Source organism: Anolis carolinensis, chromosome 2 (genome assembly GCF_035594765.1).
Source record: "Anolis carolinensis isolate JA03-04 chromosome 2, rAnoCar3.1.pri, whole genome shotgun sequence".
NCBI lineage: Eukaryota > Metazoa > Chordata > Lepidosauria > Squamata > Dactyloidae > Anolis > Anolis carolinensis.
The window spans coordinates 30030348-30091295 of record NC_085842.1 but is presented as its reverse complement, the minus strand read 5'-3'; the positions used below and the strand labels follow the sequence as shown (position 1 = coordinate 30091295).

Below are 60948 nucleotides of genomic sequence, written 5' to 3'. Positions count from 1 at the left end.
TCTACACTATTGGGAAAACCTAAACAGAGGGAACTGAAGCAAAGGAGAGGAAAAGGCAGAGCCAACACTTCACACAAACTATGCAGTTTTCAAAAACTATTTGCAATTCAAGACTTTTCTTGCAGAATATTTGACATAGTTGTTTTACACAGATATCCCAAGATCCTTCTGGAGATCCCACTGGATCAAGTCCCACCCTCAGACCAGACAAAGACCGCTTTGAATATTTTTTAAAGAATGAAGTGAGGGAAGAGCAGGTTACCCAGATTTAGAAAAAAAATAAATAAACTAAACTTCTACTCACCAAGATAATGCGGAATGAAGTAAAACCCAATGAATAACCCTAATGTTTTCTTTTATTTGATACTAGCTTAGGTACCCGGCAATGCCCAAGTACCTTTTTTAAAATTGTATGAATGGTCTTATTAAGAACATGAATAGTTTGTGGGTGAACTATAACTCACAACATTCCAGGTTAGCCCCCCCCCCCTCAAACTCCATCAGTATTGAAAATTGGTCATGTTGGGAAAGCGTGGCAAATTTGCTCCAGATGCATCATTGATGGAGTTCAATGTGCTCTCTGGCTGCAGGATGAACTACAACTCCCACCATGGTAGGTCTGTCCCCTCAAACACCTCTAGTAGGTTCAGTTAATCATGGGAATTCTGTGTGCCAAGTTTAGTCTTGTTCCTTTATCGTGGGGGGGGGGGTCACAGTGTCTCTGGATGTAGGTGAACTACAACTCCTAGAAATCAAAGCCAGAATGTTCAGTTGTTCATGGAGTTTCTGTGTGCCAACTGTGGTCCAGATCCATTGTCATTTAAGTTCTCAATGCTTTCTGGATGTAAGTGAACTACAACTTCTCCAAATTCAGGTAAATTCCCCCCAAAACCCTCCAGTGTTTTTTATTGATCATGGGGGTTCTGTGTGCCAAGTTAAGTCCAAGTCCATCATTGGTGGGGATTCGGAATGCTCTTTGATAGCAGGTGAAATATAAACCTCAGTACCTACCACTCCCAAATGTAAAGGCCAATTCCTCCCAAGCCCCACCTGTATTCAAATTTGGGCACATCAAGTATCAATTGTTGTTTGGGTTCACGGTGCTCTGTGGATGTAGGTGAACTACAACTCCTATAAATCAAGGTCAATTCTCCCCAAGCCCCTCCAGTATGTTGTGTTGGCCATGGGGGTTCTGTGTGCCAAATCTGATCCAGGTCCTTTTACGGTAGGGGTCGCAGTGATCTGTCTTGATGCAGGGCGAACTACAACTTCCATCATGTTGAGTCAGTCCCTAAGCCTCTCCAGTATGTTCAGTTGTTGATCAATTTTGCTCTGTTTGTTGTGTGCCATAGAAAAGAACAGGAAAGGGTTATAGGAGAGGTAATGGGTGGGATCATGCAAATTCCACATCAATTGAAAGAGTAGTAGAAGAAACACATAAAATCTAGCATGAGATTGCCCCCGTATGAAGGCATTCACTTGACTGGTGAACAGTATTGTGTTTGTGGAGGACATTGGCAGGGTTTGGCAGCTCTTGTAAAAGTTCACAGTGCTCTCTATAACCTGCAATATCATTGGAGCCTTTGGTGGCTCCTCTTTGGTGGGGGTTATAGCTATTTGTGGAAGTGGGAGCCTGTCTGTGGAAGTGGGAATCCCAACCACATACATACTTCCACTTGTATTATGGATATAGAAGATATAGATAATTTTAGCCATGGTTCACAGAAATTAGTCAACTGGATATTTGGAAAGATTTTTGTGGCCATTCCTAACAAGTGGCTACTTACATGTATCCAGGTTTTCCTGATACCATTTTACAATAGTTCCTGCTAGTGAAGACTGGTATCTCTTACCATCTTCCTGTCGTCCCAACCTCTTAAATATTCAGATTTAAAACCCAAACAGGCAACAGACAGGCATTTCTTGGTTTCAAGAGAAATAATTTATTTTGGAGAAGTAAATAAAATGCAAGAAAAATAGAGGGGGGCAAAATGGACGCAGGGCCCCGTGGGTGACAAAGCAAACTGGAACAATGAATGATGCAACTATCTCATCTCAGCAGAGAGGAGACACTTCCTGGCTTCTGGAGAATTCGAGTTCCCAATGGGGAGGACTGTTGTCCGCTCTCAATCTTCATCTGATTTCTCTGAAAAAGAAATGGGAGGGAGCAATGGAGAATAATTAGAACTTCTCCAAGTATGGCTAAATATCTAAGAAGACATTAGTGTATCTCTTAACAGTATGTCCCCAAAGAATTGTAGGTAGACTGCCATCTTGCTAAGCATGCTGGGGAGGTTTTGTTATCAACTTCCTTCAGTACCAAAGACACACATATTACAGAAGTATGATTCCTCCACAGGGAAGAGAGACTTAGCCCAAATTGTTGTTGTAGTTTGTGTGTTTTCTAGGTTATCTAAGGAAAAAAAAAAACTTATGTGTACAAAGCCCAAGAATAGTGGACCAGCTAAGCCATGATATTCAATTGATTATTCCCATGTGTGGGAGCCCCCAGTGGCTCAGCGCATTAAAGCGCTGAGCTGCTGAACTTGCAGACTGAAAGATCACAGGTTCGAATCCGTAGAGCAGAGTGAGCACCTGCTGTTAGCCCCAGCTTCTTCCAACCTAGCAGTTTGAAAACATGCAAATGTGAATAGATTAATAGGTACTGCTCCAGCGGGAAGGTAATAGCGCTCCATACAGTCATGCCGGCCACATGACCTTGGAGGTGTCTACAGACAACACCGGCTCTTCAGTTTAGAAATGGAAATGAGCACCAAACACAGAGTCAGACATGACTAGACTTAATGTCAGGGGAAACCTTTACCTTTACTTTATTGGACATACATTAATGAATAACAGTTGTACAGGAAGCTTCCAGTTTTGAACTGTCAGTATCATCTATCAGTTAGGGGTATGCTATTTTTTCGCTAGTTGTCGTAAGTCATATCAAATTTGTTAAATTCATACCTACGACACAATATCTGATGCGCAGGCATGGGCCATGCCAAAAACGTAAGAATCAAAACTTACCCAATGCTTTTTGTTTTAATTTTTTAAATCTCGGAAGCCTCCCAAAGTCAGTTTCATTTTCAGTGCAAGGAAGCAAAGCAAAGTCAAAAAGGCTGCCTTCCTCTTTAAATTAATGGCCTTTTGTCATTAGGAGAGGAAAGCAGCAGGGAGAAAGCAGAGTTTGCTGGGAGTCTGAGAAAGCACAAATTTCTGGGAAATGTAGTTTGGGAAGGCGAAAAGCCCTGTGCCAGAGAATTCAAAAGGCCCTACCCTAAACTACATTTCTCTGAATTCTGCTCACATCAGAAAGCCCCAGTCAGCAGCCAGCCAGAGTTCCAATAAATTATTGAATCTGCAAAGAGGAGGACTGACTGAGACTTCTAGTAAGTAAAGCTCTGTGCTGAGCTGGGAAGAAATCCCAAAATGGAAGTTCTATTGGTTAATATAACACACATTAAATGAGATTGCTTTTGTGGCTTTAAAAAACGTTTTTGTCAAAAGTTTTGTTAAAAGTTTCCTAAAATCAATAGATGTATGAATATTTGTGAAAGTTGGAGAGAATTATCCTCTATCATCCTGTGCCATTATATAGAAAATTGAAGGCGATGGGTCTTGTAGTTTCTATTTAAAAAATGTTGTTTATAAAAACTTGGAAAATTCCCCAGAAATCTGTGGGTAAATTAAATGCTCTGAAATGTGATGGGCTATCAGTGGTAAAAGTGTTCTACCATTGTAGCAAGCTTCACCCCAATAGCTGTAAAAATGAGGGCAATAGGAATCCCTGAAGTTTCCCCACTTGAACAATTACGATAATGAAATGTTATTATTCTCATTATAGTAACAAAATTTTCACTAACTATACTTTAGAAACATTTTAGAAATGAAACACTGGTACCCCCTAATTTTGTAATGATTTTTGAAACTTTTTTATCGATTGCACAGCCTTACTATCTATCTCTGTATCTCTCTGTATCTCTCTGTCTCTCTCGTATCTCTCTGTCTATGTCTCTCTCTCTCTCTCTATCCTATTGATAACAAGTCAGGGAAAATTCTAGAGAATCTGAGCAATCAACAATATTTTGGATATTTCAGTAAATCAGAACAGAATTTACACATCTTAATGTTCTCTCTTATTGTGAATCAATTTCCAAAATCATTCAGAACAAAGACAACAATGGAACTGAGAAATGAAATGAGATTGGGAAACCATTTTCCTGAATTCTTCAGAAACATTGCCAACTTCAAAACTAATACTCTTCAGGAGGACAATGGGAAGTCGATAAATTTTAACCCACTGGGACAATGTGGGCCTTTTTTTTCTCTTCCCCTCTTCTCTGCTGCCTTTTCACCCACTTTACCTCCCCAGCATCTCTCTACACTACCCCCACGGTTTTGTTTTCCTCGCTTTCGCTGTAAAAATCACATAGAAAATAATAAAAATCTATATTAAAAAAAAGAAACATTGCCAACCAAGTCAATTGTGCCAGTAGCTCCAGCATTCAACGAAGTTACCAAAGTGTTTTTTGATAAACAGGTCAAAAGGGAGTCGAAAAAAGGTCAAACACTGTTTTCTTCACCATCCAAAATCTTTTTCGACCAAAAAGACCAGATAGCCCAGAAAAAAAAGTATTTTGGGTACTCTGGACACCATTACATCTTGTAGTCTGTAAGACACCAGTACTCTTTGGCAGAAGAGACTAAATACCTTCAGTAGTGAGCCATAGCAGTTAAACTGGTGTCAAACTCCATTCATTCTACAGTGTAGATGCATCCCAAATCAGCAGTATAGATGGTGACATTTGATAGAATTCAGTAATCCCCTCTCCTATTCATGAACATGAGACTGACAAACACATATGACAATTAGATTAAAGAGATAGCTGATCCAAAACAAAGAAAACTTATTAGAAATACCAATGATATGGCACACAGAAGTATTCAAAATAAGAAAAAAGCTGCACTCACTGGGATTTACAGTATGTGTTTTAAAAAGATTGCAGTGTCGAGCAGGTGATACTGGCAGAACCTGGGCTGGCTCAGTGCTAAGATGGTAGAAGTTCTCCAGTGTAGCATTGTAACGTGGCCACTCCACTTCTTTCTTCTCTGATCCTGTGGGTTTGCTGTGGAGGAAATAATAAAATATTTGTAACCAGCAGGCATTGGTGTTGCATGTAAACTCTGAAAGAGATTTCAAAGTTTGGAGGTTCTTTTAGGTTTGAACAAGGAACAACCTGGTGTGCACAAGTGAAAGAAACAGAATTCTTTGGATATAAAAACAAATACAAGTACATTTTTTTCTTCCTCTAAATGCAATCTGGTTGTCCACTGTGGCAACAGAGTACTTGAAAATATTGGCCTTTGGCATGATCCAGCAGACTTCTTTTTATATTCTAAGTAACGTCATACCCTACAGCCATCCCATTTTCAAAGAGACAGTCCTGATTATTCCTCAGTCATCTCACTTTTTAGATGCGATTTAAAAGTCTGAGTTTTTCTCTCTTCTTCCTACAACCTATCTCCACTTGTTTTCAGTTTACTTCAATCGCTTCAAATTGAATTCAAAATCCTAAGAGTTACTGCTAATTATCTCCAAAAGAGGTAAAATCCCTCTTTTCCTTGTAAGTTTGGTAAGCTCTGCTAGCTTGTCTGTTTTTCCTCCTTAATCACTGTTGACACCTTGACCATCTACCTACTGATGTTGTTTGACCACACATGTCCCAGTTTGCATCTGTATATGATGAAATTGAAATGAAGCTGAGTTGAAATCCAGCATCCTACTCCCATGCTAGTATATTTCCTGCTCCATACTTCACTCAGCCAGTACCAACTGCACTTTTTAGAAAATCTTTAGTCCCACACCCTCTATGTCCTTTCTTCGACCCTCTTATATTTCACTCTTTTTTCCTGGCTAGATTTTCATTCCCACCCCACCCACCAAGCTCGTTCAGCCTCTCCTATTCAAACTGTTCTGTTCACCTTTACCAGGAACCAGGAGTGGTTTTCCTGCTCTCAGCATTGCCATATCTTATGTCCTCAAATCAAGTCAACTCATTTGCATATAATACAACCTATTTGTTTAATTGCAGGTCAGGACATGAGTATTGAGAAGATCTGAACAATGCAAAAATGGTTAGCAGCTCAGTCTTATATTCACTTTAGTGAATCAGTTGAGTTAGAGAAATGGAAGAGACCACAAGGTTATCGAGTCCAAATCCCATTTTTGGGGGGATTTTTGAGGTTAGCTTTAAACCCATCTTTAAATCTCTTTTCCTGTCCACCAGCATTCTGTTTTCTGTTCTTGTGTTGGGAGTATAATAACTGCTTTGGGAGATAGTGATCAGGCATTCAGACAACGTGGCCAATCCAGCCAAGTTGACGGTGAAGGATCATCGCTTCAGTGCTGGTGGTCTTAGCTTCTTCCAGCACACTGACATTTGTTCACCTGTCTTTCCAAGAGATTTGCAGGATTTTTCAGAGGCAACACTGATGGAATCGTTCCAGAAGTTGAGTCCATCTGTAGACGGTCCACTTTTTGCAGGTGTATAACAGAGTTGGGAGGACAGTAGCTTTATGAACAAGCATCTTGGGATCCATATATAAGCTTTGGATAGCATAAGGAAAGTTAACACTCCTGTGCTGCTTGTTTTGCTGTCTGTGCCCCTATTCAGAAAATTTCCACTTTCTAGATTTTGAAAAATTTGACTTATTGTGGAAAGATGAATATTGTGAAAAAGTGTCAGTGGAGACACCTTTTCCCCATGATAACTCTTTCAGGAGTGAATTTTTCTTCCTGGAGGTAGATTTCTCTCACTTCCTGTTGTCTCACCTACATTCTTAATGATGAGTCATTTGTAAATCAGATGTTTTAACTAGGGGACTGCCTATAATCTACTTTACTTGGTTCTGATCACACACTGGGTTAAGCAACCTATCACACAAAGTCTGACATTGTTTTCTGCTTCCTTTTGCACAAAGCTGAGTGTTTTGGCTGCCCAAATTTCTTCAACCTGTGACTCTCTGGAATCAAAATCTCATTCAAACGCATTGTATAATATGATATAAGATACTGAAAGCCCTTCCGATGTTTTTGGATGTTACACTTCCTAGAAATTCAAACCAATAGTGAGGAACAGGAATTGAAATTAAATAATTAAATGTGGGTGACAACCTGTAATAAATGGAATCCACATAAAGTCATTAAATTAAATGCAAACAAGAGTATCCTGCATATGGACACAGAGCTTGAAGGTAATTATATAAAATATTTTAAATAATATTCAACATGAAACAAAGCTGATTTACACTGAACCATCAGAAAACATTATTATTATTATTATTATTATTATTATTATTATTATTATTATTATTAATGTATTTATTTATTTATTTATTTATTTGTATTCTGCCCTAACTTCCCAAGGGTACTCAGAGGGGCGTAAAAAAAAAGTGTTGCCATCTCAGAATGAATTGTTTTACTGAATAAAGCAGGGGAAATGCCTTACCCAGTTCTGGCAAACTCTGCCCAATATTGCATTATCCTACGGCTGAGTGCTTCTTCCGCTTCTGTATGTGTTTTGTTGGCCTGAAATGCTGCCTCAAAGTTTCCAAATAGATAAATGAGTTCCGCTCCATGAGGCACCCCTACCCACTCAGGCCAGACAGTGCCAGAGGTGTGATGTGTAAAAAGGTAAACATACACAGGACTCCCAACATTTCTAATCTGGCCAGCAAATTTGGCTACAGGACATACAAAGAAATAATCACCCAAAGACTGCACCAAGCCTGAACGGTACTTTGCTGGGCCATGACTCTCTTCACTGTATTTCAGGGCCACAGCTTGAATATCTTCTTCAGTTGTGTTTCGCACTAGATACCTTAATACAGTTAAAAAAATTTCCATAGTGATTTGGCTATAATTGCTTCCAAGAATAATTAAATCCACGATAGGAGCTGCTTCATCTGAGGTGACACCAGTGAGAACTGGTTTGATCTGAACATGCTGAGAGTCTAAAAGACTCTGAGGATCATCAGTCAAAAATTCCCCATCGGCTGTTGGTTCAAATACAGGATACAGAGGTTTTTTCTTACTCAGAGATGCTTCATGCTGAGGAAATTCCACTGCATTTTTGTCCTGAAGACAGCTCACAATTTCATTTTCATTGCCTTCTCCACATCCTAACAGCTGGCTAAATTCAAGGGAGTTATTCTTGGCCTTCCCGGGACTTGCCGAAGCGTAGATAGCTCCACTCTGAAGCACAGCTTGGGCAAAAAGGGGCTCACTTTTAGGTGAAAGGAGATGGAAGCCAACAGAGGCTGCTCCAGCACTGTGGCCAAAAATCGTCACCCGCTTTGGATCTCCACCGAAGGCAGCTGCATTCTGCTTGATCCAGGTCAGGGCCAGGTGTTGGTCCCACAGACCCATGTTTCCTGGGACAGCTGGTGGCAACGAAAGAAAGCCCAGAGCCCCCAGGCGGTAATTCATGGAGGCCACAATGACATTCTCAGTCGCAGCTAAGGAAGCCCCATTGTACAAATCCAGGGAACTTGTACCTGCAACAAAGCCCCCTCCGTGTATCCAGACAAGAATGGGAATTGGTACAGAGGGCTGTGGATGGGGCACCCAGATGTTGAGAAAGAGACAATCTTCTGACAGGGGCCTATTGGGATTCCACAATTTTGCCTCAGGTGTTTGAGAAAGAACTGACTGAAGACAGGCATTGCCAAAGTTAGTGGCCTCAAAGATTTGACTCCATGGCTTATGTGGAAGAGGCTTCTGGAATCGCAGTTTCCCCAAGGGGGGCTCAGCATAGGGGATGCCAAGATAAGCTCTCACAGAGCCAGAGCCAATGGTGAGAGCTTTGCCATTGATAGGACCACTGCTGGTGTTCACTACAAGGTCATCTTTGGAGGCAGCATTGGAGGTCAGTGAAAACAGGATGAAGAAGGAGCATAATATGGAAGAGGCAAGACCAAGCATTGCAGTGTCTGGAAGGAGAAAGGTGGAAGTGAGATAACAATAAATATAAAGGAAGCCCTCTTCCATTCTCACTCAGTGGATGGCCATGTTCAAATTGCCAATTCCAGTATATTGATGCCTTTAAAAAAAATAAGCCCTGCCAAAGGTATGCATGCAATATAAAATACAGGTGCTGATACACACACACACAAATATACACAAAATAGTAAATAAAAGTAACTCACCAATACATGTTGTCCAGTGGTTCCCAACATTTGGTCCTTAAGGTGTTTTGGACTTCACAGTAGTTAATAGCTGGTAAGCTGTCTGGGATTTCTGGAAGTTGAAGTCCAAAACAACTGGAGAACAAAAGTTTGGGAACCACTGATGTAGTCAAATTATACAAGATTGTGAAATAATATTAAATTAAGGACACATCTAAATTGTAGAATAATGCAGTTTGAACCCATTTTAACTGCCATGCGCCAAAGCTACAGAATCCTGGGATTTGTCTTTTTGTTATTCACAGAGAAGGCTCAAGGCTTTGTAAAACTACAGCTCCTGATATTGCAATACATCTGCACCCACATTGGATACTTGAAATGGTTGTGACAGTGCATATATACTGTATTTCATTTATACTTTGTTATATATTTGATACATATATACTAGAGGTCTGCAATGTTCTGAAATCTCATTAGTAACTCTTGTCATAGATTTGGATAGTCCCTGCTACATTTTGTAAAGATTCGGAGGAGTCCTGTTTCATTTCGTAATCTGAATTTCTGAAGCTTCACAATTGTTTTGTTAAGATTTGTTCCATTAGTGGCAATGAGGAAAATTTGTTTCTCTTGTCATTTTTGTCAAGGTTTGTTTCTCTTGTCATTTTTATGGCTATCAGGCTGAAACTTGGTACACTTGTAGACAACGTTTACTTCTTTCAGTTTGACAAATTTCAGAATGTTTCAGTTATCCACTGATTTTTTTACAAATATTTTTTAAAAACCCTACAAGAGGTATCCCCTTAATTTTTTTTCGTGTCAGGAGAGACTTGTGCTTTTGGTGTGAGAGAATTGGCCGTCTGCAAGGATGTTGCTCAGTGGATGCCCAGATGTTTGATGTTTTACCATCCTGTGGGAGGCTTCTTTCATGTCCCCGCATGGAGAGCTAGAGCTGACAGAGGAACTTGCCCGCTCTCACCGGATTCCAACCACTGACCTGTTGATCAGCAGTCCTGCCAGCACAACGGTTCAACTCATTGCACCACCGGGGGCTCCATCCCCTTAAATCAGTGATTCTCAAGCTGTTTTGGTCTACAACTCCCAGAAGCCCCAGCCAGTTTACCAGCTGTTAGGATTTCTGGGAGTTGAAGGCCAAAACGTCTGGGTGGGACTCACAGGTTGAGAACAACTGCCTTAAATTGTGGCACAGTGAAACAACACGAGCAAGGCAACACATCTGCCAAGTTTCAGAACAATCAATCTATCCACTGATTTTAAAGACTTTTTCAATTTAAGCACGTGTGATTAACCTAAATCATTTTCATATCACTGGGACTTATAAACAATAAGAATAATTGTAAAGTGAAGACAGGTAAGTAGGATCTTGCAGGTCTGACTTCCTGCGTTTGGGAGCAGAGGGCTCACTGGCGAGTCACAGTTGAGAGGAAGTTTGGGTGCTACTTGCCAGAGTTGAGAGGTAGTTTAGGGAACAAGTAGTGGATTTTTAGGGGGGGGGGGGAGAGGAATAAAAGAGTAGGCCATCCAGCCTCATTTGTGGAGTGGGATTTTTGCAGTAATAATGCCATAAGTGCCTGCAGGGTCATAGCCAAAAAAAATGGGGGGGGGGGGGGGTTGAAACTTTTTTTAGCAAATCATGAAGAGTAGTTCCATAGCACAAAATAATTTAAATTGTATGATTTCATTCTATATTTTAGTTACAAAGTTTCAAGACTTAAAAATAACTGAAAATGACTGTTAATTGGTAATTTATAGTTACAAAAGAAAACCACTGTCTTTATTATTTATTATTTGCAGAGATCTTCTGAACCCCTAAAAGTGGATGATCTATTGTGCTTATTCATTCATTGAACTATTCCTAGCTTATCCTATATTTATTTATTTTTATTTTTATTATTTATTTTATTTCTACCCTGCTTTTCTCACCCCGGAGGGGACTCAAGGTGGCTTACAAAATTTGGCAAAAATTAAACACAGAAACACATCCATCACAGTATAAAACAGTCTAAACAGATAAACAATAAAACAGATTAAAAACCATATAAAATGCCAAGTCATGATCTCATATTTATCATACTTATTATATCAGTTGTGAGAATGGATTTTAAACCTAAACTGCACATATGGGGGCTGATTTGAGGTGGTGCCCAGATGTGGGGGTAGTGGGCTTTAGTTCTTTGTTCCTGTTTTTGTTCTGCCCTGAGTCCCTTCAGGGTGAGAGGGTGGGTTATAAATAAAGAACATAACATTTGAATTGAGTAACTAGTACTGTTTATAAAATAATAATTAAAATAAATGAAGGAAAAATAAAAAATAACACCCTCAAGGAGATCTGGGAAGTAGATTTAGGGATGGAAATAAATGAAATGGAATGGTCACCATTATGGAGACAAAGACATTTGAAAAAATTATCAATACGAGTTAAAATTACTGTCAGTTCATATGGAAAGGGTATCTAACACCAATAAGAATCCCAGGACTCCATAGGCTTGAGTCATGGCAGTGCATGTGTATAGGAGCCTCCATTGGCATAATGGGTTAAACCCTTGTGCTGGCAGGACTGCTGACTTGAAGGTTGGGTTGCTGACCTGAAGGTTGCCGGTTCGAATCGGAGATTAAAGTCCACAACATTCCATTCAGGAACTCTTTGTTTGCAATTACTTTTAAGAAAATGTATCCAACTGCTATTGGTTTTTTCTAATCCAGGCCTCAACGTCTTACATTTTAACCTCCAAGGATACATTGTCCAGCAACAGTCAGCAATAGACAGCAAAGAAAATTTCATCCATTCAAGGATGCATAGAGCAATAGTGTTGATCATGATAACACTAACTGCATGGCTCATGTATCTTCTTCCAACTGCTGGAATTTCTCCTTCTACTCATTACTGAAGAGACAGGAGATCTGTCCTTTATTTCACTGGGCACCCCTATGTTCAGAGATATCCCTTTATCATTTCAAACTCTCCATAACAGTCTATCCACAAAGGTGTGTGTAGGTCAAGGGTACATACATTCCAAATGTTTTGGGGTGCGCGCACACCTCCATCTCATGACCTTTTATTTTTAAATATTGCCACCCTGCCAAAGATTTCTAAGCTAAACAACAATTGGAAATAATTTCAGATATTCTAAAAACAATGTAAACTGTCCAAAACAATGTAAAGCATTATACACAATAAAACAATGTCTAAAATCCATGAAATAATTTAAAATTGGAGGGGTTTCCTGTTGTAGAAGGAATTCCTACAAATGTTGCTTGTTTGGTTTGGTAAGTAGCAATACCTACTGAAATTGATGCCATTTAAACTACATTCTGGAAATCCTAGAGCTAGAGTAACCATTCATAAACAGTTGGCAAGTAAGACAAGCAATACACAAGTATGTGCCCCCCAGACACATGCACATATCCATGCAAACACACACATACAGATACCCACTCTTTTCAAGACACGTCCCTTGGACTGAGCCTCCTTCCACTTGTTCTGAGGACTACGTAAGAGTAGCCATGCCCTGAGGTCTGGAAGATCTTCTCTCCCATATTTCTGCATAACATATTCCTCCCACGGTTAGGGTGTAGATAAGAGTTCTTACAGCAGATGCTAGTACTTGAATATGTGTGTGTATCTATCTATCTATCTATCTATCTATCTATCTATCTATCTATCTATCTATCTATCTATCTATCTCTATATCTATCTATCTCGGTCCCATCTACACTGTGTAGATGAGCCCATAGAGATTGGTGCTCCTTTAAATATCCGGTTTTGAACAGCCAGTGCAATTCCTTTAGCACCAGCACTGTGAAGTTCATATAATTCCAGGATGAGAATAGTGTTTCTTCCAGAGTGTGTTGAGTTGCAGCTCACATCATTCTTCACCCTTGGCTATACTGACTAGGATTGCTGCAATTACACATCGAGCAGACCATAATAAGCCCCAGGCTTGCTTTAAGTAGTAATAGGCCTTCTACACCTGATGGACTCACCTCCCGGAGGGCTTGATTGATGATCTTGCTAGTCCTTTCTGTCCCCTGTAGCTCAGTCCTAATAGAAAAGTTCAGCTGTGCTTTTTAAGTCTTGCAAATAACACCCAGGGAGAAGGCGGCTTACTATGTTTACAAAGGACAATGACCATTTGGTCTTAGCCTGCTCTGTGGAAGCTTGGGTAAGAGGACATTGCAGACTAAGGGGACATTGTGTGAGAGGTAGTACAAGGAAAAGAGGGCAATGGTTACTGAACTTTTCCTACCTTTTAGCCAGAGTATCCCTGAATAGCATAAAAAAAAGACTCAAGGCCTGTCTACACAACACCTAAAACACAGCATTTACCGGGTTAAAAAGTGGGTGGGAGTGGTTACATGATGCTACCTGCAAATCTGCACTGATTCACTGTAACGGACGAAAAACACGGGACAATAAGGTCCCCTTTTATTCTGATTCCATCTGGAAAATGCGCATATTTAAATCACTACAGAAAAACACATGATCCCCTCCCCCCCCCCCCCCCAGTGTGGACTGCTCCAGCACATGTCTGCTTTATTGCTGATGTCAGGGTGTTGGCTCAGCAATTGGATTGGAATGATTCTGCTTTGTGAAGTCAATTTGCTACGGGTCTAAATTTGGAGCTGCAGGAGGAGATTGCCCAAGTGCCAGCCACAACCTCTTTGGAAGAGCTTTAGAACATCCCTTCAGCTGGATGGCATGATCCTAAATTGACGTCAGCTGCTGAAGGGAGCAGTGGAGTGGTGTGGCACCCTGATCAGAGCTGTCCCGAGGTAATTTTCGGGAGTAGGCGACCAGAATTTTGGTACCCCCCCCCCCCCGAATTTTTGCCCCCCCCAAGCATATTGCTGAAAAATACATGCGGTGGCGGCGGCAACCCCCTAGAGAGCACACACGCCAGTGTATGCGGACACGAAAGGCCCAGCCACCCATCCAAAGGGATGATTGGAAGGCCTGCGCATGTGCACAGGCCCATCAACCATGCTTTTTTGGGCAATGGGTATGTGCGCAGGCCTTCCAATTGACCGCGCGGACACGGGAGGCCCACCTGTCGATTGCCTGGCGCTGCCTACTGCAGAATCCTGAGTTTGTAACTTAGTGATTATACATGATTTCAGCTCCACCAAAGCTGCAGTTTCAGAATCCAGCATGTCTAGATCCAAGGATTGAATGAGACACAGTACAGGTTAAACGCAAAATAACAGAGGCTTTATTCACTTTAGCCAAAAACTGGCATGCCACAATGAAAACATTCAGAAGCATTTATAGGAGTTTGGGAGCCATTCAAAACAAAGGATTTTCAAAATTCCGAATTCTGAATGGCTCAGGTCAGGGACAACTAGGTTTCGCATGCTGATTGGTTGAGACACTCTGTCTGCTGCATCTCAGCCAGCCAACAGTCACCGATTGGTTGCCGGGTTTGATGGGAAATTTAATAAACTATCATTGTTCACTTGGAAATTTTGTGACTGTTTCTTAGTCTGCCTCTTGTGGGTGATTAGGGGAAAGGAATGTGGGTAGGCTTTGAGTTAATGGGTGCTAATGGCTTGATTCCTGTTTGCCCAGAGTAGGACAATGGATCTTAACTGGCTAAACAATGGGTGGCAAATGGAGTTGGCATGTTTTGAACGGGTTCTCAGGAAAAGGGTCTGGCAGGTTATTGGGCAACTTCTGGTCTGAGTCTACTGTTAGATACACGGAACTATCGTGGGGATGATATGAGATTTGTTCTGGTATATATGTTTGTGCTCATGCAACTTGGTAAATTCAAGCTGAGGGCTACCTGCTGAGGTTAGCTGAACTGGGTATCTGGGGAAAGGTCACTCATGGTCTCTACATCTTGGGGTTGAGGGTATTGGAGTCCATTTTGGGTCCCAGGGTTTCAATAACATCCACTAAATTTCACTGTAATTATACTGTAAGTGTTTTCGATATTGCTATTTCTGCAATTTTCAAACATTATTACACATTACAAGTTTAAATCTGTGGGAAGCTGTTATGGAGAAAAGAATGATTTGAAGCAATGTGGAGGGTACAGCTTCTGTGCTGTAAAATATTAATAATCACTAAGTTTTGATTTAGGTACCCATTAATCTACTGTTGTAATGTAATATAGTTTAGAACTGTTTTTGAGCACAAAAGCTTTGTATTTGACATTCACTATGTTGGGTTTTAGTCTGAACTTATGAAGAGCTCTTCATGGACCTGAACCTATACTCATGTATAAGATAATAATAATAATAATAATAATAATAATAATAATAATAATAATAATAATTTTATTTTTATACCCCGCCCCATCTCCCCGAGGGGACTCGCGGCGGCTTACATGGGGCCAAGCCCAGGCAACAAGCAATATAAAACTCAGCAATAAAAACAAATCATAAACAAATAAAATCCCATATACCAATAAACAATAAGCACACTTTGATAAAAACTTGGGTTGGCTCCTAAAAAGGGTAGCGGGCCAGAAAGGTGCAAATAGTTTTATAACAATACAGATTAGGAAAGAGGAGGTACCAGGGACTATTATCCCATTAAGGTGCTGGGGGAGGCATACACCTAAAAACTATATACGGCAAGGAGTAAAAATGCTATAAAAATAGAATGGACAAACAGGGCAATCTCAAACTAAGGAAATCAGTTGCCAAAAGGCTGTTGGAAGAGCCAAGTTTTCAGGCTCTTCTGAAAAATAAGGAGGGTAGGGGCCTGCCTAATCTCCCTGGGGAGAGCCCACGACGGAGAAGGCCCTCTCCCTCGTCCCCACCAACCGCGATTGCGAGGGTGGTGGGATCGAGAGGAGGGCCTCCCCTGATGAACGGAGAGACCGTGCAGGTTCATAGGGGGAAATACGGTTGCGAAGGTAGGTGGGTCCCGAACCGTTAAGGGTTTTATAGGTGATAACCTGCACCTTGAATTGGGCTTGGAAAATAAATGGCAGCCAATGGAGCTCCTTAAACAGGGGGGTAGACCGCGTCTTGTAATTTGCTCCAGTTAGTAGCCTGGAAAGTTGAAAATTTTTACTCAGAAAATTAGCCCACAAAATCTGGGTTGACTTATCAATGGATCAGTGTAAGTACTGTACCTTAACTCATTAAAAAAAAAAAACAACACCATCCCCTTTGCTGAATAGAATGGCAAAAATTGAGAACCTAGGAATTTAGATATAATGAGAGGATTCAGCTGTAAAATCCAGGCCTAAAATTGTATTGATAGTATTTACAGTCATACTCTAACACTGTTTTGCCAGAGACAGTGTGTATAAACATGGGTATACGTAGTACTTCAATTTTTTATAACACCAACAGAGTAAATAAGCATGAATTTTTTTAATTTGAATGAATGATTAATACACATGGAAGACTGTGAGTTTTCCAAACAAAGTATAATCTCTATACAGGTCCATTCTTCCAGTTTCTTCCAGATGCTTCTTGATTGTAACTATTGGTCTGTAGAGACAAGGGAAAATAGATATCATTTCATTTCATTCCTTTAAACTTATGAATATTTAATCTGAGAACAGTAAAATCTGCAAATGAACTAAATCAAATATTTATCTTTTAAAACGTATACTGCAAATAAATGAGTAAGGGGGAATATGTAAAAAGAAAATCAAAGCTGTGATGCTTATACTGAAGGGGTCTTCAATAAACCAAAAATATTTACTTCATTCGTGAAAAAAGATTTTGACTACTCCTAATTCCATCTTGATTGCAGCAAACACCAATGAGCAAATCATAGAAAAATTAAAAACATTATGCTAGAACCTAAATAACGATTGACAAGTGGTCCAGGTGACGTTTCTCTTAGATGTTGTGCTGCCTTATTTTTCTCTAGTTTAGTCAGTTCGAACTGACTTCTTCTTGCAGATAAATGTCTCTTTTCTTGTCACACTATGTGGCTAGAACCTGGGCTGAGGATAATTTACACATTTTAGTTCTGCACTCATACTGTAGTTATTTTGTACTTTTAATGTGTGCCTACCTAATATATTTGAAACCTTTGCTCCCTCCTTCTATTGTATATAACATTAATCTTCTGCAGGAAAAACTTGGGGCACTTGTGTCAGTGGGATGGTTCACTTATGGTTGGGAAAGAGATAAGAGTCTGTAGTCCCTCAAAAGTAGTATATCCAAGCTTCACATAAGTCCCTTTTTTAAGATTATGCTTGGATGGATAACATGGGAGATGTGGAGGAAACATCAATAGCTCAGAATGGGGTAGGAAAAATGTAGGCTCCATGTTTTTGACAAAACTGCAACTTCCAACAGATTTAGCTAGCTTAGCCAGTAGTTGGGGTTGCTGGAAGATGCATTTCGACAACATCTAATGCAGGCATGGGCAAACTTCAGCCTTCCTGGTGTTTTGGACTTCAACTCCCAGACATCCCAGCCTGCTTACCAGCTGTTAGGAATGGTGGGAGATGAAGTCCAAAACATCTGGAGAGCCAAAGTTTGGCCATGCCTGATCTAATGACTGCACTTTCCCAACTCAGATGTCACTCTAGTTCAGACCTGCACAACCTGTGGCCTTCCAGGTGCTTGGGAGTCATACTCCCATAAGCCCTAGCCAGCTTGTTTAATGGTCAGGAATTCTGGGAGTTGAAGTCCAAAACGCCTGGAGGGCCACAGATTGTGCAGGCATACACAGTGCATTAAGTGCCCACAAGCAGTTACCTGAAACCCAAGCATTCTGTGGGTACTATTTCTTTGTCCAGGTTAAGAGGAAAAATTGAAAAGATGAAGTATTAATAATAAAATAATGTATTTTAACAGCTTTTTATTTATTTTAATCTGTACTTTTGATATATTTTAACTATATCGTTGTTTAAGTTGTTAGCCACTATATGTCCAAATCTGGGGGAAAAGCAAATGACAAATCATCACACTTGTCACCATCTGATCTAAGGCTAATAGATGTTATCATGAATAGTTTAATAAATGGTCAGTGTTAATTGTGCATTTCTCAATGTATTTTTGAGGTCATATGAAAATCCATAGGATGTAAACATATAAATAAATAAACAAGCACACGTGAATTGCTTGCCCAGTGAGTACTTATTAAGGTTTGGGCCCATTAGCATGAGATGTGCATGTGCAAATGGGTTTTCCAGTGATGGGGTTGGTGTCACAGCTGCAGCCTTTCTTGCATGGGTTGCTGAGGCTGTCAAATTGTTGTAAAACTTGATGTTTTTGGTGCTTAATTTGTAAAATCATAATCTAATTAGATGTTTAATAGGCTTTTCCTTAATTTCTCCTTATTATCCAACATATTTGCTTATCCAACGTTCTGCTGGCCCGTTTATGTTGAATGTGGAGTTACTGTATTATCTGGAACATACCAGAAATGCTTCTCTCTGGTGCATCAACAATGTAGAACTAATTCGGTTTGATATCAATTTAACTTCCAAAGTTTAATGCTATAGAATTCTGGGAGTTGTAGTTTCATGACATCTATAGCTTTCTTTGCCAAAGAATACTGGTGGCTCATAACTCCACAACTCCCAGGATTTCATAGCATTCAGCCATGGCAGTGAAATTAGTGTCAAACTCTTATTAAGAGGTATATAATTGGTAGTAAGAATGCTAAACGAAAACATTCTGCTGTTTTTGAGCCTACCTTTTTATCTCTGGCTTCCACCACTGCTAAAATGTGGCCTTCAAGAACTTTTCCAAAAATGAATTTGGCTGTCTGGTAATGATGCCACTACCAACCCAGGAATTTCATGCAGAATAAAGGCAGACATCCAAAGCAATGGGAGTATATTATAAGTCCCATCTGGAAAACTCCCAGAATTCTCCCACCAGGGTGGCTACTGGCCTTACTGAGTATGGTACTTTTGTATGTGGTATTCAAAAAAAACCCACTAACATTTTCTATTGATACACAGTACATTGGGCCCCTGGTGGCACAGTGCATTAAAGCGCTGAGTTGCTGAGCTTGTGGACCAAAAGGTGCCAGGTTCAAATCCCGGGAGCGGAATGAGTGCCCGCTGTTAGCCCCAGCTCCTGCCAACCTAGCAGTTCGAAAACATGCAAATGTGAATAAATCAATAGGTACCGTTCCGGCGGGAAGGTAACGGTGCTCCATGCAGTCACGCCAGCCACATGACCTTGGAGGGGTCTACGGACAACGCCGGCTCTTCGGCTTAGAAATGGAGATGAGCACCAACCCCCAGAGTCGGTCATGACTGGACTTAATGTCAGAGGAAACCTTTACCTTTACCTTTACACAGTACATTAAGCAAACATATTTTCTTTCCAGAACTCAGTGGTTCTGTAACAAGGATACCACACGGCCCCTTCACAATGCTCTTTTTAATTGAGAATCTCTATTTAAGGCCCCTAATGCTAATAGAAATTTGAAGTACAAGTTTCTTTCTCAGAGGGACTGAACTCACTTGTGCTGGCTGCATTCACATTCAGATTAGTCAAGAAATCACAGAGAGGAGTAGGTGAGACTGGCTTGAGTTGGGGTGCTCCTGTGCTGATGTGAAAGAGCTTCTTCTCCTTGGCATTGTACAGTGGCCATTGCCCCTCACCGGGTGTTGATCCAGTAGGGTTTCTTTTAATGCAAAAAGAAATCATGGTTTAAAGAGAAAGATAATTCTTTGTGATTAACACATTTTCTCATACACACACTTGCATTTTTTTGGTTATTCGGTGCTTAGGAAACAGACTTTCAAATTCAGCCAATGTTGAAATCAAATTCAGCTGGGGATGATGGGAGGGAAATGTTGAATCTCCTGGCAGAAATGTCTTAGAATCTCCTGTTGGTTCCCAGGAGGAAAATAGTGAAGGCCATTTCCATGGGTACCTGCCAGAAGCGCAGTCAGAGGAAATTGGGGAAGATGAATGTTTGTTGATGTCAGAGAGATTAGAGGTATGTCAACAGGGCTGATAGGACCAGCAATTAAAGACTCGCTTCTCCCGCTGGCTCAGAGATAAGGAGGCCAGGTGCAAAAGAAATTATCGCATGCAAGGGGTTTTGGGGTTTTAAAACAGTGGTTCATGTTGATAACAATAGTTGTGAGAGCAATGCTACATTCAGGTAGAGACCTCACGAGAAGAGCCGTGGAATTCATGTAATCAAGTGTCAAGCGGTTTCTGTGTGCTGATTTTGTGAGGCTCATATAATCCAGTTTAAAGCAGAAAACCTAGAATCAGATCCTGGGATATAGGGCCTGTCTGGAAGGGCCCTAAGTTAGAGCACCTTGATTGCCTTCTCCTATTGCTCTCTTCTATATCTTAATCATTTGGGCCCCAAAATCTATCTATTCACCCAATGGGAAATTAGCAAGTATTTATTATACTTTTTATGGCTACTTGTTTGTATTGCTTTCATTTTATATTAGCATTTTGATTTCTAGTTAATGATACTTTTGACATTGAACATGTTGTCTTTTTGGTTTTAGATATTTGTAATTGGCTACTTGAAATGTGTTTTTAAATCACTTGTTAGCCAATTTGCGAGTTTATGAGAAAAGATGGAGCATAGATTGAATTTTTTTTATCCTCGTCAATTTCATCAATATCAAACATGATCTTATGATCCAAAATATTTGATGACTTACCCACTTCTGGCAAACTCGGCCCAATATCGCATCACTCTACGGCTCAGTGCTTTTTCTGCCTCTGTGACTGGCTGGCTTGTTGGCAAAGCAGCTTTGAAGCTTCCAAACAGGTAAGGCACCTCAGACCCATAGGGCGTCTTTACCCATTCAGGCCAGGTGGAACCAGATGAACGGTGATCGAAGGAATAAACATAGACTGGCCTCCCAGCTTCTTGGATCTTTGCAGCAAATTCATCCAAAGAGCACACAAAGAAGTAATCTCTAAAATATTGAGCAAAGGCCAAACGGTACTGCTCTGGCCCATGATAGTTTTCACTGAACTTCCGTGCTACAACCTGAGCAACAGCTTCATTTGTTCCATTTGCCATTGTTCCCATCACCCCTTGATAAAGCTGTTCCCAGGTCACTATCCCACCATTGGATTTGGTGTTAGGATACATATACAATACAAATGTAGATCCTTCATCAGCTAAGATGCCTGTGATAATTGATTTACCCTGAAAATTTGCATCCTTTAGGAGTTTTCTTGGCTCATCTGTCAGGAATTCTCCATCTACTGTCAAGGAATTGATAGCAGTCAGTTGAGAAAATTTTTTGTCCCCAATTTCTATTCTCTGTAGACAGCTTACCGTGTCAGCATCTAGAGGACACCCCACTTCTTGGCTTACCATCTCTGCATCTAGCTTTGCTTTCTGGGTATCCTTCCAGGGCCAGATGGCATTGGGAACGCCACCCTGGAGCACAGCATGAGAAAAAAGTGGTTGGCTTACAGGTGAGAGAAGGTGGAACCCCACCATGGCTGCTCCAGCACCGTGGCCAACAAGAGTCAATTGAGCTGGGTTACCACCAAAGACAGCTGCGTTCTCCTTCAGCCATTTCAGAGCCAGGTGTTGGTCCCATAAGCCAACATTTCCTGGGGCATGTGGTGGCATATAAAGAAAACCCAGAGCTCCCAAGCGGTAATTCATGGAGGCCACAATGACATTCTCTGTGGCAGCTAAGGTGGCTCCATTATAGATCTCCAAGGAAGCAGTGCCAGTGACATAACCCATACCTTGGATCCATACAAGGATAGGTGCTGGGGTGGAGGGCTTTGGGTGGGGTACCCAGATATTGAGGAAAAGACAGTCTTCTGAAAGTGGTGTATTGGCAACCCATATGTCTATATCAAAGAGTCCAGAAGCATTTGCTTGGGGACAAGAATTGCCAAACCTGGTGGTCTCCAACACGTGGGTCCAGGGTGGATGTGGAAGAGGCTTCTGGAACCGGAGTTTCCCTAGCGGGGGCTTAGCATAAGGGATGCCAAGATAGGCAGTCACAGAGCCAGGACCAGCCAGAATTCTCTTGCCTTGAATGGAGCCACTGTTGGTCACCACCACGGTATCATCTTCAGAGGCAGAAATCAGTGAGAGGAATAAAAGACCAAAAACAGAAAGGAGGAGGCGAGGCATTGCAGCTGTAGGTGAAAGAACCAGAAATGCAGAGGATGAAAATGAATTATATATTTTTCTTTTCTCATTTGGATATCTATATCCTACTAGCTATAGAAAGTGTCCAAAAAAGAAGCCATGTTTACCTATTTTACTGAAAGAAAGGAAAATAAATTCTATGGTGATGTGATACAATTATTCTGTTGTATCACACAATAAAATTAGTCTGCAAATAAGAGGTGTGGTTGGAAAGTCTCCCTCCTTTGGATCCACTGATGACTAGTTAACAAAAATATTTTTAATGTCAACCAGTTCATTCACAGATTCTATTTGTCCAGTTATTATAAATACCATCAGATACTATGTTATGTCTCCATTGGGCCATGTTTTCTCTCTGGCCTCATAATGTGTAATCCATGGATTAATGTTCTGTCAGACCTTAGAAATATCACTTTATTGGACTACAATTCCTGAAATCCTCTTGCATTGGCTATGTTGGCTGGAAAATTCTAGGAACCATTATCCAAAAAATATTAATATTTCATGTTTGGTTTCTTATTTGGATGAGTTGCAGCTGAAAAAGAATTCAACTGTGTATTTCCTCTGGATGTTATTTGACCATTCAAAGCATATTTTGAAGCACGTTAGGTCTGATCTATCTCTTTGCCACACAGCTTCAAAAATGTAAATTCATTAGAGAAGGATTCAATTTGTTGAAAGCTTCCCTTCACTTTTTAACACTTCACTTTCTGACACCACTGTCAGAACTCTTGCAAATTGCAAGTGAGTTCCATTAATTTCATGAGGAATCAATTCTTTCATCAGTTCTTCTTGCCTATGAGACTTGCTTAACTGCTTGTGCACATATGCACAATCCCAAGGCTTGCTTACTGAAAGAACTGATCCTTCCTTGAATCACTGTTGCATTTGTGCAAAAGCACTTTTCACTTTATCATACATTAAAAAATGCTATTTAGGGGTCAAAATACACTTGCAAGCTTAAAAATCTGGGTTCCCCCTTTCAACCGAGTCTACTTTCTGACAGTGCTCTGGTCCCAAGTAAGAGGGGGCCTGTTTGTATTACTCAGAAGGTGTTAATCCCTGATCATTTCTTTTGTTGAAGGAATAAGGAAACATAGTGCTGTAAGTTAAGATTCCTGACATCTATACCAATGCTATGTGCCTTCCAGTTCCATAAAGACCACTCTGCTATTTTTCCTCATTTATCAACTACAGGTTTTTATTTCTCTGGGGTGCTATGAGGTAACATTGCACATCTAACTGCCATAACTTTTCTCTGTGCATTATGAACTCACCTCCTTTCTCCCTGGTAGGGTTTTGCTGCTCCTTGGGGTCCCTAGCAGCTCAGATTTAGAAGGGAGAGGTTAGTTCTAATGGATGAAACTCCTGCAAACAACATGTAGGGTGAATGCAGATATATATAGGTCAACAGCCTTACAAGATACGCCCACAGTGTGGGAGGAAAAGAAGAATAACTTCCAGTAAAAAGAAACGACAACATTTGATTTGCATAACCTGGCTTGCAAATGTTAAAAAAAAACCCTTCTGTTCTTGTGTAACTTGGCAAGTACTGTATAGAAAAGGAGAACATAGTTGTTGACATTGTTGACTACACCTAATAGCTGCCAGGCTGACAAGACAGGGAAATTCAGGACTTCAGTAATACTAGCAATTCCAAATCCCATCTACCTCACTCTGGTTTTACTAAGCCCTTGGACATTCTACTCATTGGTATATCTGCTAAATTCTGATGAGGACATTTCCCCAGACTTCTTATTGCAAGGGTTTACAAACTAAGGCCTATGGGCCGTATGTAGCCCTCCAAGGACATTTACCTGTCACCTACCCTAAACTTTAGACTTAAGGTCACCCTGAGTCTGAAATAACTTGAAGGTACACAACAACAATCCTAATTAATTTGAGTATCTCATCAGCCAAAAGCAGGCCCATGCTTTCCATTGAAATACTGGTAAGTTTATTTGTTGTTTTTTATTCATTCAGTCGATTCCGACTCTTCGTGACTTCATGGACCAGCCCACGCCAGAGTTCCCCATCAGCTGTCACCACCCTCAACTCCTTCAAGGTCAAGCCAGTCACTTCAAGGATAGCATCCATTCATCTTGCCCTTGGTCGGCCGCTTTTCCTTTTTCCTTCCATTTTCCCCAGCATCATTCTCTTCTCCAAGCTTTTCTGTGTTCTCATGATGTGGCCAAAATACTTCATCTTTGCCTCTAATAACCTTCCCTCCAGTGAGCAACCGGGCATTATTTCCTAGAGGATGGACTTGTTGGATCTTCTCGCAGTCCAAGGCACTCTCTGAATTTTTCTCCAGCTCCACAGTTCAAAAGTGTCTACCTTCCTTTGCTCAGCCTTCCTTGTGGTTCAGCTCCAGCATCCATAGGTTACTATGGGTAATACTATTGCTTTGACTATGCCAGTGTAATTTCCCTACTCTTAACTATTTTATCATAGAATCATAGAATAGTAGAGTTGGAAGAGACCTCATGGGCCATCCAGTCCAACCCCCTGCCAAGAAGCAGGAAATCGCATTCAAAGCACCCCCGACAGATGGCCATCCAGCCTCTGCTTAAAAGCCTCCAAGGAAGGAGCCTCCACCACAGCCCGGGGGAGAGAGTTCCACTGTCAAACAGCTCTCATAGTCAGGAAGTTCTTCCTGATGTTCAGGTGGAATCTCCTTTCCTGTAGTTTGAAGCCATTGTTCCGTGTCCTAGTCTGCAGGGCAGCAGAAAACAAGCTTGCTCCCTCCTCCCTATGACTTCCCTTCACGTATTTGTACATGGCTATCATGTCTCCTCTCAGCCTTCTCTTCTGCAGGCTAAACATGCCAAGCTCTTTAAGCCACTCCTCATAGGGCTTGTTCTCCAGACCCTTAATCATTTTAGTCACCCTCCTCTGGACGCTTTCCAGCTTGTCAACATCTCCCTTCAACTGTGGTGCCCAGAATTGGACGCAGTATTCCAGGTGTGGTCTGACCAAGGCAGAATAGAGAGGGAGCATGACTTCCCTGGATCTAGACGCTATTCCCCTATTGATGCAGGCCAGAATCCCGTTGGCTTTTTTAGCAGCCGCATCACATTGTTGGCTCATGTTTAACTTGTTGTCCACTAGGACTCCAAGGTCTTTTTCGCACACACTGCTGTCAAGCCAGGCGTCCCCCATTCTGTATCTTTGATTTGCATTTTTTCTGCCGAAGTGAAGTATCTTGCATTTGTCCCTGTTGAACTTCATTTTGTTAGTTTTGGCCCATCTCTCTAGTCTGTCAAGATCGTTTTGAATTCTGCTCCTGTCTTCTGGAGTGTTAGCTATCCCTCCCAGTTTTGTGTCGTCTGCAAACTTGATGATCGTGCCTTCTAACCCTTCGTCTAAGTCGTTAATAAAGATGTTGAACAGAACCGGGCCCAGGACGGAGCCCTGCGGCACTCCACTTGTCACTTCTTTCCATGATGAAGACGACGCATTGGTGAGCACCCTTTGGGTTCGTTCGCTTAGCCAATTACAGATCCACCTAACCGTAGTTTTGTCTAGCCCACATTTTACTAGTTTATTTGCCAGAAGGTCGTGGGGGACTTTGTCGAAGGCCTTACTGAAATCCAGGTAGGCTACATCCACAGCATTCCCTGTATCGACCCAACTCGTAACTCTATCGAAAAAAGAGATCAGATTAGTCTGGCATGACTTGTTTTTGGTAAATCCGTGTTGACTATTAGCAATGACCGCATTTGTTTCTAAAATCTGATAAAATCATTTTGGATTCTGATCCTGTCCTCTGAGGTATTAACTATTAACTACTCCCCAATTTGGAGCCATCTGAAAATTTAATAAGCATGCCTTCTATTCTGTCCTCCAGACATTCTGTCATCCAGAATGAATAAATAAGAGCCATTGGGGAGCACTTTTGGGGTTCAGCCAGTCAATCAATTCCCAATTCACCGCGCAGTAGCATTGTCTGCCCCACATTTTATTAGCTTCTTTGTGAGAATGTCATGGGGAATTTTGTCAAAGACTTTACTGAAATCAAGATAGGCCACATCTGCAACATTCCTTTCATCTACCAAGATTGTAACTCTGATGAATTCTTTTGTGAGACTGTTGCAAATTTTATCCTTGAGATTAGTAACTTTTAAGTATGTTTTCTTTTTATCTGTGACTTCCTCTTGTTTTATATACCTGTGTTGTGATTTGGTTGCTGTATGCCAATAAAGGCTGTTTAAACTCTGTCAAAAGCTGAAAAGGTTAATCTGGCATTATTTGTTTTTGAGAAACCCATGTTGACTTTTTGTGAATCTGGCATTTTTTCTAAGTGTTTACAGATGGTCTGTTTAATGAAGTGCTTCAGAACCATTTGTGGTATTGGTGCCAGGCTCAGTAAGCAGTAATTGGGTCCTTTCCCCTCCCTTTTTGAAGATGTGGATAATATTTACATTCTTCCAATTTGTTGGAACTTCTCCTGTTCTCTAGAGATTCTCAAAGATGGTTGCAATTGGTTCTGAAATTTATTCTACTGGTTCTTTTAACACCTTGAATATTGTTCATCTTGAATTCATTTAGATTAGCCAGATATTCCTGTATTGCCCCTTTAACTATTCTGTGGTCCATTTCTTTTACTTAATCCTCTTTTCCATTCTCTCCAAGTTGAACATGGATAACCTTTTGAGAGAAGACTGAAGCAAAGAAGCTGTTGAGTAGTTCTGCCTTTTCTCTGTCCCTATTAGCATTTAAGCATATACTGTATGCAGCAACCCTACCATGTCCATGTTCCTGAAAATGGAGCTCAGATTAATTATCTCCCTGTGTCCCTGTCTGAGATCAGAAGCAGAAAGCCCCACACTGGGAAAACCCACCTGGTTCTTCCCCTTTTCACAAAGCAGCTCAATGGGCGCAGATCACCATTAGGACACAGTAACCTTCTTATCGGTTAGTCTCCCAGAACACACTTGGGCAGAGCACAATGGATAAGGATGTCAACTGGCAGCTGATCATTTAAGGGATTCAAAGGCCAACCACAACCCAGATCCCCATTATCCCACTTAGGAAAAAACAGGAAGTCCCACCACCTAAGCGCCATTCCAGCCAGATAACCCACCAGTGACCATTGTCACTATTGTCATAAGCAAATATTCATTTCCTCTCCCAGAAAGCCCTCCAGCCATTGGAAAAGAAGACTGAAAACAGCAAAGCAACAAAGACAGATTTTCTCCAATAAAGCTTTATTAAAGTTCCTTCCATACACAGTGCAGCGATCACAGTTGTAAAATATGACAACAATGAAGGCAGATTAGACCAAGAAGAAAATAGACTGTAACTTCGTGTCAATTAGAACAAAGTCCACCACACAATACTGACAGCCAATAACAGAAGGTATGTCAGATTTAGGATTCTCTCTCTTCCCTAACATCCTTCCTTGATCAATGAAGCAATAAAATTGACCTTTGATTTTGCCCTCATCTCTGCGTGTTTTGATTGAGAAATATTGAAACCTGGCACCTTGCGGATGGAGCCTAATTTGGACAACAATGTCAAACTGTATTAATTCTACAGCATAGATGCAGCTTAAATAAGTGGGTAGATTAGTAAGTAGTAGCAGTTGATAGAATTTTGAGGTCCCCTCTCTTACTCAGGAACATAAGAGAGGACCAAGCCCATTACAACACATATGATAATATAAAGATAGCTATTAGCTAATCCAACACAATTAATCTTATTAGAAACATCAGCATCATGGCCCACAGAGATATGCAACATATGATGGAGCTGGCCTCACTTCGATTTGTAGCAAAAAGGCCACAGTGTCGAGCAGGCGATACCGGCATAACCTGAGCTTGCTCAGTGCTAAGATGGAAGAAGTTCTGCTGTGTAGGGTTATAAGGCAGCCACTCCACTTCTTTCTTCTCTGATCCTGTGGGATTCCTATTGAGGAGAAAACAATATGTTTATAACCAGCAGGCTGTAATGTTGCATGTAAACTCAGGAAAAATGGTAGAAGAGATCACAAGGTTTGGAGGTTCTTTTAGGTTTGAACAAGGAACATGAATAGAATTCTTCGGGGTGCAGAAAAAAGGGACCAAGCTACTTTTCTCTCTCAAAACTAACGAAGTGCTCAAAAAGACATGATCCAGCAAAGTCCTTTTATGTTTTCCATAATTTGACAAGGGACTGTCCCAATTACACTTTGGCCACCTCACTTTTTCAGAAATTTTAAAAAGACCCAGTTTCCCTCTTCTTCTCCCACGATTTCCTTTTCTTCTCAGCTTACTTCAAGTATTGCAAATTAAGTTCAAGATGCAAAAGGAGTTTGTGCTATATTATCTCCATAGTGGGCAACACCTCACCCTTTCCAGTAGGCACCTGCAAAGGCAAACTGCTGCAGTCTCTCCTGGTTTGTGTGTTCAAGTACCCGTATCTCTGTTTGCATCAGTGAAACATTGGGGGGGGGGGCATATAATGAAGATATCCAGCTGCAGCTGAGTTGAAAGCCAACATCCTACTCCCATCCTAGTATTATTCCCACTCCAAACTTTACTCAACCAGTACCAGCTGCACTTTTTAGAAAGTCTTTAGTACCACAACATCTGTGTCCTTTCTTTCCCTCTTTTTCTTCTTGGCTGAATTTTCATTCCCACCGCAACCACCAAGCCCTTTCAACCTCTCCTATTCTAACTATTTTCTTCACCTTTATCAGGAACCAGGAGTAGTTTTCCTGCTCCTGTAAATTCCCCCACTGTCACCTCAATGTGATGAGGTCCTAAGAGTCACTGAGATGCCATTAGGTAACATGACATATTCTAAGTAATGCGGTGTTTTGTAACTTTTTTTTCTGATCCTATGTTTAGATCTATCTTTTTCCTCTTCCTCCTTTCTCTGTATTTCTCAATGTGCATGGCATTGTGCCAAAATGGATATAATCTACTTTACTTGGTTCTGATCATGCACTGGGTTACACAACATGTCACACAAAGTCTGACATTGTTTTCTGCTTCCTTTTGCACAACAGTTAACAAAAGCTGAGTGTTTTGGCTGCCCAAATTGCTTCTACCTGTGACTTTCTGGAATCAAAATCTGAATCAAAAGCATTTTGGAATATAATATAAGATGGTATTGAGCAGCCCTTCAGATGTTCTTGGACTCCACTTCCCAGCAATCCAAATGTTCCACCTGCACATTAGGAAGAACTTCCTGACTGTAAGAGCTGTTTAACAGCAGTGGAACTCTCTGCCTCGGAGTGAGGTGGAAGTTCCTTTCTTGAAAACTTTTAAACAGAGGCTGGATGGCCATCTGTCAGGGCTTTTTCTGCATGGCAGGAGGTTGGACTCGATAGCCCATGTGGTCTCTTCCAACTCTAAGATTCTGTGACTCTGCAGAAAATGCTTAAATTGGACTTCATAAAAAGGAAATGAAGCCTGTTTAGCAAGGCTTCCAAATGCTGATTTCTTATAAGTAAATGTGTGATTTTATAATTATTTTATATGCCTATATCTATGGGGCCATGTAAGAATTCATTGACTGAAAGCAGTTGCAATGGAAAAGCTTAAACTCTGAGCTAAAGAAATGCATAGTCCTCATTTTCATAATTAATATGGGTGATTACCTGCAACAGATGCAATCCACATAAAGCTGTTAAATAAAATAAATAAACAACTTGAGGATCCTTAGTTGGATTGGTTGGCCAAGAAGTCTATTGATTTCATATTTTTTCAGATTTTGGAATGCCTGTTGTTGCAAATATATACATAATGAGAGATATTGGAGATGGGATCCAAGTCTAAACCCAGAATTCATGTATGTTTCCAATACAATTTATACACAAGGCTTGAAGATAATTGTATACATGTTTAACAATTTTGAACATGAAACAAAATTTGTGTGCACTGGACCATCAGAAAACAAATGTGTGGCTATCTTATTATTATTTTTATTATTATTATTATTATTAAACTTTATTTGTACCCCGCTAGCATTTCCCGAAGGACTCGATGCGGCTTACAAAGACCAAGGCCTCAACACACAATATAACAATACAAAACAAAAGGCAAATTAAAACAGTATAAACAACAAACAATAAACAATATGCTAAAACACAATAAAACTGGGCCGGGTCAGAGTAATGGGTACAAGATTAAAAGTGCTGATGTGACAGGTGATATATAAGGCTTCTAGGGCAAGTGCAGAGTGCGACATACGATCTAGTTCTAATAAAGTGCTTATGGGACTTGGAGTTGGAGATTTCCTATTAATCTGGGAAGGCACATTGGAACAGCCAGGTCTTCAAGTTCTTTCTGAAGACTGCCAATGTAGGGGCCTGTCTGAGATCCTTGGGGAGGGTGTTCCAGAGTCGGGGGGCCACCACAGAGAAGGCCCTGTCTCGTGTCCCCACCAACCGCGCTTGCGATGCAGGCGGGATCACGAGCAGGGCCTCTCCAGATGACCGAAGTGAACGCGTGGGTTCGTAGACGGAGATGCGGTCACGGAGGTAGGATGGTCCCAAACCGTTCAGGGCTTTGTAGGTAAGCACCTGCACCTTAAATTGGGCTCGGAAAGTAAATGGCAGCCAGTGGAGCTCCTTGAACAGGAGGGTTGACCTCTCTCTGTAAGGGGCCCCAGTTAACATCCTGGCTGCCGCTCGTTGGACCAGTTGGAACTTCCGAGCCGTTTTCAAGGGCAGCCCCACGTAGAGCGCATTACAGTAGTCCAGTCTGGAGGTGACCAAGGCATGGACCACCCCGGCCAGATCAGCCTTCGCGAGGTACGGTCGCAGTTGGCGCACGAGTCTCAATTGTACAAAGGCCCTCCCAGACACCGCTGACGCCTGAGCCTCGAGCATAAGCGATGAATCCAAGAGGACTCCCAGACTGCGGACCTGTGGCTTCAGGGGGAGTGTAACCCTGTCCAGCACAGGTTGCCACCCTATACCCCGGTCAGGATTATGATCGACCAGGAGGACCTCTGTCTTGTCGGGATTGATCTTCAGCTTGTTCCTCCTCATCCAGATAGACACAGCGGCCAGGCACTCGTCCAGCACCCGAGAGGCCTCCTTGGAATTAGGTGGAAAGGAGTCGTAGAGTTGTGCGTCATCTGCATAGAGGTGACACCCAACTCCAAAACTCCGGATGACCTCTCCCAGCGGTTTCATGTAGATGTTAAAGAGCATGGGAGACAGAATAGAGCCTTGCGGGACCCCACAGCTCAAAGGCCAGGGGTCCGAGCAGGCGTCTCCCAGCTTCACCATCTGGGATCGACCCTCCAGGAAGGATCGGAGCCACGACAAAACCGTGCCCCCGAGACCCATCCCAGAGAGTCGTCCCAGAAGGATACCATGATCAATGGTATCGAAAGCCGCTGAGATGTCCAAGAGAACCAACAGGGTCACACTCCCCCTGTCCAGCTCTCTACGGAGGTCATCCACCAAGGCGACCAAGGCTGTCTCGGTGCTGTGACCAGGCCTGAAACCAGACTGTGACTGATCTAGGTAGTTGATGTCATCTAGAAAGCCCTGGAGCTGGGAGGCAACCACCCGCTCCAGCACCTTACCCAAGAAAGGGAGGTTGGAGATTGGTCTGAAATTGTTCAGCACCGTGGAGTCAAGGGAAACCTTTTTAAGGAGTGGACGAACCACAGCTTGTTTCAGATGAGATGGAAAACCCCCCTGCTCCAACGATGCATTAACGATCAACACAAACCAATCAACCAGCCCCTCCCTGGTCGATTTAATTAGCCAAGACGGGCAAGGGTCCAGAGCCGACGTGGCTGCCCTCACAGCCCCAAGGACCTCCACCACGGTCTCAGGAAGAACAAGCCTAAAAGAATCCCACAAAATCGGACAAGCAGATGCCTCAATCACCTCCCCTGGCACTGTGGTGAAATTGGAGTCGAGCTCAAGGTGTATCTGAGTGACTTTGTCTGCAAAATGGTGTGCGAAATCGCGACACCGAGTTGCTGGGTCGTCAAAAGTCTCCTCCACCACAGGTGGCTGAAGGAGTTCCCCAACGACCCGAAACAACTCCGATGATCTATTTGCTGCAGACGCTATACGGGTAGTCATATAGGACTCCTTGGCTGCCCGTATAGCCATGGTATACGCCCTAAGAAAGGCTGTAGCCCGTGCTCGGTCGGACACACCCCGAGAACTCCTCCAAGTGCGCTCTAGCCCCCTCCTCATATGCTTCATCACAGCCAGCTCCCCGGTGAACCAGGGAGACGGCTTGTCATGACACAATGTGATGGGGCGTTCGGGAGCGATCGTATCTATCGCCCTGGTCACTTCCCTGTTATAGAGATCGACCAGGACGTCGACAGGATCACCAGGCTCCATGGCAGGAAGGACCCCAAGATTCCTCAGGAATCCCTCCGGATCCATCAGTCTCCTGGGGCGGACGATCTTAATTTGTCCTTCACCCCTGCGGAGGTTTAGGGTCGCCGAAAGTCTAAAACTGACCAGATAATTATCAGACCATGACACAGGAAGGGTGTTTTGTTCTTCCACTCTGATCATTCCACTGTCCGCCACAAAAACTAGGTCGAGTGTGTGTCCAGCCTGATGGGTAGGACCAGCTATAATTTGTGATAGCCCCATGGTCGTCATGGCGGCCATGAAATCCTGAGCTGCACCAGTCAAGGGGGTCTCAGCATGAATGTTAAAGTCTCCCAGCACCACCAGGCGCTGGGAGACCAAGGCCAAATTGGAGACCACCTCTGCTAGCTCAGTCAGGGAAACTACTGGGTCGCGGGGTGGGCGGTACACCAGCAGAAACCCCACGCTATCACGGTTCCCCACCCTCAGGTGGACGCACTCAAACCCAGATGCCTGCGGAACAGAGCATCTGACCACGGCGATGGATTGCCGATAGACAACTGCGACCCCTCCTCCGCGCCCCCCCAGCCTAGCCTGCTGATGCACTCCGAGGCCTGGTGGGCACAGCTGAGTGAGATTTACTCCCCCCAGCTCGTCCAGCCAGGTCTCGGTAATGCAAGCCAGATCCGCCCCCTAATCCAGGATCAAGTCCTGAATGGCAGCGGTCTTACCATTGATGGATCTGGCATTGATCAGCAATCTTAGGCACCAATGTGGACAATTTTGGCTGATGGAATATTTCAGAATTCCAGGGAAGGGATGCTCAACCTGTAACTTAAAAATTCATTAGTTATTCCTATTACAAGGTACCAAGCACTGTTTCTGATTATATGTAATGCGGGATAGAAAATGCAGAGAAGAAATTAATGTGTATTCTGTTACTCAGATTGTACTGATTTTATCAATAAAGAAGAGAAGAATGAGCAAGAAAAATGCCTTACCCAGTTCTGGCGAACTCTGCCCAATATCGCATTATTCTCTGGCTGAGCGCTGCATCCGCCTCTGTGTGTGTTTTGTTGGCCTCCAATGCTGCCTTAAAGCTTCCAAACAGATAAATGACTTCAGCTCCATGGGTTGCCTTTGCCCACTCAGGCCAGACAGTGCCAGAGGTGTGATGTGTAAAAAGATAAACATACACAGGACTCCCAGCTTTTCTCATCTGGTCAGCAATTTCGGCTGCAGGACATACAAAGAAATAATCACCCAAGGATTGCACCAAGGCTGAACGGTACTTTGCCAGGCCATGACTTTCTTCAGTGTACTTCAGGGCCACAGCCTGAATATCTTCTTCAGTTGCATTTCGTACTGTATTTCTTAATGTTTCTAGAAATTGTTCCCGAGTGATTAGGCTGTGATTGTTTCCAGGAAAAATAAAAGCCAGCATGGAAGCCGCTTCATCTGAGGTGACACCAGTGAGAATAGGTTTGGTCTGCACAAGCTGAGAGTTTAAAAGACTCTGAGGATCATCAGTCAAAAATTCCCCATCTGTTGTTGGTGCAAAGATGAATTCCAAAATATAATTATTTTTCTGAAACAGAGATGTTTCGTACTGAGGAAATTCCATTGCATCTTTTTTCTGAAGGCAACTCACAATTTCATTTTCATTGCCTTCTCCACATCCCAGCAGCTGGCTAAGCTCAAAGGAGTTATTCTTGGCCTTCTTAGGACTCACCCAACCCCAGATGGCATTGGGGGCTCCACTCTGAAGCACAGCTTGGGCAAAAAGGGACTCACTTTTGGATGAGAGGAGATGGAAGCCAACAAAGGCTGCTCCAGCACTATGACCAAAAATCGTCACCCGCCTTGGATCTCCACCAAAGGCAGCTGCATTCTGCTTGATCCAGGTCAGGGCCAGGTGTTGGTCCCACAGACCCATGTTTCCTGGGATGGCTGGTGGCAAGGAAAGAAAGCCCAGAGCCCCCAGGCGGTAATTCATGGAGGCCACAATGACATTCTCAGTTGCAGCTAAAGAAGCTCCATTGTACAAATCCAGAGAACTTGTACCTGCAACAAAGCCCCCTCCGTGTATCCAGACAAGAATGGGAATTGGTACAGAGGGCTGTGGATGGGGCACCCAGATGTTGAGGAAGAGACAATCTTCTGACAGGGGCCTATTAGGATTCCACAATTTTGCCTCAGGTGTTTGAGTTAGAAGTAATTGAGGACAGGCATTGCCAAAGTCGGTGGCCTCAAAGATTTGATTCCATGGTTGATGTGGAAGAGGCTTCTGGAATCGCAGTTTCCCCAAGGGAGGCTCAGCATAGGGGATGCCAAGATAAGCTCTCACAGAGCCAGAGCCAACGGTGAGAGTTTTACCCTTGACAGGGCCACTGCTGGTGTCCACCGCAAGGTCATCTTTGGAAGCAGCATTGGAGGCCAGTGAAAACAGGATGAAGAGAGAGCATGATATGGAAAAGGCAAGACCAAGCATTGCAGCGACTGGAAGGAGAAAGTTCTAAGTGAGATAACAATAAATAACAAAAAAGTCCTGTTCCAGTCTCATCCCATGGATGGCCATGTTCACATCACCAGCTCTGGTATATTCATACCCTATTTACAATAATTCTTGCTTGGACTCTAGAAAGATAAGGATTATTTAAATCCTTTAGCCCTTTTCCATTCTCACTCAATAGATCTTCACTTCACTTTATTTCTTAATTAGTCGCTCTCCACCAGAGTGCTCCGAGCGATAGCCATGTTTCCATGGTTAATTCCAGTACATTGATACCCTATTTACAATTATTTATTTATTTACAACATTTATACCCCGCCCTTCTCACCCGAGGGAACTCAGGGTGGCTTACAAAAATTGGCAAAATTTAATGCCCAAAATGCAATCATAAAAACAAAACAGTATAAACAGATCCATTAATAACATTGTTAAAACACATTATAAAAACCTTAAAAACGTATATACAGTAGAGACTCACTTATCCAAGCTAAATGGGCCGGCAGAAGCTTGGATAAGCGAATATGTTGGATAATAAGGAGGGATTAAGGAAAAGCCTATTAAACATCAAATTAGGTTATGATTTTACAAATTAAGCACCCAAACATCATGTTATACAACAAATTTGACAGAAAAAGCAGTTCAATACGTAGTAATGTTATGTTGTAATTACTGTATTTACGAATTTAGCACCAAAATATCAATATATATTGAAAACATTGACTTCAAAAATGGCTTGGATTAACCAGAAGCTTGGATAAGCGAGGCTTGGATAAGTGAGACTCTACTGTATATCTATTCAGATAGATCTATTTTCAGATATATAGTATCTTCCCTCCCTCTCTCCCTCTTAACAAAGACAGGAGGGCTTTCATACCCAGATGTGCAGATTAGTGAATCTGAGCCTGAAAGTAGACAATAAACCTTGCAAACATTGGGTATTAGGCTGTGGCTTCTGCTGTAATGCATAACTGCTATCACACCTAACTGCAAATCAGGAATTAATGGAAGTAAATCAGGAATTACCTGCTTGTGCCCACAAAGGGCCTGCCGATTAATTGTCTTGCTCAACGAAGACTGTGGACAGTTTCCGCTCTTCTGAATATCTTCCCCTTCATGTTGTATTGCACATAAATATTTCTCATAGCCAGTAAGTGTCTTGCCATATCCTTCAGTGCAGATAGATCTTGCTTCAGATCATTTTTAGGAAGTAAATACATTTTTGTTAATCTTTACAGTAACAGCAGAACTGCCCCTTGCAAAAACAACTCAGAATTCACTGAAACTGAATAAAATGGTTATGCTAATTTGGGAAAAATTTGGGGCCGGGCTGTGGTGCAGACTGTTGAGCAGCTGCAATAAATCACTCTGACCATGAGGTCATGAGTTCGAGGCCAGCCCATGGCGAGGTGAGCACCCGTCAATTAAAAATAAAAAATAGCTCCTGCTCGTTGCTGACCTAGCAACCCGAAAGATAGTTGCATCTATCAAGTAGGAAATAAGGTAACACTTATAAAAGTGGGGAGGCAAGTTTAACTAATTTACGACCTGGAATGAGGAAGTGCCCTCAGAGTGGATGATGAAGCAGCTGCTCCCCCCTGTGGCCAGAATCGAACATCCCCTCAGGAGAAGGTTAAATTGCCTCTGTGTCTGTCTGTCTCGGTCTCTGAATTGTTTATGAGCATTGAATGTTTGCCCTATGTGTGTATAATGTCATCCGCACTGAGTACCCTTCGGGGTGAGAAGGGCAGAATATAAATACTGTAAATAAATATTAAATACGTGATTGAGCCGGTCATATTATTATTTCTACCAGTATTTGGGGAAGGGGGGAAAATGCTAAAAAGAGCAGTGACCACCTGGATTGTGTCAATAGCATGAGAGGAGACTGTAAACAACAGGAAAATTACAAGGCCATCTCAGGTCTAAGCATGTCACAACAAGTATATGTACCTTCTCTGCCACTAGGTGTACCTTCTCTGCCACTAAGTGTACCGTCTCTGCCACTAGGTGTATTTTCTCTGCCACTAGGTGTACCTTCTCTGCCACTAGGTGTACTTTCTCTGCCACTAGGTGTACCTTCTCTGCCACTAGGTGTACCTTCTCTGCCATTAGGTGTACCTTCTCTGCCACTAGGTGTACCTTCTCTGCCATTAAGTGTACCTTCTCTGCCTGTAGGTGTACCTTCTCTGCCACTAGGTGTACCTTCTCTGCCATTAGGCATACCTTCTCTGCCACTAGGTGTACCTTCTCTGCCATTAGGTATACCTTCTCTGCCATTAGGCAGAGGCATTAGATTCACTCACTGAAAACTCATGACACAATTCTACTGACAATAAAACCCATGGGACCAAATGGACCCTTTTTGTTCATCCTAAAGTTGGTACCTAGTAATCCACTCAGGAAACGATGTGTTCTTTTGTCCGACTGGTCATCCTGCCCCCTGCCAGCCATCGGAGAGCGGAAATCTGCATTGGAAGTGAAGAATGCTTCCTGATTGGCTGGCGGATGCCACAGCCCCATCTCATAGGGGAATCCTCCCAGCTGCTCATGAGGTCAACACAGCTCCACCAATCAGGATGAAGCCAGCCCCCAGTTGGGCATGCACGGAAAAGACAGAAGACTTCACTGTTTAAAAATGTATGTTTTATTTTTGTTAAGCATATTGGCTTCATTTTGCAGCTTACCACAAGCTGTCATCCTTTTTAGCTGGATTGAATAAAATTACAACACAGGATGGTGTAAGCAAATGGATCAAGGCTTTATGCACGCACAGTTAGAATACATGTTCAATTGATTTGTTTATGACAATAGTTACAATGAAGTAGATGACTGGGGCCACGGTGCACAATGGGTTAAACCAGTGATTCTCAACCTGTGGGTCCCCAGATGTTTTGAACTTCAACTTCTAGAAATCCTAACAGCTGGGATTTCTGGGAGTTGTAGGCCAAAACACCTGGGGACCCACAGGTTGAGAACCACTGGGTTAAACCCTTTTGCTGCTGAATCCGCTGATCTGAAGGTTGGCAAAACTGTGAGATGGGGTGAACTCCCATCTGTCAGTCCTAGCTTCCCTGTCAACCTAGCAGTTTGAAAACATGCAAATAAGAGTAGATAAATAGGTGCCACTTCAGCGAGAAAAGGCAAAGAAAGTCTCCAAGCAATCTTGCTGACCGTATGATCAGGAGATAACATTGCAGGCTCCTCGGCTTGAAAATGGAGAAAGAGCACCTTCCAGAACCAGAAATGAGCACCACCTCCAATGCCGGAAATGAAGGGAGAAGTCTTTTCCTTTGTCTATGTTGTATGTCTCATTGTATGTGTTGCAACTCAGCCTGAGCTGGAGCCAGACTTTAGCCCCATTCAAGACTTTGATTCTAGGCCTGAAATCCAGATACCTTTGCCTGAATTGGTTCCAGCAGAGGATTCTGAAATCAGAGATGAGCATTCCTGTTCTCAGTCAAGGCCAGTTCAGCAAAGGCCAGGTGGGCATGTTAGCCCAGAGGAGGAGGATGGATTTGACAGAAGGGAGATGTTTACCCAGGGACGGATCCGGAGGGAATGTTTATGAAGAAGTCAACGTCTGGTTCACAGACGCGCTATTGAGCAGCTTTCCCATGAGAACAATAGCTCTCACTACGAACAATAGCTTTGAAATCTCCTTAAATACTTCTTGCTTTCTCTGCACTGCAAAGGTGCCAACTTTGAAATTCAAGTGAGAAAGATCTCTGTCTTCGTGTTCTTGCATCCGTAACTTTCAAGCCAAGATTCTGCCTTGTGGATTACAATTATCTCCTGCCTTGCTGTGCCTTGATTCCAGTTGAGCCTTCTGATTCCTTGCCATGTGGATTACAGTTCTCTTGGATTACTTTGAGTTTGGTTCTTGTTTCTTATGGCTTCCTGTTGTTTCCTGCTTGGGAAGTGAACTCTGTGTGGACTACGTCTGATACTTCTTGGGGGACTAAGTACAGTACCAATTTGGATTATAACTGTGAGAGACTTTCTTGGACTTCTGTTAAGGACAGATAAATATTTTGCTTGGTGTTTCATCCACTCTATTGACTTTGAACTTTATTTGCTTGTGCTTACTTATATTCTTCAATAAACAGCTTGATTGCTTATATTCTGGGCTCCAGTGTGGTTTTCAAGGTGTCCATGCAGCTTGAAAATAAATGAAATGTATTTATCATTATATAGAAGCAGTGAATCGCCCAGATGCCATAATAAGTAATACTTGTCCCCTGTCAGTTGCTCCACTAGGGGCCAGCACAGAGCCATGAATGACTGCACAAAATGAAAGCACAAGCAGCCATGTATGGGAGCAACTGGCGTTTTCCATGTCAGGTTGCCATGAATCTGCTGTGAGCTTTGCAGCATACATCAGATAAGTTGTCCAATAACTATTGCATGAAGCCGCTATTTGCATGACCACCAATGGCAGAAACATACTGGGATGAATACCTTTGCTATCAGACATCTCTGTATTCATGCAATTGTGTCAATCAGCCCATTTGTAGTCCCTCAGTTATATTTCCATATACCCTTGTTAACTCTATCCTCCCCCATTTCTGCTGCTCTGTAATTTTTATAAAGTATATATTAAAGCAAGTTCACAATTCCAGTCAGGGTTATTAAAAAAAAAAAACCCTAAAGTTTTATTACTGCCTCGGAAGGGGAGGGAAGAGTGGGAGAGGAGGAGAATCTTTCTCTTTGAGGTTACTTCATAACTAGAACGACCTCACCACAACAGGTAAATACATAGTGGTAATATGTGCAATGTGTGGCTATTGGTGGTTTTCTATTCAATAGCAGGTTGCAGGTTTGTCACGATGAGGAAGATTAGAAATTGACTGTGCACAATGTTATTTGATAGGTACCTTTGACAAAGGCGACGATCCATATTCAATGCTAGGACCGGACTGTGGCACTGCTGGCTAGTAGCCAGCTGCAAGAAATCACTACTGACTGAGAGGTTATGAGTTTGAGCCAACCCAGGTCGGAGTAAACTCCCCAACCACTAATAGTCTAGCTTGCTGTTGACCTATGCAGCCAAAAGACAGTGGCATTTGTTGAGTAGGAAATGTAGGTACTGCTTTATGTGGGAAGGCTAATTTAACTAATTTATGACACCATAAAATCTCCAGCAGCGTGTGGAAGAATGAGGAAGTACTCCATCAAGGACTCGGTGTCACAAGTGGACAGTGAAGCGGCAGCTCCCCCGGAATCGTGCATACCCCTATGAAGCCAGAAGCTGGAATGTTAAATTGCCTCTGTGTCTGTGTCTATATGTGTCTGTCTATATATGTTGTATGTCTAATGGCATTGAATGTTTGCCATGTATATGTGCATTGTGATCCGCCCAGAGTCCCCTTGAGTGTGAGAAGGGCGGAATATAAATACTGCAAATAAATAAATAATATATTGCCTTTATGTGATAAAGTATCCGGTTGATGGACTTTGGAAGTTAGAGCTCAACATCTTTAAAGATAAAGCCCATTCCTTGCCCCAGGAGTAGGTAACTGTTTGGGATTAGGGGCTATACTGCCTCCCCCAACATTACACCTTTGACTAGGAGTCCCCGATGGCGTAGTGGGTTAAAGACTTGTGACTTGAAGGCAGGGTTGCTGACCTGAACACCGCCAGATTCGAATCCAACCCGGGGAGAGCACAGCTATCTATCAGCTTTAGCTCCATGCGGGGACATGAGAGAAGCCTCCCACAAGGATGGTAAAAACATCAAAACATCCAGGTGTCCCCTGGGCAACATCTTTGCAGATAGCCAATTCTCTCACGCCAGAAGTGACTTGCAGTTTCTCAAGTCACTCCTGACACACACAAAAAAAAACCTTTGACATGGAAGCTAGAGGATTGTCCATATGCCTATGGAAGAAGAAGAGCACCACAAAAACCCACCATCTGTCCCAGTCAGATCTTATTTTCCATGAGACCGACACTCATGCACTACAGTCAAATCAGGAGCAAACTCTGTGTTTTAAATATGCTGGATTAGACTGTTTAGTACCCCAGAATCCTTATTACATTTAGTAATCATGAAGTTGTCTTCTTTTTCTGTAAGCCCAATTTTTATCTGTGGGAACAAGGGATTTATTTATTTTGTGTCAAAAGCATTGCAGAAATAAATAAGTATAAAACTGATAAAATAAAGGGAGCACAAGCAGCTAAAGAATTTTAGACCAAAAACGGGAAACAGCAACTGTATTTTCTGTAGCTTTAAGCAGTTCTTCTTTGTGCATGAGGCAGGGCATTGTGAGGCAAGCATACATATGCTGAGTTATTTGTTCTGCTCCACAGTCACACAAAGTGGAGGATTCTTTTGCCAGTTTGTCTTTTGATCTGCCAACTCCACTTCTGCATCTATCCAGGGACTTCCAAGTTGGCCAGTCTTGGTTTTCCCTCGGAGAAGACCCTCGCAGGGGGCCAGACAGTTGGAATTGCCTGATTTTTCTTCCCACAGGGATATTGTTGCTGTTGCTGGAGGAACATTAAAAGGGGTGGTGGTTCTCATGAAACTTTTCCTTGATTTAAGTTTTCTGGGAGGAGGCTGATGCTTCTTATAAAGCTATTTTCACAGTGTGTGCTTTTCACCCACTTACTGATGGAGGTGGACATCAAATGGTTTATTTATGGTTATGGTTATTAAGCAGCAAAGAAATCCTACCATGACTATGTTCTGAGGAAAGCACGTTTTTATGGGCAGTTTATGGCTATCCATTTGTATTCAGATAACTTTGGCCCCTTCTACACTGCCATATAAAACCCAGATTATCTACTTTGAACTGGATTATATGGCAGTGTAGACTCACATAATCCAGTTCAAAGCAGATAATGTGGATTATCTGCTTTAGTAATCTGGATTATATGGCAGTGTAGAAGGAGCCTTTGTTTAAGGCTCAATTTCAATGGCATATAAATTCCAAGCAGCCTGTTTGCCTCTTACGGCCCATCCAGACTGCCCCAAAAACTGGGACCTGTCTCAGTTTTACCAAAAGTGTCTAAACAATGCCTCCGGTAAAACCAGATTAAAACCAGGGTTCTTCTGGAAACTGGATTTCTCTGTCTCGGAGCAATGGGTTCAAATTACAGGAGTGGACATTCCACCTGAACATTAGGAAGAACCTCATGACCGTAAGAGCTGTTCAGCAGTGGAACTCTCTGCCTCATTGTGTGGAGGAGGCTCTTCCTTGAAGGCTTTTGAACAGAGGCTGGATGGCCATCTGTCAGGGGTACTTTTCCTGTGTGGCAGGGGGTTGGACTAGAAGTATCATGTGATTTCTTCCAACAAGATTCTTGATTCTTGTACATGGTACTTCAGATACATCAGGGCAAGAAAGACCTGGTCTTTTGGCACAAGCATTGGATTCAATGTCCTTCTGTTGTGGTTTTTCCTGAGATATGACAGTTATGGATTCTCAGATCTGTTCAAGTCTTATTTTTCAAATATTGAATTGCAACAGAAGAAGACAGCAACCAGAAGTTTGGATGACTGCCTCATCCCCTTCCAAAATTAGATTGTGCCACATTTCTAACCTACTGCTTGGGAAAAAAAACATTTTAAGACTGTTGGATTTGAGGAGTGCATCTCTCTAGAGGTAGGTCAAAGCAATCCACAAACTCCGCTTGGGGCCCACACAAAGTCTTGTAGGCACAGTGTTCCAGAACAAGATGTTTGTTTACTGTTTAGCTAAAAACCCGGCATTTAGATTGCAGTTGTCTGGTTCTTCCAGATTATACCCACAACTCCCAAAGAAGGCCACCAGGACCTCGGCCAAGTCTGCTGGGAGAAGAGAAGAGGGATCAATTTTCCCCCACAGCCCATTGTTCAGAGCCAGTTTGGGGGAAAGGATTTTCCTCATTCCTGGAGCCTTTGGTGCAACCCTTCGCCTGTTGCAACAAAAATTCAACATGCCAACAAGAGTTGTCGACCTCACATCCTGGGCTTTATTTTCTTTTGTCCTTACAGGTATGTCTTCTGTTTAGATCACAGCGAGGTGTGAACTACATTGGGTGATGTCAAAATTACTGTTATTTTTTTGTGCAGTATTTTAGCAGAAATGTATTATTTTGTATAAAATTATCACTTTGTTAAATAAACAGTAATACACAAACATTATTCAGAAACCCAGTTTACGTATACTGTATCAATATACCTATGAGGTTAAAATTCTACCCTAATTTACTTTTGAACTTTCTAGGGCTCGTCCCCATGTAAGCCGTTCTGAGTCCCCTTGGGGAGATGGAGGCGGGGTACAAAAATAAAGTTATACAGTAGAGTCTCACTTATCCAACATAAACGGGCCGGCAGAATGTTGGAAAAGCGAATATGTTGGATAATAAGGATTAAGGAAAAGCCTATTAAATGTCAAATTAGGTTATGATTTTACAAATTAAGCACCCAAACATCATGTTATACAACAAATTTGACTGAAAAAGTAGTTCAATACTCAGTAATGCTATGTAGTAATTACTGTATTTATGAATTTAGCACCAAAATATCATGATGTATTGAAAACATTGACTACAAAAATGTGTTGGATAATCCAGAACGTTGGATAAGCGAATGTTGGATAAGTGAGATTCTACTGTAATTATATTACTATTATTCTGGTGCACATATTCTCCGGCCAGGGCTGTCATTACTACCCCTTTCCAATGATGCTTCGAATCACATGGTTTTATCTGCAAGTTCTACAAGCACACACTGTTGTTTTCATTGCTTCTCATTTTTATAGTTGTTGATTTTGTCAAATTTTCCAACATTTCAGCTATAATATTGTAGCATGGCTTGGCACTGGATAACAGTGGTGACAACATGGTTACTGCGCTGAGTGATACCAACCACAGTGGCATCACTGTCCTTATACATATACACAAAAACACCTGGGAGGTACTTTATTTCAAAAGCAAGGGAAGTTTGGATGGAATTTCTCTCTCTTTCCTTCCCTTCATTCATCTCTCCTCTCTGTTCTTACACAAATAAACTACTGGAATGTAATTTAGGTCAGTGCTACTCTTGTTTTCCTGCAGAACTGGCAGAACTGGCCCATGTCAACAGCCGGGTCATTTCCAAATCAGAACCAGCCCGGCTGTTCATTGCCCCAAAATACAGGGCTGCTCCACAGCTTCAGGTAGCTCTGTGTGCCCTGTAAATGCCATGCAGACAATTCTGGCCTGCTTTGGGTTAAAGTGCTGTGTAGATATGCCCAAAATCAATTCTGTGAAGCCAATTACCAACCCTTTGCCAGTGATCATGGTCTTTTGGGTTTCAGATCTCTTTTTCCCCTACTGCAGCCCAAGCCCTGAAGTGCCATTACTGTCTACGTGAGACTCCAACTCAAGACTGTGATGGTAGAGTGAATGTATGTTTCCCAAGACAGAACCAAAAATGCATTGCAGTCACTGTCTTTCATGGTGAGCTGGCATTTAAGTGGAATGATAGTGGCAACTACTACTGTGCTTTTACTTTCCATATTTCATTTTTTTTCCTCTTCAGTTTTGCTGAACAGGGCTCTGTTGTGACCCAGCAGAGAACTATCTCTCTGTGTTTAAAATGATCTGAATCATACAGCTGGTTCAGCACACAGATTGACAATTGCTTGCTGAGATTGAGTTATGACCATATGACACTGATTTGCCACCCAAGGCATTGGCTCCCAATCTGTGTGTGGCCCCAATTGACAGTGCATAACTTGATCCTTAAATCCCATCCAAAATTTAGATCGTGGTACAGGTTGAGTATATTTTATTTGAAATGCTGAGTCCATAAAGATTTGATTTTATTTTTTCTCCAGATTTTGGAATAACTATATATCTATATGTGTGTATAGAATGAAGTCTAAACATTTATTTATCTATAGTATTTATATTCTGCCCTTCTCACCCCGAAGGGGACTCAGGGCAGATTACAATGAACACATATGGCAAACATTCAATGCCAACAGACAAACAACATATATAGACAGACACAGAGACATTTAACTTTTTTTCCCCAGCTTCACGATTCCAGCCACAGGGGGAGCTGTTGCTTCACTGTCCACTAGTGGCTATACTTCCTCATTCCTTTCCTGTGTTTTGCTGGCAGTTTTATGATGTTGTAAATTAGTTAAATTAGCCTCCCGCATAAAGCGTACCTAAATTTCCCTACTTGACAGATGCAACTGTCTTTCGGGGCTGCATAGGTCAACAGCAAGCCGGGCTATTTAATGGTCGGGGGCTTAACCCGACCCGGGCTTTGAACTCATGACCTCTCGGTCAGTAGTGATTTATTGCAGCTGGTTACTAAGCAGCTGCGCCACAGCCCGGCCCTCATGACATTTGTTTGTTTCTTATATCCCTTATACGCATAATCAGAAGTTGATTTTATAAATCTTTTAACTAATTTTGTATACAGTGGGCTTTCTGAAAACAATTTTGAAGACAATTTTTGATTTTGAAGTAATTTGGATTTTGACATTTCTGGATGCTCAACCTGTAGTAAAAAAGAGGCCATGACTCACAGTGTATTTGTGGAGATAATGTCCTATCCCAGGTTCTTCAGGGAAGGCGTAGCTGCCAACTCCCCTTTCACCACGGAGCCTCGCTGGAAGTACATGTGTCTAAAATGTATAATGACCTTGGAATGGTTTTAGACCATGATTTTTTGGTTGGCGTGATTTTTAACTATTGTAATGTTTACATTTTTATGTCTAATTTTTAAAAATATTTAATATTTTAAGCTTTGATTTTATATTTGTTTTGGGGCATCTAATTGTACCATGTGTAAGCCGCCTTGAGTCCCCTTTGGGGTGAGAAAGGCGGGGTATAAATGGGGCAAAATAAATAAATAAATAAATAAATAAATAAATTGTGGAATATGCTCTGTGGCGAAAGGGGTGTATGATGGGCGACACTCTACAGTCAACATCCTCTGGAGCTCCTAGAGATTCCTAGGGAGCGATCTCTCTAGGAAGTTGTTACAAACACAAGCATGACCCCATGGTAATTTCTGGGTTACGCAGGCCTAAGAATCACCTGGATATGGGCTTTGTGGTGAATGAGGTCTTACTGTACTTGATAAATGTTGTAACTGTGCACGGTACCACTTCAATTGCTATGCTATAGAGTTGTGCTGCTGCCTTACTAAACTACAAACCACATAATTTCATAGCCTTGAGACACGACAATTATGGTTGTGTCATACTGCATTGATTGTACAGTGTAAATGGATTCTATGATTATTTTATAAATGTGTGGTAGAACTGCAAACATTTCAAGAGTACTTTTTCATGTTTTTGCTGGTTTTGAGGATGGGCCCCCATCTACACTGCTCTATAATGCAGTTTAGACACATATAATGCAGTTTAAATTGCATTGAACTTCATTGCATGAGTCTGCACAGTGACCATATGACACATTATAGGGCAGTGTAGATTATTCTATGCTTCCTCTATTCACCAGTATTGTGATATATTATTGGAGCCTCCAATCTACCCTATATACTCATGTAGAAGTAAAAAACGAACCCCAAAAAATCTGGGTTGAATTATCCATGGGTCCATATGAGTGTTGTACCTGAACTCTTGTAAAAACAGGGACCATCCCTTCTCTGAGTAGAGTGACAAAAGGACATAGCTAAGTTTATCCCAGGAGAACCTAAAACAGCAGTTCCCAACCCATGGGCCAGGGCCAGGGCCCATGGGTGGGCTGCGAGACCTAAAATAACATGCAGGAAAATTGAAGGAGTGCGAGAGAGAGAAGGAGAGGGGGAGAGGGAAAGCTGTTGGGCTCCCCAGTGCTTTCTCACCCTTGGGAGGGTTCCCAGGCCCGGGCAGAGAAGACTTACCCAGCAGCACACACGTGCGAGGAAAGGAGATTTTCCCAAAGCCATAATTATTATTAACTCCCATTGCCACACATCATTTGTAATGAGAAAGCAGCCCTTTGTAAGACCCTGTTTAGTCCCCCAAAGTAGTAGTAGTAGTAGTAGTAGTAGTAGTAATAATAATAAACAACACCTGGGCCATACCTGTCATAAGATATACTGCTGGAATTATAAACTGGACACAGGCGGAATTGGACAATTTGGACAGAAAAACAAGAAAACTCATGACCATTCATCTTTCACTGCACCCTTGCAGTGATGTCGACTGGCTATATCTGCCTAGAAGATCAGGTGGCAGAGGACTCTTACAAGTAAAACAAGCAGTCAAAGAAGAAGAACATGCCCTGGCAGAATATATCAAGCAAAGTGAAGAACCTGATTTGATTGCAGTCAAAAATCAGAAACTCCTCAAAGCACAGCAGACAAAAAACCAGTACAAGAAAACTGCACTACAAACTAGAACTGACAGCTGGCACAACAAAACATTGCATGGACAGTTCCTTGACAAAATTGAAGGAAAAGCTGACAAGGAGAAGACCTGGCTATGGCTGACAAATGGGACCCTGAAGAAGGAGACAGAAGGCCTCATGCTTGCAGCCCAGGAGCAAGCCATCAGAACAAATGCAATTAAGGCCAAGATCGAAAAATTAGCTGATGACCCAAAATGCAGACTGTGCAAGGAAACCGACGAAACCATTGACCATATCCTCAGCTGCTGTAAGAAAATCGCACAGACAGACTACAAACAGAGGCACAACTATGTGGCCCAAATGGTTCATTGGAACTTATGCCTCAAGTACCACCTCCCAGCAGCAAAGAACTGGTGGGATCACAAACCTGCAAAAATATTGGAAAATGAGCACGCAAAAATACTGTGGGACTTCCGAATCCAGACTGACAAAGTTCTGGAACACAACACACCAGACATCACAGTTGTGGAAAAGTAAAAGGTTTGGATCATTGATGTCGCCATACCAGGTGACACTTAGAATCATAGAATCATAGAATAGTAGAGTTGGAAGAGACCTCATGGGCCATCCAGTCCAACCCCCCGCTAAGAAGCAGGAAATCGCATTCAAAGCACCCCCGACATATAGCCAGTTGCATTGACGAAAAACAACAGAAAAACTCAGCCGCTATCAGGACCTCAAGATTGAACTTCAAAGACTCTGGCAGAAACCAGTACAGGTGGTCCCGGTGGTGATGGGCACACTGGGTGCCGTGCCAAAAGATCTCAGCTGGCATTTGGAAACAATAGACATTGACAAAATTACGATCTGCCAACTGCAAAAGGCCACCTTGCTGGGATCTGCGTGCATCATCTGAAAATACATCACAGTCCTAGACACTTGGGAAGTGTTAGATTTGTGATTTTGTGATACGAAATCCAGCATATCTGTCTTGTTTGCTGTGTCATACAATATAATAATAATTAGCTCCCCTTGGCACACATCAGTTGTAATGGAAAAGCAATCCTTTGTAAAATTCTGTTTAGTCTCTCAAAGTAACATCATCATCATCATCATCATCATCATCATCATTATGATTACATTATTATTATTATTATTATTATTATTAAAGCTGTTAGGGACAGTTTCGTGGGTATTGTACTCTCCTTTTTGTATTTTTTTCATGCTCAGCCCCCTCCCCTTCTTCTTTTTTTTACACAAGCGTTAACAAAATCTACAGTTAATAACACAGCCCAAACAATTTTTTTCTTGGTTTCTTTGTTTTTAGGCCTGTTCCTGGGGTTATTTGGGATACTGATTCGGAAAATTGCATCGGATAGACTACATTCAGCTCTAAATGATAAAATATGCTTTTTTGTGGGTGAGAAGATGGAGACTACTAGATGGCATATGTTCTGTATCAGAAACTATAGCTGATGTGATCTATCCAATGCAATTTTCTGAATCAGAACCCCAAATAACCAAACCGAATCTAAAGTTGACCAAAACTCCTTTTTTTCATAACCCTTTTGGTACTGATGTTGGAGAGTGGTCCCTGGTCAAAGTGGTCCCTGGTCACAAAAAGGTTGAGAACCACTGATCTAAAAGAAACTCTCTCTGTGCTGGTTCCACTTCTTGCCTTTTAAAGTATTTGGGTGGAGAATTGACAGTGGTGACCAGGAGTGACTGGACCCTCTCTACTGAATGACCCTCGACATACACATGGGTCATATCAAAATCCACCAAACTTTCTTCAACATGTAGTGACTAATACATGAGTATATATGGCAAAAAGGAGGCTGCCATTTGTTCACAGATGAAGAAGCATTCTTGGGATCCATTGTGAGCATTAGGGTTGGGCTTGAATCCTGTTTCATCTGTTTCATTTGTGGTTTTGTACCGTTTCATCCATTCAGATTGCACAGAACGGTACAACCCCACAGGAACAAAAGAAACAGTTAAACGACTTTTGTAAAATGTAGCCATTTGGTCAGCTGATTTTCGTTGCTTGGTTGTAGGCCCTGGCTCGCAGGGCCTTCAGCCAAGCACCGGGCGCTCGATGCTTGTAGGCTCTGCCTGCGGGGCCGATGAGCATCGAGCGCTTAATGTCTTGTAGGCCCGGCACGCAGGGACTACAGTTGAGTGCCGAATGCTCAGTTGTAAGCCTGGCACGCAGGGCCTACAGTCGAGTGCCGAATGCTCAATTGTAGGCCCTGTAAGCAAGCCTATGAGCCATTGAGCATTTGATGGCTCCTGTGCCCGGCTCGCAGGGCCAACAGTCGAGCCCTGAATGTTTGATACTCATAGGCCCTGGCTGCTGGGCCTACGATCGAGCACTCAACAGCAGGCCCGGAAGCCAGGGCTATGAGCCATCGAGGACTCGATGCTCGTAGGCCAGGCTCGTAGGGCCTGCCACTTTATAGCCCAAGGCCTGAAAGCTTTTTGGGTTTTTTTGGACCTTGGATGAAAAACCCATTCATATAGGCGCCCATTTCTGTCAGTGGAGGACGGAAACGGAAATGGGGCCATACAAACGGAACAAACAAAAACGGTAAATATTTTCATACAAATGCACAACCTATACAAAATGTCATGACATTACATTCTTTCTCTTTTGCTCTCATTTCCCCACTTCCCTTTCTCTCTGCAGGACAAAGGCTCAGGTACAGGATGGAAGGCTGTACCAACAGCCTCACTGACTGTACTAGACAAAGTGCACACAGGGTTGGCTATCGGGTGAATGTCATCTGCTGTCAAACTGATATGTGCAACCACTGGGACCACAACCATTAATGTAAAAGAAAAAAAGGTGCAAATCAGGACTATCATGGTTCTTTGCAATGTGGCAAGCTCAAAATATTGGAAGTGAAGTAGTAGTGTGCGGGTCTGCACATGTTCGTGAGTGTGTGCATCTCTGTGTTAGGAATGATTGACTGTACAAATTTTCTTTTTGTCATATTTGTCTTTTCTTCAATGGTACATTGGTTTTGGCCTAAATTAATATTGGTTTGAGAACATGATAAAGTTTGTCCTATGAAATGTCACCCCCTCAAATGACATGCATTTTGTTGTGTGTCTTTACAATTACACATGTTGCACAGACTTTTTCTAATTTGTATACTCTCTGCAAGCATTTCCTGAATATAACGTATTCCTGTGACAATTTAAGAGCTGGATTTCTTTTTAATACCTGTACTTTGAGATAAAGTATTTAAGTTGCAAAATGGATGGCTGTCAGGACCCAGGCTGCAGAGCACCAATAACCATGCACAGAGACCAGAATCTATCTAATATCTTTATTAAAGGAATATATAAAGTCAATAAAACAAGTGAAGAATATAGTTCAGAAGTAGACCTTTCAGGAAAGGTCAAATATAGTCCAGGAAAACAATGTCCAATATGTGATATTAGAGTCCAAAGTTATAATCCAATAACCGAAACACACACTTTGCCAGGCAAAGTGTGGGGAAATGACAGGGTCCTTTAGTCCAATGAAGCTTGACAACAAGGCTGGAAGCAAACTAGATTCTTGGCAACAAGGCTTGATACGTGGCAACAAGAGGCAAGAAACAAGGACAAGGTCCGTGGCGAGGTCCGCGGAAACAAGGAAACCTGGATGCAAGAACGAGGTCCGTGAAACAAGGCTTAGAGCTTGGTCCTGGAGGCAAGGGACTGGAGTAGCGTAGTCCACACACGATCTCACTCCACAAGGTGACGAATTGACTCCGCAAGGATTTCTTTGCGGGCAAACACCTATATAGGATCTTGTTTTCCCGCCAAGGAACACTTTCCCTGGGGAACAAGAAACGAAACCCATACTGTGTCCAGATGCATGACTCCTTAAGATTTCCCAAGGGAAACAGGCTTAATCAGTTAATTGTCTGGCAGCAATCCTGGCGCTTCTGCGAATCGCCTCCCTAGCGCCTCTATCTCGATTATAATAATCCCGGCGAGAAAAAGGGGGAGATTTCTGCTCAAGGCTTGTTTGGCTGACTTCTGGTGGGCAAACATCTTGCAGGTGCAAGGGCTCCAATTCTGGCTGAAACAGTGGGAAACCCAAGTTTTCCTCTTCATCTGCCACAATAGTACTGGGAACGGGACTACATGGCCCATGAGTCATCACAATGGCACAGTTTTGAACAGTGGGCATTATTGTTTTGTAAGGCTGAATCAAGTTCATTAGACCTGACAAAATTTCTTGAATTAGTCTATTCAGCTTTTCAAAAGGCCAAATGTTTTATTTCTGAGTGTGTCGTTCTTACGTTAAAAAATTGGTCTATCCTTCTCACAAAAACAAGAATTTTCATCCATCTCTGTCCCATGGTGCATCTGAGGAAGGTTACAAAGTCTGGGAGACCCTTTGTCCTATTGAAGGTATATTGCATTATTTGAAAATGCCAGATCTAGAATAGAAAATTACACCTCTTATTAAGCTATTCTCACAGCATGTGCTTTTCACCCACTTATTTGAAGGAGATGGACATCAAATGGTTTGTTTATGGTTATGGTTATTTTAATCAGCAAATAAATTCTACCATGACTATGTTCTGAGGAAAGCACGTTTTTGTGGGCAGTTCATGGCTATCAATTTGCATACAGATAACTTTGGCCCCTTCTATGCTGCCATATAAAACCCAGATTATTTGCTTTGAATTGGATTATATGGCAATGTGAAGTATCTGCTTTGGTAATCTGGATTATACAGCAGTGTAGAAGGAGCCTTTGTTTGAAGCTCAGTTTCAATGGCAATTCCAAACAGCCTGATTGCCTCTTCTTAGGGCCCATCCAGACAGGCTCAAAAACCGGGAGCTGACCAATTTTACCGAAGGTGTCCAAACAACGCCACCGGTAAAACTGAATTCATAATAATAACAAAAATAATATATTTTATTAATATTCCTCTCTATTCTTCTGGAAACCTGATTTCTGCTTCTCAGAGCAATAGGTTAAAATTACAGGAGAGGAGATGCCACCTGAACATTAGGAAGAACCTCATGACCGTAAGAGCTGTTCAGCAGTGGAACTCTCTGGCTCAGTGTGTGGAGAGGCTGCTTCCTTGCCGGTATTTTAGCAGATACAGTTGTCCTATTACTAACTAATATACAGAATAGAACAATGGTAACAGACAAATTATAATCCTTACAGGCGCATGAGTAATACACAAATACAAACTGTTTACAGCATTACATCAAACATTATATTCATGTTTGTATGTTTTTTCAGTAACAGATAAGTATGTTCAATAACTGAGTACAACACTTTAAATTCCAGTATTGTCCCACATAGATAAAAGTCTTAGAAATGCATGGTCAAAGGAATAAACACTTGTATATTGTGGTTAAACACTTGTATACTTTGGATAAATTCATCATAGTCCCATTGTGATCGAGGTGACCCCCCCCCCCCCCCCCCAGGACTTTGTAAAAGATAGTTCAAAAATCAAGACTTTATGTTCTATATTCCATATATTTATAGTAGAAGGTGATTGAGACTTTTTACTGGAGTTTACTGTGGATTATCCCTGCACTCTGAGGCAAGAGATAACAACTTCATGAATTGTAAAATCATGCTGCTAAAACTCCACTTTTATGAATTTCCATGCTGGGTTCTCCAGATGTTATGAACTTCGTTCTTATCAAATATTTTCCATTGTTTATACCATTCATGATTCCCCTTTATGCAATGTAACTCACTTTTATGAATTCTCCCTTATTTCCATGAAATCTATCTATCTGCCTATATGTATTTGTACTCTTTGGGATCCCCGGAAAATATGTATTTTTCCCAGCATGGTTTATATTCCAACTTTATTTTATTTTTCATTTTATTTCATATAATTGTCAAATCATGAAATCAAATAGGAAATATTTTGAACTCAACCTGAACCCCAGAACTTATCCCATTTCCTATGACCCAGGCTTCCTTTCCCAAAAACAAAAGGATAATCTGCCCCCGCTAAATCCAATCAAATTCAAATTGCATGGACAATATAGGGCTTGAGTCGCCGAATTCGGAGTGTTGACCTAAAGGTGATTCGCCCCAAGGCAAACATTGTCATATCTCACCCAAAGGAAAATCCAGGACCCCTCAGGAAGGCGCCCTGCAGAGCCTGTCAATATGGCTCATCACCACCCATCTTTGCTTCCACCTCTGACACCCCAAGGCATATCTAAAATCTGTATACGTGACAGAAACCCGGACACCCTTGATTGCTGCCATTAATCACCCTTTAGAAATCGGTCTAGCAGGAATTAATCCGATAGTTCCTGCCCTGTCACCTCATTGTTTCAATAACTCCCGCCTTCTCTTTCCTGATTGGCCCGAGTAGAGACAAAAGGCAGCTTCCTATTGGGCCAACGGAGCAAGGCGGGAAACGAAAGCCCGCCTCGTTCAACCTTCTAGTCTATCAACGATCAGATGGGCGGGGGAGCAGGGTGGGAAATTCAAAGGGCTGTCAGACTGAAATTTTGTATAAGTATGGCTTTATTTTGATTGTATGGTACCCTAGTAGACCGAATGATCGCTACTAGAGTCCTCTTCAGCTGAATTGCTCAATAAAGACTCCTTGGCGGATTTTCCTTCAACTTTGGCGGACCTTCTTCATTTCGGATTCAGGTTGTATTGCGGCTCATATTTTCCTATTGGCTCCGCCAAGGTCCGTTCTCTCAGGACCGGATCGGGTCTCTCTCAAGGGCCCAGATCCCCTAAAACGCGGTCGACAACACCATGTAAGTTAATGTTTTGGAGATGCGCAAAAGGAATGTAAAACATAAAGGAATGTAGAACCAAGGAATGTAGAACAACAAGGATTCCCTGGTATTTTGTAACCCTTGTTTCTGGATCAATATCCCTTCTTCAGGTAGCTTCTGAAGGTTCTTTCATGCGTTTGTAGTAGACTTTTCTGCTGCTTTTGTAAACTATATTTAAAAAAGACAACATAATAGATTTGCTGTTGCCAGCACCCAGTAACATTAAACAATTTCTCATTTGTTTAACACTCATTTAAACAAAGAAAAACACTTACTTCCACTAAGGAATTTGTGGCTCTGCTGTAGCACTTCAATATTAGAACATCGCTCACATATCAAGAATAAAGCATCAGATTCCATTCTTTATTCATATTTTTTAGAGAAATTGCACTCCTATACAAGCTTTAGATTCTGTGCTCTAGAAAGGATCACCATAAAACCCCATGGGGACATAAAAAGGATTTTACTACAGAGGGAAGCCTTTTGGATATTTAAATTACATACAGTCCATCCACATGGCTTAAATGATAAATTAGATCTCTCTTGTTTTTTGTAATTACCCTTAATGAGTTCTCCAAGTAGCTAGCAATCCTTAAAAGGGGAGCTAATTGCTCACAAATGGAAGGCAGTAGGATCATTATCCACAACTGAAGTGCTACAGCAGAGCCACAAACTCCTTAGTGGAAGTAAGTGTTTTTCTTTGTTTAAATGAGTGTTAAACAAATGAGAAATTGTTTAATGTTACTGGGTGCTGGCAACAGCAAATCTATTATGTCGTCTTTTTTAAATATAGTTTACAAAAGCAGCAGAAAAGTCTACTACAAACGCATGAAAGAACCTTCAGAAGCTACCTGAAGAAGGGATATTGATCCAGAAACAAGGGTTACAAAATACCAGGGAATCCTTGTTGTTCTACATTCCTTGGTTCTACATTCCTTTATGTTTTACATTCCTTTTGCGTATCTCCAAAACATTAACTTACATGGGACTATGATGAATTTATCCAAAGTGTGAACCACAATATACAAGTGTTTATTCCTTTGACCATGCATTTCTAAGACTTTTATCTACGTGGGACAATACTGGAATTTAAAGTGTTGTACTCAGTTATTGAACATACTTATCTGTTACTGAAAAAACATACAAACATGAATATAATGTTTGATGTAATGCTGTAAACAGTTTGTATTTGTGTATTACTCATGCGCCTGTAAGGATTATAATTTGTCTGTTACCATTGTTCTATTCTGTATATTAGTTAGTAATAGGACAACTGTATCTTTACACGTATTATAGATTTCTGTGTACTTTAGTGGTATTTTAGCAGAGGCTGGATGGCCATCTGTCAGGGGTACTTTGTGCTTTTCCTGCATGGCAGGGGGTTGGATTAGATGTCCCATGTCATCTCTTCCAACTCTAAGATTCTATGATTTTTGTACATGATATTTCAGATAGACTAGGGCAAGGTAAGACCTAGTATTTTGGCAAACAAACTGAACCACCCTGAGTCCCCTTCGGTTTTGAGAAGGTCGGTAAATAAATACCGCAAATAATAAATAAGTAAACAAATATGTGTCCTTTTGTCGTTGTTTTTCCTGAGATATGACAATTTTAGATTCTCAGATCCGGTCAAGTCTTATTTTTGAAATATTTAATTGCAACAGAAGAAGACAAAAAGTTTGGATGACTGCCCCACCCCCTCCCAAAATTAGATTGTGCCACACGTCTAACCTACTGCTTGGAAAAAACATTTTAAGACTGTCAGATTTGAGCAGTGCATCTCTCCAGAGGGAGGACAAAGCAACCCACATATCTCTGCTTTGGGCCCACACAAAGTCTTGTAGGCACAGTGTTCCAGAAGAAGGTGTTTGTTTAATGTTTAGCTACACACCTGGGCATCTAGATTGCAGTCGTCTGCTTTTTCCAGATTATACCCACAACTCCCAAAGAAGGCAACTAGGACCTCAACCAAGTCTACTGGGAGAAGAGAAGAGGGATCAATTTTCCCCAACAGCCCATTGCTCAAAGTCAGTTTGGGGGAAGGATTTTCCTAAACCCCGGGGCCCCTGGGAGCCATCATCCTTCAACCATAGGACCAAAAATTCAACATGCCAACAAGAGTTGTCAACCTCACACTCTGGGCTTTCTTTTCTTTTGTCCTTACAGGTATGTCTTCTGTTCAGATCACAGCGGGGTGTGAACTACTTTGGGTGATGTCAAAATTACTGTTATTTTGTGCAGTATTTTAGCAGAAATGTATTATTTTGTATAAAATTACCCCTTAGTTTTAAAAAAAACAGTAGCACACAAACATTATTCAGAAGCCCAGTTTACATATACTGTATCAATATACCTATGAGGTTAAAATTCTACACTAATTTACTTTTGAACCTTTTGGTGCACCTGTACTCCAGCCAGAGCTGTCACTATTGCCCCTTTCCAAGGATGCTTCAAACCACTTGGTTTTCTCTGCAAGTGCTACAAGCGCACACTGTTGTTTTCATTACGTCTCATTTTTTTCGTTCCTGATTTTGTCAAATTTTCCGGCATTTCAGCTATAATATTGTAGTATGGTTTGGCATGGGATAATAGTGGTGACATCATGGTTACTGCGCTGGGTGACACCAACCACACTGGCATCACTGTCCTTATATATATACACACAAAAACACATGAGATGTATTTTATTTCAAAAGCAAGAGATATTTGGATGTAATTTCTCTTCCCTTCCCTTCATTCATGTCTCCTCTCTGTCCTTCTTTCTTCCCACTCCTATTATAGAGCTTACCAGAACTTGAATCATTGCTTTTTAAAAATTCAACCAGCCTTCCATATCCACAAACCGTAGTTTGAAAATACAGTAGGATTTGCTCCCAGACTTTGTGTAGATTTTTTGTGTGTGTCAGGAGCAACTTGAGAAACTGCAAGTTGCTTTTCGTGTGACAGATAATAGCGAACCCTTTTAATTTCAATAGGACAAACAACAAAGTGTAGCTTGTACAGGAGGGCCTAAGTGAAAACATGAAACCATGAATAAGTGAAACCACAAAGATTGGTTCTGCACATGAAGTGGTTGTACTACATTTAAAAAACCAGTTTTATACAAGAGACAGAATTTTATATCATTGTATGTAATGGGACTTATGGATTTGGGTATCCAAGGAGGTCCTGGAACCAAATTCCAGGGGACATCAAGAGACCACTATTTTTTCTGTTTCTGTCTAAAAAATAACACAGTGCTGTTCGGCAATATGAAATTTGATTACTTATTGTATACGATACTGTGTTTTAATTGCATGTAGTTTCTTAAAATATTGTTTATTATTTATTTCCCACACTTACATCCCGCCCTTCTCACCCCAAAGGGGACTCAGGGCAGCCCCACAACAGGCAGCAATTCGATGCCAAACATACAATTACAAAAATAACAGTTACAATTCAAAACAAGTATTAAAACATCAGTTATTACAAAAATCAATTACAATCATGCAAGTTCAAAATCATAATCCAAGGTCTGTCCATTAGTCGAACATGTTAAATTATTCTCATTATTGCAGTGCTACAGTTACTGCTGGGATGCTTGGTCCTACAACCATGTCTTAAGTTTTTTCCTGGAAGACTGGGTGGAGGGGACTCTTCTGATTTCATTGGGGAGGGAGTGCCAAAGATGAGGGGCCACCACTGAGAAGGCCCTGTCTCATCCTCACCAATCACGCTTGTGAAGGTGGTTGGACTGAGAGCAGGGTTTCCGCCTATGATCTTAACCTCTGAGGTGGATCATAGAGGGAGATATGTTCGGACAGGTAAGCTGGGCCAGAATTAGGCTTTATAAGCTAAAGCCAGCACTTTGAATTGTGCTCGGTAGCAGACTAGCAGCCAGTGGAGCTGATGTAACAGGGTGGTTGTGTGTTTCTTGTACATAAGATTGAAAAGATAACAGAGTGAAATGTAGATTTTTTTGGTCCAAATTCCATTAAAAGCGCATTAAAATATCCTTAAGAATAAACTTGGAAAAGTAACTGGAAAACATTATTCCTTACACAAATAAAGTACTGTAATGTAATTTAGGTTAGTGCCACCCTTGTTTTCCTGCACCACCAAGTGTGGGGAAACCAGGGTGGCAGAACTAGCCAACGTGAACAGCAGGGTCATTTCCGAATCAGAACCGGTCAAGCTGTTCGCAATACCCAAAAGTACAGGGCTGCTCCACAGTTTTAGGTAACTCTGTGTGTCTTGTAAAAGCCACAGAGACAATTCTGGCCTGCTTTGGGTTAAAGTGTCCATGTAGCTATGTCCCAAGTCAATTCTGTGAAGCCAATTAGCAGCGCTTTGCCAGTGATCATGGTCTTTTGGGTTTCAGATCTCTTTTTCCCCTACTGCAGCCAAGCCCTGAGGTGCCATTACTGTCTACGGGAGACTCCAACTCAAGGCTGTGAATATAGAGTGAACATATGTTTCCCAAGACAGAACCAAGTATGCATTGCAATCACTGTCCTCCATGGTGAGCTGGCATTTATGTGGAATGATAGTGGCAACTACTATTGTGCTTTACTTTTGATATTTTTTTTCCTCTTCAGTTTTATTTAACAGGACTTTGTTGTGACCCAGCAGAGAACTATCTCTCTGTGTTTAAAAATGATCTGAATTATTCAGCATTCAGCACACATATTGTTATGCACTAGGCAGCTGGAGCACCGAAAACCAACACAAAGACCAATAACAATATAATATTTTTATTAAAGCAAGTAAAGTTCCAAAAGGAAATAAGCAGCAAAGTTGAAGAAGCAATTGACCTCTCAGAAAAGATCAAATTTAGTCCAATAAGAAAAAGTCTTATGTCCAGTATTAGAGTTTAAAATCCAGAAACCTAAACACACTCAAATCTCCGCCTGAGTTTTGAGTGGGGAAAATAGCAAGTAGCAAGAAGAGTCCTCTAGAATAAATTTCCAAAACAGGATTTCAGGGCAAGGCAGAAATTAGATGTTCAGGAGCTGAAACGCAGTCCAAACATGGCAAGGAGGTAGACCGACACCTGGTCTACTCAAGAGTAAGCGCACCTTCAGGCCGCTTGGAATCCAGGAGCTGGAGACGATGATGTTTCTCAGTGAGAAGTAAAGTTGTCACTGCAAAGGCAAGTTTTCAACACAACACTTTTATTGAAGTTCATAAGCTCCCCCAAACCAGGTGCCTAACTCCCTAAAACTTCCCAAGAGAACTGAGCTTGTTACAGTTATTACACCAGGTGTCTAACTCCCCAATTCTTCCCAAGAGAACTGGGCTTAGCCATAGTCACCACGCTCGGCTAATCTGGCGCTTCTCCAGAGGCTTTGTCTGTTTGATCTGTCTGTATATACAAATGCCGTACAATAAAACACCAAGTTTTCCAATGAATCTGGGAGAGCCGGCATTGTCTCAAGGGCATTCTTAATTGGCTCTGGCTCGGAATTGTCAACATGAGGCATCTGGAAGGGTGTTGAATCTTGCTGACTTGGGAAAAAACACAAATCTTCTTCATCCTGGTCAAGAATGGGCACAGGGTCCAGGGCCAAAGGTGCCCTAGGCATCACACATATTGACAATTACTTGCTGAGATTGAGTTATGACCATATGACACTGATTTGCCACCCAACACATTGGCTCCCAGTCTGTGTGTGGCCTCAATTGACAGTGCATAGCTTGATCCTTAAATCCCATTCAAAACTTGCCCCACGCCCCACATCGCCCAAATTATCTGGGACCCCATCTCACGGGGGTGAAGTGTCTGTCACCCGGCTTCCCTCTGTTGTTTTAAAGGCAGTGCTGCAGCAGCAGTACACACCATTTGCTCTCCCCTTTCACCACGGAGCCTGGCCAGAAGTACATGTGTGTTGTGTAATGGGCTTTGTGGCGAAGGGGGTGTACGATGGGCAAAGTAGCCTGTCTCATGAAGTCATAGGTATTTCTAGGTCTTCTAGCAACACTCCATAGCTGTGGTTCTCAATCTTCCTAATGCCGTGACCCCTTAATAAAGTTCCTCATGTTGTGGTGATCCCCAACCATAAAATTATTTTCATTGCTACTCCATAACTGTGATTTTGCTACTTTTATTAATTGTAATGTAAATATCTGATATGAAGGATGCATTTTCATTCACTGGACCAAATTTGGCACTAAAACTGATATGCCCAAATTTGAGCACTGGCGGGGTTGGGGAGAAGGTTGATTTTGTCATTTGGGAGTTGTAGTTGCTGGGATTTGTAGTTAACCTACAAGAGCCCTTTGAACCCCACCAATGATAGAATTGGGCCAAACTTCCCACACAGAACCCTCATGACCAACAGAAAATACTGGAAGGATTTGGGAGATATTGACAGTGATTTAGGGGAAATGTAGTTCACCTACCTCTGGAGAGCACTATGAACCCAAATGACTATGGATCTGGACCAAATTTGGCACAAATAGCCTTCCAGTATTTTCTGTTGGTCATGGTGCAGTTTGGTGCAGATCCATTGTAGATTCAGAGTGCTCTTTGATTGTAGGTTAACTATAAATCCCAGAAACTACAACTCCCAAATGACAAAATCAATCCCTCCAATCCCACATGCTCTCCCTTGTCCATTCATGCGCACCATGCTGCCATGTGCCGATCACACCTGCTCTGCCCTCCCCACTTGAAGTCTCAGAAACAGCCTCCCCTTGGCTGAGAGGCCAGCCAATCACAGCAGGAGGAGGGCTTTTGGTGGAAGGATTCACCATCTGTTTCCAAAAAGGAAGAGAAGGACAGGCAGAGATCTTCAGCCTTTTCCGCCAAAGGGGTTCCTAAGAAATGCTGCTGTATAGTAGTAGT

At 41.9% G+C, this 60948-nt stretch overlaps 3 protein-coding genes across 4 annotated transcripts; all 3 read right to left on the bottom strand.

Annotated features, from left to right (window-relative positions):
* Window positions 1-1919: 1919 nt before the first annotated feature.
* Window positions 1920-13359, bottom strand: LOC100563524 (cholinesterase). Of its 2 annotated transcripts, XM_062969567.1 has the most exons (5): window positions 13192-13359; window positions 9211-9324; window positions 7512-8994; window positions 4975-5129; window positions 1920-2146 (listed from the first exon to the last, which is right to left on the bottom strand). In XM_062969567.1, exons 3-5 carry the CDS (start codon window positions 8984-8986, stop codon window positions 2127-2129), a joined length of 1650 nt encoding a protein of 549 aa, XP_062825637.1. In that variant the 5' UTR covers window positions 8987-8994; window positions 9211-9324; window positions 13192-13359; the 3' UTR covers window positions 1920-2126. The 2 variants fall into 2 exon arrangements, with proteins under 2 accessions (XP_062825637.1, XP_003218004.2); XM_003217956.4 differs by lacking the exon at window positions 9211-9324 and having other exon boundaries at window positions 13192-13355.
* A 1035-nt stretch (window positions 13360-14394) lies between these two features.
* LOC100557878 (cholinesterase) lies at window positions 14395-23654 on the bottom strand. Its single transcript, XM_003217929.4, has 4 exons — window positions 23527-23654; window positions 20781-22236; window positions 19608-19771; window positions 14395-16656 (listed from the first exon to the last, which is right to left on the bottom strand). Exons 2-4 carry the CDS (start codon window positions 22229-22231, stop codon window positions 16649-16651), a joined length of 1623 nt encoding a protein of 540 aa, XP_003217977.3. The 5' UTR covers window positions 22232-22236; window positions 23527-23654; the 3' UTR covers window positions 14395-16648.
* Window positions 23655-27165: 3511 nt separating this feature from the next.
* On the bottom strand, window positions 27166-36464 carry LOC100563916 (acetylcholinesterase-like). The gene is made up of 3 exons (XM_062969566.1): window positions 36073-36464; window positions 33539-35036; window positions 27166-28159 (listed from the first exon to the last, which is right to left on the bottom strand). The coding sequence occupies exons 2-3, from the start codon at window positions 35026-35028 to the stop codon at window positions 27931-27933; spliced, it is 1719 nt and encodes a 572-aa protein (XP_062825636.1). The 5' UTR covers window positions 35029-35036; window positions 36073-36464; the 3' UTR covers window positions 27166-27930.
* Window positions 36465-60948: the final 24484 nt, after the last annotated feature.

What these genes read in the sequence shown, in the direction of transcription:
- LOC100557878 (XM_003217929.4), bottom strand. Translation starts at nt 22,231, where the DNA reads ATGCCTCGCCTCCTCCTTTCTGTTTTTGGTCTTTTATTCCTCTCACTG. An exon ending in GCCGAGTTTGCCAGAAGTGG is followed by an intron (nt 19,772 to 20,780) that starts GTAAGTCATCAA and finishes TTGCATTAAAAG; the next exon opens with AAACCCTACTGGATCAACAC.
- LOC100563916 (XM_062969566.1), bottom strand. Translation starts at nt 35,028, where the DNA reads ATGCTTGGTCTTGCCTTTTCCATATCATGCTCTCTCTTCATCCTGTTT. An exon ending in GCAGAGTTCGCCAGAACTGG is followed by an intron (nt 28,160 to 33,538) that starts GTAAGGCATTTT and finishes TCTCCTCAATAG; the next exon opens with GAATCCCACAGGATCAGAGA.
- LOC100563524 (XM_062969567.1), bottom strand. Translation starts at nt 8,986, where the DNA reads ATGCTTGGTCTTGCCTCTTCCATATTATGCTCCTTCTTCATCCTGTTT. An exon ending in GCAGAGTTTGCCAGAACTGG is followed by an intron (nt 5,130 to 7,511) that starts GTAAGGCATTTC and finishes TTTCCTCCACAG; the next exon opens with CAAACCCACAGGATCAGAGA. An exon ending in AACACATACTGTAAATCCCA is followed by an intron (nt 2,147 to 4,974) that starts GTGAGTGCAGCT and finishes TTTCTTTTTCAG; the next exon opens with AGAAATCAGATGAAGATTGA.